This window comes from Neopelma chrysocephalum, unplaced genomic scaffold, assembly GCF_003984885.1.
Source record: "Neopelma chrysocephalum unplaced genomic scaffold, ASM398488v2 Primary Assembly neopelma1_66, whole genome shotgun sequence".
NCBI lineage: Eukaryota > Metazoa > Chordata > Aves > Passeriformes > Pipridae > Neopelma > Neopelma chrysocephalum.
Window position 1 is genome coordinate 7,467,094 of NW_020897725.1, and position 72,089 is coordinate 7,539,182.

Here is a 72,089-nt window from a genome sequence, read left to right on the forward strand (position 1 = left end):
CCAAAATAGTTTTCCTCTCCAAATAAAAGTTTGTTTGTAACAAGGCATTGTCTGTCACAAAGATATTACCCAATCAGTCCAGCCAACATGTTGCCTCTACGTGAAGCAGCAGGCCCACGCCTTGGCCAGGGATGCAGGAATACACAGCAGGCTGGAATTTGCTGCCTATTTTTGCAATATCCCTCTTGCAAACTTCCTGCCTGTCATGCAAGAACTTCCCGCACCCCGTCCATTGTAGTCATCTGGCTCTACTGACAACTTCCTGAGGAGCACAGCCTGGGAGCATGCTCTTGGGTGGGTCAGGAAGCTTCATGGAGAAACACAGAGGCAAACCAGTGCAATTCAGCACTTCTGGCCTCTCAAGAAAGGCAGCATCTTCCTACTGAGTCTGCATTTGCTGCATACATGTCATAACTCTCCATGTTACCCTTCTGTACTGCTAAAGGTGTAGGTTTCTACAGCTTGTATCACAACACATCTTTCCGCAGCCTCCTAGTTTTCCACTGCAGCTACACCAGCCTGGCCCAGTTAAGCCAGGGAACACACCCCACAACACCTGCAGATGCAGCAGGTGCAATGAGAGGCATCTTGCTGGTCCTTGCATGCAAGATCTTCCTTGTAATTCACCTTGACGGATGATTCTGGCTATTAAATTAACAGGTACAAACAGAACAGCGAGACCAAGACAAGGAAAGGCAGTGCTTTTGCTAGATTTACATGCAAATCAATACAATTTAAATGCATCTTCTTTGCAGGATATTTCATTGTTTCTAACTGTGTTTTATAGCAAACAATTTAAAGGAAAACTGAAAACAAAGATTCTAGCAATAGCAAGAAAGAAAGTGTACAGGGAAGTGGGTTATATCTGAATTGTATAAATGTACTTGATCTTCAATAACTCATTAACAACAGAGTCTTACTGTTTATTTTTTATTGCAGCTGTGATTTTTAGGATTATGCCTATCAATATTTATTTTTGTTTAACAGAAGGCAAACATCCGGTCAGCCCTGGCAAATGTTATCCAGTGAATGGCAATTTCATTACACTTAGTCACAGAACAAACGTTTGGTTTCTAACAGGAAGTTGAAAGTACAAAGGGGGGAGAGTCAGTCACCAGTGAGTCTAATGCCGTGATAATTCATCAATTGCCAATCTATGAAGTTCTTAGGGATCCCAGTTATCTTCTGTCAATGTAAGGAGCAAAATTTCTGTTCCTTTCATAGAGTTAGACTGAACTTTTACTAGAAATGAGGGCTGGATGTGGGACTGTTGATTCATAGATCAGGCAAAAGAATCTATAGAAACTGAGGCAGATTTTTCTGCAAACTGCAGTTTCCAGATGAGGTTCCTCTTTCAGATAACTAATCATGGTGTTGCTCAATGGGATTGAAATGCTGAGAAGTAATTTTGATTTTTTTCAGTGGCATTTTGCTGGAAGCCTGTGCAACAAAGACCCTGAAAATCTCTTGCCTTTTTCTGTCATATTACCAGTGCTACTCAGGACTGCCTGTATCTCTCTAGTTTCTGATATCCAGAGCTAATCTAAATTAGATCTAAATATCTAAAAGCTCTGAATATACTGTATATTTTTAAATAACAAAGCTCAACAACATATATATCAGGTGGAGCCTAATGAACATGAGACACATTCACCAGAGTAAACTGAACGAAGGTTAAACAGGTACTCTGAGGACTTAGCAATATGTACAATGTTTTGTTGTCACACATCTGCATAGCATTTGAGAGACTTAGAGTGGATTTGTCCTCACAGATCCCTGGTATGTATCAAAAAGATACCAGTCCTGTGGGGGCTGAGGAAAGAGTAGAGGTCAGACAGTCTGGCCAGGGGACCTGCAGAGTGTTGCAGCTCAGCATCACTCGCTGCTCATACCTCTCTGTGCTCCCAGGAGTGCTCCATCCACCTCACCATTGGACTCACAAGTTTTGTAACTCACCCCCATCAAAACACAACGTAAGTTCTCTTTCTGTGAAATATTTAAGGACAGGTAAATCATGTAGAATCAGAGATTATGGAATCATTAAGGTTGGAAAATACGTCTAAGATCCTTGAGTCCAACCATTAACCCAGCACCGCCAGGTCCACCACTAAACTATGTCCCCAAGTGCCACATCTACACATTTTTTGAACACTTCCAGGGATGGTGTCTCAATCACTTCCCGGGCTAGCCTGTTCTAATCCTTGACAACCCTTTCAGTGAAGAAATTTTTCCTAATATCCAACCCAAACCTCCTCTGGAGCAACTTGAGGCCATTTCCTCTTGTCCTGTCACTTGTTACTTAGTAGAAGAGGCCGACCCCCACCTCTCCATAACATCCTTTCAGGTAGCTGTAGAGAGTAATGAGGTCCCCCCTGAGCTTCTTTTTCTCCAAGCTAAACGAGCCAGCTCCATCAGCTGTTCCTCATAAAACTTGTGCTCCAAACTCTTCCCTGGTTTCATTGTCCTTCTCTGGATATACTCTAACATGTAAATGATGGAGGCAAAGTAATTAAGGGCTTTCTAGGAAAACCTTTGCAGACAGCACACATGTGTTGAAGTGAGGCTAGTCTGACTTCAAGGGCTTAGGGAGGCTTAATATGGTAGAATTTCATATATAATAGTATACAAGGGACAAATCATTAATAAGATATTTTTAAGTTGTTAATTCATTTTCTGGGATTTCCCAATACTGTTTCTCTGCCTTATGTAAACTGTATAGTACTCAAGGCAGTCAGTACTTACAGTCTATTGCATGGATTGTGCTTGGTCAAACAACTAATGAAAAAGAAAATTCATGTCTTCACTTCCTATTCTGACTATCAAAAATACTCAGGGAGGACACAATAATGTGAGAACAGATTAAAGTGAGGAAAAAAATCGGCATATGTTATACATTTGTCTTCATCTCATGATGATTTTGACCACAGAAAAGTATTTGATTATGATAGATTAACTGTATTGCTACTCATGTTAATATAGTTCTGTCTAATGATTTATTTTTTTTTTAGTATTCATTTTAACACTGCTAATGTTTACTTAGCAGGACATTAATAACACCAGGATATTTATCATAAAGGAAATGGCTAATGAAATCTGCTTCATCTGTCAGTGGATGTTTATGTTTCAAGACTACACTCAACTGTTTATGCAGGATTTAGGGCAGAATGGTAGGGTTTTGTTGGTGACTAATAATAAGAGGGAAGTTAAATGGTAATTAGTATGGATTTTCTATTATTATTATTTATATGACAGTAGAACTCCCTCAGGCTTCATATCAATGCTTGAAGCAGTTAAACTCTTTGTTGAAAGACTTAAGGATGAGACAAAATACATTTGGTAATGATGGGACTCAGGACTGGGAGCCAAAATTGTCCGGCTCTGCAAACAAACTGGCTCACTGCCTACTGCTCCTCTGGTGAACCCTCCTGCAAGTAGCCCTGTGGCTTTGACACATCTCTCTTAAATGTATGGAGTTTACATATTTTCTGTATATTCTTAAATTCAATAGTTAATTCAGGGACAAACTACATCCCCTAGTTTGATGTTTTTAGAAATACTCTACTCATTCTTAATGACTTTTCTCCCAATGTCTGCTTCAAATTGGACGCAAATGTCACAATTTTAAAGCATAACTTATAGAGCTAATGGGGAATTTTGCAGATCTCTTCTACCTAAGAACTGGACCCCATGGTTTGAACACAAGTGGATTTGAAGGATTTCCTTTTGAAAAACACAAATGTCTTTTCAATTTTTAAAACAAATCCCACATTTGAAAATTGTATTTTCCATCTTCCTTTTCGAGCCTGAGTTCACTATTTGAGGTTTTCCTTCCTTTGTTGCAAAAAGCTCAAAGTGGTACATCCTTGTTGCAAGGGCATGTGAAAGTTGCCAGATTGCATCACAACAGGGACAGGCATGAGTGCGGAAACAAGATCCTAGATGAGCTGGGGAGCTGTACTTGTCTTTGAGCATCCTTCGCCAGTCCTGGGCTTGTTCTTTATGAACAAGGGCAAGTATTAATGTCTCCCACTGATTAAGAGCGTAGTTTTTGGTCAGGATGCATATATGTATATGTGGAATTTGGTGTAGCATGCCACTGACCAGTGATCTACCCTTTCTTCTTTTTATATGGTAAAAAAAATTTGTAGGATGAAGTCACCGGAAAATTGTGTCACTCTGGCTATGTTAACTTAATGAAAAGGAAAACGTATTGCCATAGTAAAGTATTTCCTTTTGTTAGTTACTTCTAAAGAATGAAATGCAAATTCCAAAGGCAGTTCCCTTCCTCATTTTTCCGTTCCGCAGAAATTCCTGGGAGTACAGAATATAATTCAGAAATGCTAAATCCAACATCTGCTACACCCCTGCAACTACCTTCAAAGTCAATAGGAGTCATGGGTGCACAAGGAACTGACTTCCCCATCAACATACTGCAATTTTTAAGCATTATTAAATGTAAATCTCTCTAGCATCAATATTTATTCCTGCTAAATATGAAGAATGTTTAGGCTTATGAGTCACCAGTTCTTTTCCAGTTAGCGCTTGCTCTACCATTTCCATCCTTGAATGGAACTAGAGATTTATACATGATATCAGCACACAAAGTCAACTGTTAGGAAGAAGCAACAACAGAATAACAACTGGGGAGATAACAACATCCATCAGTCAGAGCCCGTGCACTCCACTGTTGTCATTTCTCCGCTGTTGGTTTTGCAGCAGGCTTGAGTGGTAAATCACAAAGACCGTGAATAAGTGCAGCAGGATTTGCTCACAATTTGTTCCATGCAAGCTCGAGGTTGCCATGGGAGACAGGAAGCATTTTTCAGGCACTCCCACAGCAGTAAACTGCTGCCACTGTATTAACAAGTAGCAGCACACCGTGTTTCCTTCAGCAGCAGCCTATGAGCTGACCTGCAACAATGCCCAGGGTGGATGGTGATTTTCCCCCACTTTCACTTTTTACTTTGGATGCAACTCAGGATCCTGATAAAGAGGACAAGGTGCCCTTTGCTGTAAGGCTGTAGGTTCAGCCTAGTTTCCAGTGAATGCAAGGTCTGCTTAATAAAAACCCTCTCTACAAAGCGCCACGGTAGTCCTAAGCCTGGAAAGGTGATACAGAGGCAGCTGAGAGACAGCTGGATTCCAATGGCTAGGTTGTATTCCTTGAATAGGTTATTTGGTGAGAGATTGCGCACAGGAAGAAGGTTGCTCTCAGTTGTGATTGTAGCACAGATCAGTGGCTGAGATCCTGCTGTGCTAGAAGGTCTTCCTCAGTTCAGAAAGGGTGGTCCCTGGGGATGATGTGGTAGTTTTCCTGATTCCTGGGATGAATAGTCCATCACAGCATTTCTGTAACTCTTGGTGGTGACTGCACCAACATACTGAGAGCCTCTCCTTGATCAGTGAAGATACCTCATTTCAGAAGGCAGCTCTGTAATCCGGTTCTTCTGGACAGCAGAGTGAGAAGTGACTAATTGCTAGCTGGAAAGGCAGCAAGTGAAACAGGAGCAGGTAGCAGCAGTTGGCTATCTTTACTGAAGGACTGAGAAACAGAGTTAAAGAACTTCACATAGTAAACAAAAAGGCATGTTTTTACATAGCTTCATAAACCTGGCTTCTTATCTCAAAGATGAAGCCTTGTAAAGGTACCGTAAAATCTGTGTGGAAATGTATGGTTCCCCAAGCCAGAGAGACAGAAATAGAAGTCATACAGCTACGATGAATCTGTATGCTTGCATCTTTATACAGAAAAAGGCATCACTTTCCCAGGTCAAGATAATATGCCTTGAAGAAATAAAGTATCTTCTCTTACTTTATTTTTTCTATAGTCCTTTTCCCTTTCTATGCTGCTCCCTGAATTGCCAGATATTTTTCTTGCCTGATAGTTTGGCTTGAGCGGCAATGTATTCTCACATGTCCACTACCAATAAAACAGGGTATACTTGTCCCCTAGGAATAGTCTTACTTGAGTATACCAATACCTAGAAAATGCTGCTGCAGACAACTGAATAACATTATTTATTGCTTAGCCCTGACTATGTTGCTCTATAACAAGTAAGTGCAGAACCCTGCTTTCAAGAATATGACAGTTTTGAATAGTCTTTCCACATAACTGCGAGGAGATCATATGCTAACAGTATCCTTCACCTGAAGAACAGAGCTGGAGAATATAGGAAAGGAGAGGAATATGAGGTATTTATTATTTAGTATCTATCAACCATAGAAATAAAAGGGAACACACTTTGATTTTCACCTGGATACTCTAAATCAATTAAGCTTCTCATGGTGAAAAGACTTAATGAATGAAAACATCCCCAGAGCTAATTAACATGTCAAAGGCAATATCAGAACAACAGCAGAACAGACCATTGGAGATAACATGTCTACTTAAGAGCACAAAATTAAAAGTTTTGTTCTTTCCATTCTATTCCTCATTCACAGCTATATGCCAAGAGGCACTGCATTGCTTTCTTCCACCTGCTATTCCCAGAAGGTAACAGCATGAATATCCCAAGTTCTGACTCTACTTCACAGTCACATCAGCTTTGAATCTCAGAGACATCCCTGCTGATCAGCCACTCTGGACCACAGCTGATTTGTTTATCATAAATCCTTCATTACAAGTCAAATAAAGATTTCAGGAAAGAAATCTCAGTGAGGAAAGGAAACTTCACAAAACTCTTTCAGATTTTCCAATTCTTTTTTTTTTTTTTTTTTTAATAGAAACCTCCCTAAGCTTTCCCCAGGGAGAAACTGACTTCTAGGTAGAAAATTTTTTCTCTGATAAAAGACTTGTTTTTCAGTTATACTTGATTTAGCCAGTGGACACAATCTAAAAAGCACTTTCTCACTTTAGGATGGACGAATCACTCTGAACTTGCACGAGAGTGTTACAAAGCTAGGAAAAAAAATTGATGCTGGATCCCTTGAGCTTAACAACCCATCTCATTCAGAAGCCACTGCACTTCCCTTGCTTTATCTGTGCACCTACTTCCCACTGTGACATGTGAGTTCAAGATGCATCCAAGAAAAAAAAATAACCTTTCTTCTTTGTGCAGCAGATTAGAAGCTTTTTGCTCATCAGCAAAGAGAGATTGTTTCTTCCACTTTATAAACAATAAACCTGGTGGGATGAAGACTGCAGTTAATCTGCTCTGACTGCTGCAGCTGTGTGGGAGCACACAGGGGCACAACGCCCTCTTATATGGGGATTTTGTCTGAGTGAGGCCAAGAATAAATCTTTAGACAATGCTGACTTAGAAAGTTTTTTGGCATTTCACTTTTGTTTTGAGGAAGAACCTAAACTGACACTGAAGGCAGTAGCATGTTTCATTAGTTTGCTTTTCCAGAATCCATTAGAAATCTCATGCAGATGAGGCAACAACAAATAAAGAAACTCCAGAAAATATTAATCTAAATAATGAATGTAGTACAACTGAATTGGATGGAAGGACAGATTGAAGCCAGTTGAGTTCAAGTGCATGACTACCCATGAGGCTACAAGAGGACTATTGGCCAGGCTCCAGGGTTAGTCCAGAGAAACTCTTCCCATGTTCAAACAGGCAACGAAGAGGGACAAACTGCCCTCTCAAGGTGCTTCTCTGTCTGTTCAGTGGAGGGGGACCCTGCAGAACCAGTTTAGATTAGTCACTTTGGTTTAGCTTAAATTTACATTTTAGAGTTTATCATAACTAAGGTTTAACTGATAATTTCATCTTCTTTTTTCTTTCTCTGTAACTGAGACAAAATCTCATCTTCTCTGTCAACAGGATATGCAGAAGTTTCAATGAATCCATTACTGAACTATTATATTTTTCAATCAAAAAATCCATTGCCCAACAGTGACTAGTCCTACTTCACAGTTTTCCGCCAATTCCATAAATTGCATCCAAGTTTCATCATTTCCTAATTCAGGTTTTCTCAGAAACATTACTCATCATTGAAGAATGTTCTGGTCATTGCAGAGGTTAAGATATAATATTTTCTTAGATTTTTGTGGCTGTTTTCTCTTTTGAAGAGAAAATATTATGGGAGAGGAAGCTTCCCTGCTGATTGCAGTTGCTCAGCTTTCCTGTATTTCTCGTCTTTAGTTCTACAGTTTCTCCAATTCAAAATTTAAACCAAGTTGCTTTACACAAAAAGCTTGATGCTGCAAAAATATTTTGCCAAGAAATACTGTTGGAAAGCCAAAAGGATAAATCCTCCTTTGTCCTTCCTATACTCAACATCAAACACAGAGGCAGGAGGGTCATAAAAGGTTGTGAGTAATGCTCTTGTATCCTTTTGTGAGTTTTGAAAGAACATGTGATCATCTGAGCCATTGCTGACCACAGAAGGAAGAAGAAGTGACAGGAGGAACTGCTCCACACTCTCCTGCAGCAGCTGGATGGCAGGGAGGAGCACTGTTACACAGTTCATTTATCTGAGCAAACTGTGGAGCTCACCCACTATCAGACTTTTCTGTCTTCTGCAGCTTACACTGCTAGTCTTTTCCTCAATAATTCTTTCTCCTTCTTTAAGAGGAATCTGATTTATTATCAGAGGATCCATAACAGCAGAAAAATCTCCCCTCGAGCTTTCCCTCCCTCCGTGCCAAGTTCTTAGCCTTGCTCCTTTTTCTCCCACTTCTTTCACTGGCTCTCCTCCTATGCCTCGCAGCCAGCACCTTTGAAGAAATACTCAGCCTCCTCCACCTTGCTCGTTCCTCTGGCTGTTCCTCCTGCTACATAATGGTGCCTGTGCTCTGAGATCTGCTCTCCTTCAGTGAACTCTGGTTGTCCTCATGTACCCTCACTACCCTGGGCCTCCATTCAGTCATCTCTTTCCACCTGCGGCATTTTCTCCATGAGAGGAACGTGGGCTTGGTTGGTGTGTGCAGATTCCACTGAGCCTGGATTCAAGACAGGGTGTGATGGAGTATGGACACTGGTGATGCAACTCTCTCATGAGCCTCAAGGAGCTTGTCCAGCTGTAGCCCTTTCACCAAAGTCACTGATGTTTGGTGTGTGACACTATGACTCGGCGATACCATTGTCCGAGCTCACCATACTGCCTCCTGGGACTCCTGCAAGCTCTTTCCTGCTCTATGAGAATTGCTTTTCCCAATCTCCTACCCCATGCCCCTACCCCATGTGGACCTTGCTCACCCCTTCATTGGCATCCAGGTTTCTCATACATGTCCTTACCTGTTCTACTGTCCCTTGCTCTCCCTAATGCCCCCTTTCAGCCCATGTGACAGTAGTTTTTGATGTGTTCCTCCCGCTACACCTGCTCCAGCCAGACATGGTAGGGCTTCTGTCCCCTCTCACACTTGTCTCCTATTCCCACTTCCATATTTCTGCTCAGTTTATATCTGGACCTGACTTCAAACCTTCTCCATACAGATTTTGCCTCATGCAGCACAGTTTTGTCAACCCTCTGCTCCTCATTTCCTTCTCTATCAGTCTCTGAGTGACTTTTGATATCCTTCTCCTTTGTCTGTAGGACCCTTTGTCTCCAACCTGCCCTCCCTCTCCTACACTACTACAATTTCTCCTCTTTCTCCTTGTAAAAGTTTTCATTTTCTTAGCATTCCAGGTTGCAGGCCCTGCTTCTGGGCAGTTTGTGACATGGCTTGTGCTCACTTAAGTAAGCAGCTTCAGAAAGAGGAAAAAATTGTTTGTTCAACTCACAGCATTAGGAAAGCTGAGACCTTGATTTTTCTCTGAATCAGACTTTTCCAGGGTTCTGATCTGTACCTCTTCTGACCAGGTTCTTCCTACTGATGCTAAAGAATCTCTTGATATTTTCAAATGAAAAATTTCTGTGCTAAAGCCAGACAAAACCCAGTGTATTGTCTATTTTTTATGCAGTGTCCTAGGGATCTGAGTGGGAACCAAGACAACAGCTGGCACCTCAGTGGCTCTTTAGGTGGAAAATATATGAGTGCCCTCTTCAATTCCTAAAAGGCAAATATAAAGAGACCCACCTTAATCTTCAAGTGCTTTCAACAGCACTGGCACCAGCTTTGTGACTGTGCATGATCAGAAGACTCCCACCCACCTTGGTCCCTGTGGATAATACCATTGCCAAAATATTATGGCACCAGAAACCTCAGGAGAGGTGCTCAGAGTTGCCTTCATCTTCATTCAGAAACAAGGAAAGAAGAGAAGGTATTTCTACCTAGTTGCAAAATGACTTCAGTAATCCTTGTGGGTCCCTTCCAACTCAGAATATTCTATGATTCTTTGTTGCTTTCCAAGGAGAAGGCGATTGGCACTCATCCCTTGGGTCCTTAGTCTGGGCTTCCATGAATCCCCCTACCTATTTTTTCCAGTTTCTCATGTGCCACAGCTGTATGCCAAGTTTTAAATCCTTAAGATTAGGGATGTCAATACTACTAGTGCCAAATGGTAAAAAATCAAGATTAAGATTAACTGTCTGAAAAATTAAAGTAATTCTGAGATCTCTAGGTGTGTTGGCTTCACATTTTCAACGGAGATTTTTTTCAAAAACACTTTGTTTCTGGAGCTGAAATGCTATAACGTGCTTCTAACTTTATTGATGGTGGGAGTTTTTTTACCTGAAAGTTTCTCTTTGAAAGGATAAAATTAATCTGTAAAGGACCTCAAATGTCAGAACAATCTTCCTGTCTTAGGGCAGGGTCACCTTTACCCAGGTTGTAAGGGTGTATTTTTCACCCAATCTGAGTATGTACAGCAAATCCCTCATTAGGTTTAGGAACTCTAATCTCTGTGGCAAATAAAATCTAGAGAACAACTGGTCCTCCTGAAACCCATGTCTGCCTTAGGATGCAATGGATCACTCTCAGGATCCACTGACTGTACTTACTAAATTTCCACAGATGAGACTGGAAATTGAAAAAAAAAGAAAAAAGATCAAGTGCAGATACCAGCCTTGTAGTGTTTAAAGCCAGGGAAAGCAAACACCACTCCAGCTGTTTGAGTGAACATAAACTGCCTATCGTATTCCAGCACTGCTGGTGAAGCCTTGGCTGGTAGAGTTTAGGATGCAGTTTGTGCAGTTTGTGCATCTGGTCAGATGTGGACACCTTTGTTGTGAGAAGATGGGTCACACCCTAATCTCCAGTGAGCAACCAGGTCTCCAATGCTCTTGAGGGGATATTCTCCAATGTCAAAGCCAACACTGCTCCTAAAATCTTTAGTTGTTGCCAAGGGTCTTCACATTCACTCTATGTAATTTGTAACCTTTTACATCAGAGATTGGGTAACTTTACCACATAGACTGTAATTTTCCTCTTCCAGTGAAAGCCCATCAGTCCATTCCCAATCCATTATGGATACAGGAAAGAGAATATCTCCTCCAATCATTTAGCAGTCCTTTTAATATTTGAAAATTGTACAATCAAAATTATAAATTGATATTTTAAAAATTAGTCACTTAAATACATGTATCTTCATTTAATATAAAACTGCTAGATCTGACCTGAAAGACCTTTCTTTGTGGTTGCTCTGTGGATATTTCAATCCTATTACAATAAAATGTTTCAGTTGAAAACTATGGGAAGATATTTCCAGCTTCAAAGTATTATACAGTGTGTGCAGAATGGAAAAAATGTTATACTCTGGAAAAAAATATTTTAAAAAATCTCATATTTTTGTAGTGAAAACATTTTATAAGAAAATTATGAACAACTTAAAAGTCTGTCCAATGACATTTCCAGCATGAGCCAGTACTGTAAAATTGTTGTCAGTAACAGTTCCTTCTAACTTCTGACTGAGCTGTTCTCAAGCTACAACTCCTCCCATAACTACTGTGACTTTGTGTCTCACAAAAATTATGAAGTAAGGAAGAATTACTGTCTACATTAGAGTCTGTCAGTTTCTTCAAACAGACATTGCTTAGCTGAGGAAAATTCAAACTAGTGACAGCAATGCATGTATTACTTTTTTAAACCTATATGTGTTTTTTTTCTTTAGGGGTGTGTGTCTATAGACTCATGCAGAGATTCTTATGCGTACACAAATAATGTATTTTCTTCTAACATACCATATACTACAAATATAAACTATGTCCTTAAAACCCTACAAAAGTCCTCTGTTATTGACTATGATTTGCTACAATCAGACCAAAGTCTTTTGTGTATAATTTATTGGTAATCTATTGATTTGCCCTTGTCTATATTTATTCTCTTCCCAGCATTTATCTAAGAATTCAACTATGAGTCTCTTTTATACTGATCCTATTCAACTTCCAATAATTTACTTTTAAACTTGCAATTTCTCAGGTTAACACTGTACTGTTTGAATTATATCCTATAGCAAGTTGGATATATATTTTTGCATGAAAACCATCACTGGAAATGCTCATACTGGCAAATTCCTTTATGCAAATATGTTCCTACCATCTCTGTATTTGAGGTCATATTTACCCTGAGGTACTAACCCTTTAAATTCAGTCCAGTTTGTTTTGGTCTCTTCATTTGTTTATTTTTTCAACTCTAAAACGAATGAGATCCAGCAAACAGAATCAAAAGAAGATTTTTAAGAAGCACATACCATGTATGCCTTCTCCATGAACACTGCCAGTGGAAAGCCACATATAAAAATAAATGGGCTATTTCCTACTGCTAATAAATATTTGGTTCCATTTTGTGAGGAGGCAGCACACACATTGCCTGTGAAAACCAATTAAAGTTCTGCAAACAGAAGATTTCCAGAGTCAGGCACATATGCTCTAGACTGATACTTGGATGTTAAATAGAAACACTAGATAAATTCTTCTGCATCATTTTTATCTGAACAATCCAGTAGGTTTATGCAGTAAAATTACAAGATCACTTGCAAAGGAAAACTGATCAGAATGTTGATTTTTTTTTTTATTACTATAACCGTTCCACTTTCTTTTATCTAGCCTTTATTACAAGGCCTGCTGGCCATCATTTTTTATGGGAGTTCTTGGATTAGGTCTATGTTTAGGAAAGGATTAAACGCGTGCCTAATTTTAAAAAATGCAAATATTCTCCTTGAAATCAATGGGCCTGCTTCTAAAATTAAAGTTAAGCATCTGCTTAAATATTTCTTGGCCTGGGTCTGCAATCCATACACAGATGGACTAACAGTGGTAGTGAGTTTCAAGATGTCATCATGACAAAAAAGCCTCCATTAGATCATTAATCTATCTAGATATTTGTATGGCATCCATCTCTATAAAAACTGCAGTACCTATCTTAAAGTAGCCAAGAGTGAGGTCATATAATTCCCCTGATTCTAGCCTATTTACTGGCTCTTCATTTCTGGCCTTCCAAGGAGCTAGCTGTACCACCCTGGATAATCACATGAAAACTCTGCATCTACTGCTGCTGGCTGCTCAAAACAGCCTCACTGGCTTTGCACTGAAGGAAGAAGAGAGTTTGTCAAAGACACATCCTGCTCAGCTAAGGACAGCTTTCAGATAAAGGACAACCAGGAGGAACTGGGGACAAGACCTTCTTAAACCACTCCAGCCCTAAAATGTTGTCTTGATCATTCTTACATGCCACCTCCCTCCAAAATTATGAACATGTTTCCTGAAAAGCTCCCCCTCTTTCTACCCCCAAAGTCTGTTGACTATAAATCATCCCATAGTTCACTAGTTAGATGGTTTCACATTCATAACACAACAAATATTTCCCCTCTAGCATCAAGTCATTCGGGCTCCATGGGGTATAATTCCTGAAGTAAAGCAGTGATCTTTGAGACAGAAGTTGCTTTCCATTCCACAAAGGAGAAGGGTTTGTTAATCATGCAACTATTTAAAAGTCACTCCCAAGATGTGCACCTGAGCTCAGAGTCTATAATTTATAATCTACCCACCCACACACGTGCACTGCAATCAGATCACTGTTCCCACAGAAAATAAACATGCTGAAACACAAGACCCAGCGCTGTTCCAAGCAGTGATAAACCATTTAAAAGATACAGGATGGTTTCATAATGTCTCCAGATAGCATAGGGTAGGGGCAAATGTACCCTCACCTGCTGTGGAGTGTTAATTCAAATGTACAAATGTAAAGAAGAGAGAGTTTCCTTTGAAACTTCTTTACAAATTGGGCCTTGATATGATGGAAGTATAGTTCCCTATGCCAAAAAAAATCTAATAGTGAAAGGATTGAGAGCTACTTAAAAAACGCTGAAAAATGAACTCCTCAACATATCATTTTCCCATCAGATAGTACCTTTAAAGTCAAGTAAATCTACAGGGGGGAGAAACTGAGGCAAACAAACCAGTAAACACAGATTTTGGTAGAACACTAACATGAAACTCAAAATAAAATACTACTTTTTAAAACCGTCTTAATGCCTACACACAGTTGAATGACTTTGTGGCAGCCATGGAACATGGGCTTTTATAATCATGTCATTCCACATAAACTTGTTTGGCATGGAACCACACCTCCCAGGAGGCACCAGTTCCTTCCTTTGGAAGAGTGTGGTACATCATTTAACAGCCAGTTATATAATCTGCAGCTAATTCAACTTTTACCTTTGGTAGGTCTAAAGACAAGTGCTGATATACCTGCATTTTTCAAAAGACAGTTATTCCATTTTTTCAACTAATTTCAAAGAAGACGGTGCCAGATTCCTGATGGCATTCTGGTGTGTGTCCTCACCAAAATAAACCATGAACCTGAGTGTCCTCTAGCAGGGTAGGTAGCTCTAAATGTTTCTGGCACTGGAGTACCCAAGCACATCATAAATATTAATGGAGTTATCCTTCCAACTTTGCTATGAGGCTTTATTACCTCCATTTTGAAAAAGAGAATTGAATTTCAAAGTCACTTACCTAAGGCAAGGCAGGAATTTTGTACTGGTTCCAGGATAGAGCCCACATTTCTGGAGTCCTCATCAGAAGTGTCTTTTTCTACCCTCTTCTGATAGACACAAAAGTAATTTTTGCACGTCAATATTTTCTGTTGACTTGGGTCTAAGCTATTGTCTCCTACAGGTGATCATAAAGCATGTCAAAGTGAGCTCTTATTTTGGGATAAGAGACAGTGCCTCCATTAGACGGGACCAGAATTTAATTTGCAGTCTTGCTTTCTCCTTGGCTGTCAGTAAGCACAGACCCTGAAGAAAAAAGGAGTGCTCTGTGTTGCACAACCTGCAGTGATTGCTCTGGATGATTAAGAGGTGGTATTAATACATTCCATGGATGAACTATCCAATCTTCCTTAGCCTGAGGGATAGAAACTAAAATCCTGGGCCTAGATGGAGAATTTAAGAGACATGAAGTGTATCCCTGGAGAACAAAATAATTTGTTTGGCCTTACTGTGAGCACACTGACCAAATATGCAAAAACATACCAAATGCCCTGTAAACACGAAAAATAAGCAAATCTCACCCAAAGAGCCTTGCATACCTGATGCTTTCAGTTTGTTTGGGTTCACATCTCCCAAGTTTTTCTCTGAATTCATTACACTCAGAAAAATTGCACATCAAATCCTACCCAGAACTGTTGTACTTTATTTACTTCAAAACCAAATAGTCTGATTTTCCTATTATACCATAACTATGGTTAGATTTGCTGAATACTTGTTCCAGAATTCAGACAACAGTTTTAATTTACCCAGAATGAGATTGAGATTTGTCATTCTAGGCACAATCAGAAACATGAGCTAGAAGAACCTACAAATCTCCAAGGTGACATCTCAGTCCTCACACTGCTGAGGGGCTGTTAAGCATCTGATGCACAAAATAGTAAAATATTTATGTCAATATTTTAAAGCACAATGATAAATTATGTATTTAAGCCCCCTTAAACTGAATATGCACATCTTAATCGTAAACTGGTGGTTTAGCAAATATTGTAGTGACTTGATAGTGAGATTTAAAAACAAGATTCCATAGTTCTCACTTTGGGGAGTGGGGGGGAGGGGTGTGTCATGATGCAAATCAGATGCTTTTGAGAGCAAAACCGGCCTGGAAATATTTTCAGTGAGGTCTAACCTTCATTTTGAAGATACTTATCCCCACTGTCCTCATCACCGGACATTTTAAAAACACATGCATGATCTCGTAACTTCCAGCTCCATGACTTCTCCTGTCTCATCTGCACTTAAAGTATTTCCTAAACTGACTTTACTAAGAACTACTAGCCTGATGAAATAGAACTTTTTTTTTTTCATAACTGTGAAGCTGTTAAGAGGTAAGAAATTCTTCAGTATTTTGTGGCTTTTTCCACCAGTACATCCAGGTATCCAGATACAAATATCTTGATACCACTTGGCTGATGTTCAGAGAAAATTTTCTGTTCTGGGTTTCAGTGTGGCCCAGAGATGGAAACCATCTGTTAAGCTAGGGTGTAGAATGAGTAATCTTCAGTATTTAAAGACACTTTTGTCCTTGAACACTATTTGGCTTCAGGTTCTCCTTCCAGTTGTTCTAAATCACCCTTAGGAAAAAATAACCACAGTTAGAATTAAACTTTGTACACACTTTGAACTTGTATAGAAACTGGGAAGTTTTCCTTTACACCAACATTAGACAGAGTCTGTAGGGCACAACCTCCTTCATAATGCTTAGGTCATGTGGGGATATTTCTTTGTATACCTATTAATTAAGGTGTCATGAATTAATTAGGCACAATGCCACTAAAAAAGCTATGATAAGCAGTGCATCTTATATGCTAATAGTATGGGCGTCTCTTACATAAGTGAATCATCCCTATTTCCCAAATCAGCAATTTTGCTGTGCCCCGTGGGTGAATGTCTTTCAGAGAAATTATTCCCAGAACTTCTTCAGAGAACATCTGAGACAGCACTTGAACATCACTAATTTATCTTTCCTCACCTATGTTGGAGCTCTTTTGGCCAATAATTCTTTTACTTATGTCCCCACCCCACGTGTGAAGTCCTTCTCCTACGTTTGAATTGTCTTTGGGATCATGGCCCTGCCACAACTGTAGACTGAAACCATTGCTCTTGATGATGGCTTTGTACCTATGCCCAAAGGGCAGTGCTCTGCTCTTAGAGCAACCTCCCTGCTTGTTGAAACACTACCCGGGAAGAGGCACAACTTAAGATGAACTGCAGTACCCATTCCTTTCAAAGCTGAGTTTTCTGAGGAGATGAAATAGCAAGCTGTGATGATAAAAAAACCCCAACTTCTAAGAAAGTTACACAGTGAAGAAAACCACATCCAAGTGAGAGAAAAATGCCTAAAATGTAACAAGATTAAATAAAAAAGCTTCTTACAAAGTTAGACAGGTTAAACTGTCAAATCATGTCAAATATTTCAAGGAGTAAAAATACCACCTGTAACTACATCAGCTGGGCAGGACATGCATCCTCCTGGTGTTGGTTGTAGGTACCACTCAAGTGGCAAGTGCCCAGCACCTCTGAAAACTAGGATAGTCATTGAGGCAGACAGATGAGGTTGACTCAGTCCTGTAAGGTTTGCCTTGTTTGGGTTTTTCTGTCTGTTCGTTTGTTTTCTTGTTCTTTTTTTTTCTAAGGGATTAATGAAATGACAGCAAATTAAAAGGTTTTCATGTTTCAGCTACTGTCCTGCTGTTCTGTAGTGTCTACAAGTACAGATGAGTTGACTTACTCTCAGGGAGAGGCAGGTTCCTTTTGTTAGCTGATGTTAAGCATTATCAGCATCTCCAGAGGCTTGGAATAAACTCAGCTCTCTTTTCATTGCAAGGCACCTGTGGACATCTACAGCGTGAGCACATGGGACCTGAGGCGTTTTGGCAAACCTATATGGAAAAAAGTAGGCATCTCTATACTATGAAAGTACCATCACTCTGGAGGATTTGGGCACCTAAAATATGCCTCAACTGGAACTTAAGCAAGTAAGTAACTCTTCAGATCCCATCCAAAATGATTTGCCTGAGATTGCACAGGCGAGCTGCCAAAATGAACTCTAAGCCTCTCAAATCACAGTCAAAGCCCCTGCCACTAACCCATCCTTCCTTAATTTATAGCTAACCTAATCTCCCTAGCTGGACTCTGCTGAGCTAGGATCGACAATGGTGTAGATCACTGTGATAATACCAATCAAGAAGCTGCATCCAGTACATTTTTGCTTTGCTCACTAATGCATCAGAGAGACAGAAGCTACAAAGGACATTATTAGGATTGACTTAAAAAGCATCTACAGCAAAGCAATGTGGGCTAAGATGTTAGAGAAAGAGCCACATACTCTTTAGCTCACTTTTCCTCTAAAGCCAAAATCAGTGGGCTCTGTGGGCATCTTGGTTGATTTAAATGACTTTCGTATCAGACCCCCATACTATATGGTTAAGAGATTCTGGGCAGGGAGAACTGTCAAGGAAAGGATGTAGTTAAAATTACATTTTGATGAAAAGGGGAAAGCAGGTTTTCCAAAGTACAGAGTGTTTTTGCTGTTACTGGGATGCTTTCTAAGCCCTCTTGTTCCTTCTGTGCTTTAATTCTCTCGTTACTAAAACCACAAACACCTTCCGGGCCAGGAAATCCAATGTCTCTGCAAGTAATTATCTTTACACACAATAGACACAGAAAGCATTGTCACCACTTGAGAAGTGCATATAGCTAAAATGTTTACATGTAGATATTCCTGGGCCAACAATGGAAAGTAAAGCAGGCTAATGGAAGAGCTAAAAGAGAGAATAAGGTAGATGCTTTTATAAGCAACATATTTTCTGTCTAATTTGGGGTCTTGTCATTAAATTAGAATTTTAGTACCTAACCAAGTTAAAGATCAGCTGGATCCAGCCAAGTCCACGTATGGCAACAAGGCAGGGCAAAAGCAGAAACCAGGAATCCTGTCTGCTCTATTTGAGAGTGATTAGTCAGACTCTCAGTTCTTCATAACACTTTTCCACACCCTAGTTCACAAAACACCATTTCAACAAAAACCATGGAACACTTTTATAAGAGAAGAAAGTAACTAAGTTGTGTCAAAGATCAGTGTCAGAGTAAAATATAGTCCTGAATGAGCATGCACTTAACTACTTCTGACTGTGTTGTTTCATAATAGCAAAAAAAGATATGTTCTAAGATCATAAAATGAAGAAAAAACCAAAACATGCTAATTAGTAAATAACCCAAATCCTGTTTTTGCTTCTGAGACTACAGCTTGCCATTACCTTAATGCTTGAAATGAGAGATCTGCCTGATAGCAAATTGCTGTTCAGTAGGAGCAAGTATTTTGCATTTCTGTTCAGATTGTTCTTTAACAGCATGTACATTCCTCAAACCTGAATGGCCTCCTGGTCTTCTGGTTTCATATTCTGAAGCATAAACTGGGTCCTCAATGCATGATTGCAAGACAAAACCTGTCTTCACATACCCTTCTGCTAAGAGCATGTAGGAGACCAGGCGTATGTATGGGTGTGCAAGTGATCCACAGAACCAGAGGTTCGAATTCAGAGTCCTTTTTAGAAAATTGAGTCCCTTCAAGGGAGATGGTTGAGATTTGGTCAAGGAAAAGCCTTGTTGGTATAAAGATATCAGAACCCAAATGTTAGTCAAGGCCCTGCTGGTTTAAACAGATCTGAAAGTGAGGACTCTTCTGTGTTACAGAGATGGATTTTCAAAGTTCATATGTGGGGAGACAGCTATGGTGGATGGTCTCCCCAGCTTTGGGATCTTTGAGCTCTCAGACTGCCACCAGCCCGGTAGCTTTGGGAGACCATACTCTTTTGGGACACCTGAGAGCTTGGGTCTCAGCACTACTAAAGCAAAGCAAAAGTCCTGAGAAGATGAACTTTGTTCAGAGATCTTGAGAGTATCCTGATAGAGAATTCCACTCTCCAGGGCTAATAGGAAGCTAGAAGTATAGAAACCCTGAAAGGCATGATCGAATAGGAAGTTCAGCTTGTATATGCTTTTCTTTTTCTACCAAAATATTTCAATTCTTTAAAACATGAGAAATATTCTTTTGTTTTTTTAGCTTCTTATCCCTTGAGAAATATACAAGTTATATTTTTGTTTGGAAGTAGCAAGGGTTTTCCTCCTCCTCAACTCTAATTTGTACCCAGGGCTAGGTTAATCACGGAATCAGGGAATCAGAATAGCTTGGGTTGAAAGGGACTTTAAAGGTCATGTAGTTCCAACCCCCCTACCATGCTAGAGACACCTTCTAGACCAAGATGTCCAACTAGGATGAGGGACCAACTAGACCAAGTTGCTCAAAACCCTATCCAGCCTGGCCTTGACATTTCCAGGAATGGGGCATCCACAAGTGGTCTGGGCAACCTGTTCCAGTGTCTCACCATCCACATAGTGAAGAATTTCTTTCTTATATCTAATCTAAATCTACCCTATTTCAGGTTAAAGCCATTCCCTCTTGTTCTATCACTACCTGCCCTTGTAAAACAATTTCCTCTCCAAGCTTTCTTGTAGGTCCCCTTCAGGTATCGAAGGTCTCTCCAGAGCCCCAGAGCCTCCTCTTTTCCAGGCTGAGAAGCCCCAGCTCTTTCATCCTGTCTTCACAGGAGAGGTGCTCCAGCCCTTTGATCATCTTCATGACCCTCCTCTGGACTTGCTTCAAGAGGTTCAACAGATCCAATGTTCTTCTTATGCTGGGGATCCCAGAGCTGGCCCAGTACTCCAGGTGGGGTCTCCAGCAGAGTAGAGGGGCAAAGTCACCACCCTTGACCTGCTGGCCATGCTGGTTTTGATGTAGCCCAGGACATGGTTGACTTTTTGGGCTGCAAGTGCACATTTCTGGGTCATGTCAAGTTTTCATCAACCTACACCCCCAAGCCCTTCTCCACAGGGCTAATCTCAATCCATTCTCCACCCAGCCTGTATTTGTTCTTGGGATTTCCCCAGCCTAGGAGCAGGACCTTACACTTGGCCTTGCTGAACTTCATGAGGTTCTCACTGATCCACCACTCACGCCTGTCCAGGTCCCTCTGGATGGTGTCCCCTCCCTCCAATGTGTTGACTACACCACACAGTTGGGTGTCATCAACAAACTTGCTGAGGGTGCCCTGGATCCCACTGTCTATCTTACTGACAAAGACGTCAAACAGTGCTGGTCTCAATACTGACCCCTGAGGAATGTCACTCATTTCCTGTCTCCACTTGGACATTGAGCCATTGACCACAACACTTCGAATGTGACCATTCAGGCGATTCCTTATGCACCGAGTGATCCATCCGTCAAATCTATGTCTTTCCAATTTAGAGACAAGGATGTTGTGTGAGACAGTGTCAAATGCTTTGCACAAGTCCAGGTATGTTATGCTAAGAAGTTGTTAATTTTAGTGGATGGACTCTGACACTTTTTTTTTTTCCTCTAATAAATTAAGCAAACGTGAGTTCACCACAAGGACTTGCAAACTGCAGCATGACAGTGGAGTGGCAGAGTGGCTGGAGTACTGAGAAACTTTTAGAAAATGAGGCCAAGAGAGTCGGCTTTAGTGCTAGTGCCAGCTTTCATCTTTGAATAGTACTGATTACCAAGATCTAAACACTGACACGGTTTCTAACTCAAAGAATGCCTGAGCCAAAAATCCCTGAAAGCAGATAGGATGGAGGAATCCCTGAAAGCAGATAGGATGGAGGAATGTCTGGATATGTACCCTGTTTATACTCTCTTTTTATCCTATACACTTCCTTTTTGCTCTAATCCAACCTCACAGACAGGATGCTGGGCTGAAGGGCCTTTGGGCTGACCCTGTGCAGTTGCTCTGATGCTCTTCTATTTATGCTACGTTTCAGAGGAAGTGATTTTCTCTTATTCCCAATCATTGCCAACAAATAGCAAACCCCTCCAAAGTCATTTTTGACAGAGTCAACGCTTGCATTCAAGGATTAGTCACACGCTGCTGGAGTGAAAACAAAGCAAATGTAAACAGCAAAAGCTTTTGCCAGAACTATGCAAGAGCCTGTGTGGGAAAGGATATGATATAAGAGCTTGTGTGATCATACATTCTTTTATTAAAATAAAACCTTTCACAACAATTCCTAACATGATTTTTTTCCCCCAAGTATCACCATTCATTAACAAAGCTTGCCTGTGCAATTATCAAATATGTAAGACTTGTGATATCAGGTAGGTCCCTCTATGGGTGTATTTCAAACTGCCGTTGCTTAATTATTAACTGCCTCCATCATGTTTTCTTTCGATATGTGTTCTTTATTTCAGGAATACATCCTGCAGTATTAAATGGAAAGATGAGCTCAGTCAAGAGTCTGAGGAGTAATATGAAAATCAGTTTGTGTAGGTTTTCTCACCTTCTGTTTTTTAGTTATCCTAAATTATTGCCGAAACCAAGATAGAGAAAGGAAAGAAAATTCACTATGGAGAGTTACCCTGGGCTTTGTGGTTGAAGATAGTCCTTCACCCACCACCTTTTTGTCCCTGGCTTATTGTATGAAACAAAAAGTGCTGTGCCATGAAGGTTTAAAGAAAACACCCTCCTGGAACTGACTGTTTCCATAGGTATGGGCAAAGTTTATTCTAACTTACAAGGTTTTTTTCAGGCAATTGTTTATTAGTCCCAACACATATTTTAAGTGATTGCTTCATAAAATGCACAGGTCTGATAAATACAAAAGTCAAGGAACAATTTCGTTAAATGTCAAAAGGGTTTGTCTTGACATTGCTAAATCAGACTGATTTGGTTCAGAGTGGGATGGAGAAATAAGGAGACATGGGCGCTGTTCATGAAACAGGGATCCTCTTTTGGCTTCTCCATGGTAAAGTAGCCCAGTGCAGTTCAAAAGGCACATGTTCACTCTGCTCAGAGTTTACCTGAATCAAAGGCTTCTTCTTTTCCAAGAAGAGGTGCTGATTGAGAAGTTTACCACTCTTTCTGAAGTGGTACTCTTTTATGTTTAAAAAGTCACTGGAAGTGCTACGGGAACCCACCAGTGCTCTATTCAGGTGAGAGCCCTTATGGAAGGTTGTGATTCTGTCTTGAATGTAAGTGTAAATGTATATGACTGTAAATGAATACTTAAAGATTGAAATAAAATTGAAAAATAGGAGTGGATGATAAAGCATTAGCCCAGATTATCTATTAACCACCAGTGTTCACTCACAAAATAAGATATCAGATTTTAAATACCTGCCTTATTTGAGGTTAAAATATTTAAACCTCTTCAAAATATCCTAAGTGAGGGCTTTAAAGATAAAAAATAGTGATATTTTGCTTGAGTCTTTTATTAGCTTCCTCCCAGAATAATTGTTCCAGAAAATGCAAAATACTTTTTCAGTCTTTGGTTGTTTTATCAACCATTAAAAAAAAAAAAAAAGAAAACAGTTTTAGGGAGACCTAGAATTTTGGCATGTTCTTGGTGTGAAATTTCTTGGGAAAGGACTAAGCCAAGAAAACCCATGAGGAGTAAATTTTCACTTTCTCTATATCTTCTGTCCCAGCAATCCAACATGCACAAGGGATTCCCACGCAGTCCAGACTGCCACTGAAGCAGAAAACTGGCAGATCAAACATTTGAACTCTGGAGTTGAGAGATACCTCAAGATGAACAGGGAATAGCTCCATCCCATCTTGAGGAAACTTTCTAGGAGAGGGAGACTTTCTGCCCAAAGAAATAAACTTGTGCTTAATTGTACATACAATTTACACTTGCCTAGCTTAGCAAATAAGTTTTATAGATGTGGAAGATAGGCAGCTGAGAAATTTCAGTTGCACAGACCAACACGTCCTCATCAGTGAGATAGAATGCTTTTTTCTCTTGTCTTGAAAATATATTTTTTTTCCAGACTATATCCCTCCTTTCTGAACAAACTCACATCTTTCCTCACATGCTGGAAGCAGCAATTTTCCCCCCTGTCCCTTCTGCCTTATCAAGTTTCCAATTCCTAATTAAATATATAAACTCTAAAAGTACATTTTAACCACCGGCAATTGCTTCCCTTCTGAACAAAAAAGCTTTCCTCTAGAGCAAGCTACATGAAATCACTTGACTCAACAAGTTAACCATCTTTCTTTTGCCTAACCCAACATTTTAGTGTTTGGCAACGTTCCAGGGCTTCCGATTAAGGGAAAAGATGCTGAGGCGTCAGATTTCGAAGATGCTGAGCACCCACAGCACATGCTGATTTAAGCTGATGCTGCATATGATGCGCCCCTGGATCATCCTGCCCCATGACATCTTCAATTCGCTTTATCTTGGTGCAACGCTTTCACTTGTTTTTGTTTTCTTTTCTTGGACTATCAAAATTTAATTCCAGAGAACAGTGACGTTTATCTCCTCTGAGTTGAGCCACAGAATAAAATTTGCATTTGAAAAATCAAGTACTTCTACACCCACTTCTTGTAACAGCCAGCACAGGGTTTAGAGTTTGCACTTGTACTTACCTTTGCTGCTTTGATGTATTCCAGCTAAAAGGAAAAATGAAAACTGGACCTTTTTATTCGAAGTGCTGGACTGGTCCTCCAAAGGCATGATTCAGACCTTGGCTCTGCCACTTGTTCCTTGGGCATGTCTCACATATGAGCAATGCATCTATAAAATGTATTTTCCTTTCTTCTGCTCTTTCACCCTTTCTCTTGACTAGCTGGGCAACAAGATCTGTAGGACATCCTCAGCTCCAGGATCTAAAACTATAAGATTACAGCTTTTTTCAGAATCGTGTTTATGGAGTTTAGTGTTCAAAAAGGTTGTGTGTAACGCCTGTGGGAACTTGTAACAGAAATACCAACCTGAAGGCCCTGCAAACTTGTCACAGAGCACTCAGTTTCATACTTCTCAGACACAGCACCTCTACCAGGAGAACAAAGAGCATGTGCAGAAGAAGGACTGGATAGAAGGAATCTGTTTACTAAGGGCCAAAGAAACTCTGTCCCTGAACAACTTGCTGCTCACTGGTGGCTGAATCATCTCCACCTTGTTTGGAGAAGCAGAAGTTCTCAGGACTAAGACAGTAAAAGGCTTTGTCATAATCCACTCTTCTCCTATATGTTTTATAGAAAGTCCACAACAGGACTTAGTTTTCACATTACAAATGCGATGGGGAAAAAAATCAATGAAGAAGCTGAAAAAGCAAAAGATAATTCCTTAGAAATCACTGGGAGTGGCTCACTGAAAGCCACAGGGGTGGAAGGAAACACTGAATGTCTGTGTCTTCCTGTGTTTCAAAGTTTTTTTTTTCCATTTGGCTTTAAAGAATGTCATTTTGGCTGGCTCTATGGCTCTTGCATCAGGACAAAAGGTGTGCCTGTCACAATGACTCTGTGGTGATACACACCTGAAAGCTAGAGGGGAGCAAACAGGGAGAGGAAATAAAGTTTTAACTCAGAAGAAAATCAAAAGAGAAATTTTTTATCATGTTCATTTTTTTCTTTTTCTTATTGATGGCAGGGTATGGAGGGAAACAAAGCCGTTGGAGTAACTGTTTTTCAGAGGAAAAAACAAATGAGCAGATGAGCTTAGCAGTTCTAGCCATGGGAGCACAAATGCCTGAGAGTTACAAATAGGAAAAATGTCAATATTGCTACAACATTTGACAACACTCTAAGTACCATAAAATCTGTGGTAGAAGTGATGATGTGCTCACTTAGAAGTGACAACTTTTAAACGTCTATAATTTTATAGTTTAATTAAAATAAATTTAGAAGTTCAGGATCATAAGGATCTGGAGATATACATTCAAAAGCCCACTGGAATCCACAGAGAGACATCCATGGCTTCATTAGACTAACTACACACTTCTCTTATCCTGGGTAAATACGTGTTTTTCAGATGAGAGAAATTTGGCAGAGATTTTCCATGTGTGACTCAGACCTCTCTGTCTCTATGGCTTACAATTTGCAAGTTCTTGAAGTCCTTCTTCATCATACATTGCTGAGAGATTTTCACTTGTCCACCTACACTTTAAGAGTAAATGGGATCTTCAAAAAAAATAATAAAAAACAAAACCCAACAAAATAGTTGGCAATCAGATACAAACTATTTCAGAATACAAAAAAAAAAAAAAAAGAAAGTTCCCATGTTTAATTTTATTTAAATGAGCAAATCCAGAAATTTTGAGTGCCATTTATTTATTTCTTGCAGGATAAGTGCCATACAGGTTTCATGTAGTGTTAGTGTAAGTCAGGAGGAGACAATGTTGTAAATGGTCTTGGGGCTCCTCACCTCGTTATGTGACAGGTAGATTTGCGTGGTGGTGGTGCCAGAAATGCAGTGTGGGTCTGCCAGATGCTCATCCTCAGGCTGCCTATGCCCTTCCTGGTCAGAGCATTTGCAGCTGAAGGTGCTGCATTCAAGTTTCATTGCTGTAACCAAAGAAAACCTTTGCTGCGAACTATCAAGTATGGGAAGATGGATGCAATTCCTCATGGTCTGGGACTCTGCTCCAGGGATGGCTTTTTTGGAGGCAAGGATAAAAGAATGTATGCCAAGTTGCTACTTAAGAAAACTGAGAAAGATCTGAAATGCTTAGACTGACGAAGAAGGAAGACTGAAAATGGACATTGACTGGTTTTGATGTGCTTTTGTGTGTGTGTAATATTATCTTTCCCGAGTTCCTTGAGGTTGGGCTGCTCTGCCTCTGCAAAAGAGACAGAGTAAGGTGGAGACCAGGCCACAGCTCATCTCTCCCTACTTATTTATGAGATTACAGAGGCTACTCTAAGTCTCAAACTAACAACTCATCTCCCTTGACAGCATTTTTAAGAACGTAGGAGGAATTTATGTGGCCAACACCTAATTCTGTATCACCGCAGGAGTCTGAATAGGGGCTTATCATTCATCTCCCTCAGAAAAGACCCTCCTGAGCACATGTAGGAGTTCCAGTTGGGAGTTTGGGAATTCTCAGGTTAAACTGGCAGATCCCTATGAGGTTAGGCAGTCCCATTGAAGCTTGCAACTCGATGGGTTTCATGTAGTCAGTTTGGGCTGGGTTTAAAGTAACTGACTTATCATTAGGGATCTGGGGAAGTTAGAAGATATCACGCTCCTCAGTGCATAAAGAGTGTTTGGGACAGGCAAGGCGAATGCATGTGCAGACTCCCAGATACTCATGAATGTCACTGCAATAGCAAAATACTGATTAACTCACACCAGTTTACAGTTTCATTTTCACGTAACTGAGATTTGTGCTGAGATTCTGGGATTGTTCAAACTTCAGACTCAAAGTGAAACCTGAGGGTGAACCAGCCCTGTTCATAACTAACTGAAGAGAAAGTTCATGCAGCATCCTGGGAAGGAGAACTGACAGGTTTCACACTTCCCTGTCTCTAGCACAAAAAAGAAACACGATGAAAAAGCTTATAAAAGGGAAATTATCAGATTACAGGACAGAAAAGTGTTCTTCCAACCATAGTTCATGAACCTTTTGACAAACATGCTCAGAGGTATAAGTCTGAAGTGCAAGCACAAATTGGTACGTTTTTTCATTATTCCTGTCATCATCTTGCCAAATTTCCTGACAGCTTGGAAGAGCCCTCTGCTTTTGTCTGGCCCAAGGATTCTCACCCTGGGGATTACAAGCAGCTGGCAGATGACTCTCATCACCCTGCCCTACTCTCAGGATTCACCTCCACAGGATAAATCCTGCAGTAGCAGGTGGGATCCATTTCGATTAGCTCGTTCACGAGAGAAATCACATGCTTAGACCTTGAAGGTCTGTCTTATAAATAGAGGGCTCAATGCAACCAGAAACATGCTACAGGCAGGCAGTAATACAAAACTGACTGAGGCCAGGAGTGGCGTGAAGGTACTTTTACCATTTGTTTCCTTTCTGCCCTGGTACCCTCTAAGAGTTCTCCAACTCTCCCTCTCTTCCAGTATATCCTGAGACATTTACTATGCCCAGATACTTCCTCAAAGGGTGACTGTCTCTCGAGCATAAGGATATGAACATGAGCTTGAATGTGTGTCTCAGAGTTGTCCATTTCAGTGGTGGGAGTGTGCATGTCCAGGAGAGGAACAATGGGGGTAGTCATACCATAATTCTTTACTTGTCCCCATTTAAATATGCTGTTCTTGTGAGTCAAAGCCTTTAGCCATCTAAACCTAATTTTCAAGAGCATCAGGGGGCCTTTAAGGTTCTCTGCATCTTATAAGTATTTTAACATTTTGATGAGTCTCTGTTCCCTGTTTCTGATAGGGGATAATAACGTACCTCTCAATTACTGGGATGCTGGGAAATAAATATTTATGAAAAACATTGTAATGGTGAGATTGAGGGTTCTTGTAAGTGCCATAAATACACTGCAAATATATTGTGCAAAACAAAGGAGGTTTTAGCTTCTACTACCTCCAGCCTAGACCAAGGAATCAAAGTATGTTTAGCTCTCAGTGCTCTAGAGCATCTTGTGAGATCAGGCAATTTTTAATTTTTTTTTATATGTGTGTGTGCGTGCATGAGGTTTCTGCAAATACCACAGAGCCAAATATCATAATGATCTTTCATTCACTTCTATTTCCAGTTCCCAGGCAAACGGAGGAAGTTTAGAGGAGCAGAAAAACATGCAAACATAATGCAACAGAGCATTTGTGCATCTGTTAAAAGACTTTTTTGGGCACCAGCATAGAGGATATAGTTGGGGCAAGGATTTGATTTCACCCTTGCTGGCTCCCACACCCCTAATTATAACTGAGCTCTTTATAGGTAAATAACATTTAAGTGGAACTATTTCTGACCACTGGGGTCCTGCACTCTGCTGTGCAGTGCCCTTTCATTAGCAGTTCGCCAATATGATGCTGAATAAACACATTGTGAGTTTTACAAGAACTCTGATGTGGTCTCTGTTAATTACTCTCCTTAACCTATGGCAATCATGTGCTGCTTAGCCACACACACCACAGGACTGCTTGGGAAGGGGAAGATTATGGGGGATGCACAGAGAAATTCTTTAAGGGAGAGAGAGCATAAAGACATGCTACGGTGTCTGTTTGAACTGGTGTCAGATACAATAATGAGTGGTAATAATAAAAATATTACATAGCACTTCAAGAACACTTCACATTCTCTAAGTGCTTTGCCATCATCAAGCAATATGACCAGGACCTTCTCTCTCACCAGCACCCTCTTGACTCTACTGAAGAGACCAGCCTGGCTTGCTTATTTGCAGTTTTTCTGCACTCACCCTGGCAATGGTTTGTACTTGGAACCTCACCCTCTCCTGTTCACCCTCAAATTACAATTCCATTCAAGACTATTTATTCAAAGGGTGCTTAGATGCATGTTTAAGGCTTTGTTGCTAAGCTTTTCTCACAGGTGCCTAAGGACTTTTATCCTTGGAACAATAAACTGAAAGTCCGCCATCCTCCTCTTCCTCAGGTCCCTGTGCTGGAACTCCAATTTCTAGTAGATATGCAGAGAGGCAGCCAGAAATCACTGCAGGGAATCCTCACTGATCCAAGGATAACTGTGTGTCAGTAATCAGTGACTGTCACTAGCAGTCACTTTAATGCTGTCCTTACTTAGCACTAAGTTAGGTTTATGGAATTTGCTCTGTCTAATCTGCTTTACTGGAGCATGTGAATGGTCTCAACCTCTGAAAGTTAAACTATTTTGGTCCATACTCAGGTGGGAAAAGTGGGCAGGAACCTGTGGGATTTCTTTTACACTAGCGATAGTAGTCCAGTAGAACAACTTCATTGTTTAGTACCGGAGCTGTCTGTCTTCACTGGGTGTCTCCAGCAATTCAATTATGCAGTAATTATGGCAACACCAATTCCCTTCATCTAAACAGGCCCCAAATTCAGATATCCTCATTTAAAAACTCAGTAGCCTTTATGAATCTCAATTCCCACATTGATAAAGGAAGAGGCATTACTATTAACACTATTAATTATTAATATAACTATTAATATGTTCAAAGCCCTAAGGCTTCCAGATGAAAGGCGCTGGATAATTGTAAGGTGTTCTCCACACAGCCACAGGCTGTTAGCAACCCACTCAAATCAGAAAAGATTATCAAATACACACACTTAAAGAGATTGGGCTGATCAAGTAAAGTGTTGCCACGGGTTATTGGTCTCCCACTGCTACAGAAATTCTGGAGCATTAATCTCCAGTAAGTATCACAAAGAATCTGAGGCTTGTCTCTTCAAAGTGGGAGGTATTACCTTACCACAAACAATGTCTGAGGGCTGTGACACTGTTTTGCCAAATCACTTGGTGAAATTGTAAAATTTCATGCAATGAATATCTGCAATATAGAGTTACTATTGTAGAACTCCTTCCCATCAGCCAGTCAGAAACTTTGTGGAAGTTCTGATAGTTTCAAAGTAATTTTTTCTTGATTATTTCAGTCTTAGTACAGTCCTATGTCTGCTGGGGTTAAGTTGCTACGAAATAGTCAAGGCTATATAGAGACGTACGTAGGGTCCCCTTTGCGGGAAGTATGTCCCAAGTGGCCTTCCAGCCCTGCTTTCAGTGATATCAAGAGGCAGCCCAGATTCAACATCACTTAGATTGTAGGTCCTCTACAGTCAGTGGAGACAGACAGGCATTTCCAAAGGGAAAGATAGCTGACATCTACGATGACTTTCTCCTTCTAGGTACCTAAATTCCCTGAACTGTCTTCACATAATATATGTTAGGATTGTCAAGCACCTAACCCCAAATAAAGTAAGTTTAGGTGCTTAAAGGAAGCGTTTCAGTTATGTGATCACAATGGGGTGGGATAAATCTAGTACCCACTGCCCACTCCTCAGACTGTCATGTGTACAGCTGGACTTAGGTGTCCAAATCCCTGAATAATTTGTGAAGCAGCTGAGGTCACTTGGTCTGTTCAGCCTGGAGAATAGGAGACTGAGAGGAGACCTCACTGTAGTCCACAGCTTCCTCATGCTGGGAAGCAGAAGGACAGGCACTGATCTCCTCTCTGGTGACCAGTGACGCGACCTGAGGGAATGACCTGAAGTTGTGTCAGGAAGGTTTATGTTGGACATTAGGAAAAGGTTCTTCAACCAGAGGGTGGATGGGCACTGGAACAGACTCCCCAGGGAAGTGGTCACAGTACCAAGCCTGACAGAGTTCAAGAACATTTGGGCAATGCTCTCAGGCACATGGAGTGACTCTTGGGATTGTCCTGTGCAGGACCAGAAGTTAAACTTGATGAACCTTGTGGGTCCCTTCCAACTCAGGATATTCTACAATTAACCCTAAAACCCAGGACACTCCCATAAACAGTCACCTCATCTGAGCTGCTGCACAAACACTGTGCCCTTGACATGGCACTTTTAAGCCATTTCACCTTGGTGTCTGTCCACTCACTGCTCGTATTACAGATTATTGAGAAACAACTCCCAGACACCTGTAAGGAAGTATGGCTTTGAAAAGAGATCAAAATGCTCTGGTTTGGATTGCATTCTATACAAAATGTCTTGCACTAACCTTATAAGCAGGATTTGAAGGCTGAATACATGCATTTCTGCTTTTCAGACTGCTGGAGCTAATTGATTGCCCACAGTTCTAGCCTAGAAAGCCAGACAGCTGGAACCATCCAGGACTCTTCTGCCTAAATGAATTAAGTAAATGAATTAAGCAATCAGACACAAAGAAGTGGGTGTGCAGCAATTGCCTATCGTTTGAAATGTAAGGCATAAGTAATTGATTGTGCAGTTATCGTACCACACAAAATACATACATATCCCCTGCTCTTGTTTGTAATGTGGAAAAAATAATTGCAAGACACAGATAATAATTTGTCTTCCCTTGTGTGGTAGTATTATCAATAATCATTATTCTAAACTCTTCCTTCAAAATATGCTGGGCACTTAAAAAACAAAGCAATTCCTTGCCTGAAGGACTGAGTCTGTGCTGGATTCTGCCACAGTTGAATAACACCTAGCTTCAAATACTGGCTGGATGGACAATAGGTCAAGAGCAGCCCCGAGAAGAAGAATTTGGGGTGCTGGTTGACAAGAAGCTCAACGTGATCTGGCAATGTGCACATGCAACTCAGAAAACCAGCCAAATCCCAGGCTGCATCAAAAGAAGTGTGGCCAGCAGGCCAAGAGAGGTGATTTTACTCCTCCTCTACTCCACTCTCATGAGAACTGAGAGTACTGCATCTGTCTCTGGGGCCCCCAACATAAGAAGGATGTTGGACTTGCTGGACTGGGTCCAGAGGAGGGTCACAAAGATGATTGGAGGGCTGTAACATCCCTCCTATGAAGACAGGGGAGTGTTGAGAGTGTTGGGTCTTTTAAACTTGGAGAAGAGAAGGCTCCAGGGACACCTTAGAGCAGCCTTCCAGTACCTAAAGGGTTCTTACAAGAGATCTGGAGAGAGACTTGTGTTATAAGGGCATGTAGTGATAGAAAAAGGGGTAATGGCTTTAAACTGAAAGAGGGTAGGGAAGGAAGAAATTCCTCACTATGTGAGTGGTGAGACATTGCACATGTTCCACAGAGAAGCTGTGGATGCTCCATCCCTGGAAGTGTTCAAGACCAGGCAGGATGGGGCTTTGAGCACCCTGGTCCAGAGGAAGGTGTCCCTGCCTTATGGTAGGGGGGTTGGAATGAGATATCTTTAAGGCCCCATCAAACCCAAACTATGCTATAATCCATCACTGGGATTTAATGTAGCAAAGAAGTAAGACAAAAAATAGGGAACAGAAGTGAAAACAAGAGAGAAGCAGAAAGAGTACTTGATTATTCTCTGCATGGTTTTACAGGCTATGTCTTAAATATATTGATGCTGGCAGGTGAGGAAGCACAGCAAAGTAAAAAGGAGGTGACAATTATGGTTGTGGCAATTTGACCATTGGGATTTGATGACTGGCATTATTGACAGAGGAGATTGCAAGGGTCCCTGTGGAAAGAGACAATGGAATTCACTGAATAAATAAGACATGCTGAGAAAAAGTTATGAGGCCATATATCTTGGTTTACACACAAGAGCATCCAACTCAGCTCTCCTTAGAATCTTTCCACTAGCTTTATCGAAGTTAGATGGAGACAAGGATATTTGTCCAGAGGTCAAGTTCTTTCTCATATATCATTTTTGTTTAAAAGTGTGGGGTTTTTTTCTGGAAAACAGTAACCTAAGTTTCCAGTAAAGAGAATTCTCTGAATACACAGAAACATTATTTCAATATCTAGCTTCAGAGAAAAACAGAGATAAGTAGACACTGAAATTATGTCAATTTGCACATAAAGCAAAGGACAGCAAACTCTTATTCAGATAGCATAAAACTGCATCCTCTTACTTTTACATTACCTCAGATGAAAATAATTAAGAGAGATTGAGTAAACATCCAAATATCTCTGGCAGATCACCTTTCTGTGACTGAAATATTTGGATTTTGGTTTCTCCTACCCAAATGACATTTCATCTACATTACCGTAAGTTCTGTAGTGATGTCTAAAGCCCAGTGTAAAACTGGGATTCATTTCTGATACACAAGACAATCTTCAGCCCCCAAAACTTCAAACATGAACTGAGTAGTTGGACAAAGAGTAAGAAGACTATTGTTATTCCTTATGTGTTGGATAATTATACTTACTCATGACCAATAGATCAATTTATGATAAAGCTGGTAACAGAACCCCACCTAGGAGGACTCCATTTTGGTTATATTTCTTTCTTTCTTCTGCCCAGCTGCATCTTGAGTGCCTCCTTGTATTGACACACAGACACAGAAAATAGCAAGGGGAAATGACCCAGCCATTATGGCACAGAATTTAGGTGCGAGTTGGTGTGTATGGGAAGGAACAGGACTGTAAATTTGTGTAGGACAGAATGCATTTGTGCTCTTCAGGCCTTGTCTAGACAGGTGAGATGGGAGGGATTTGATGGGAGCAATTTGATTTTAGATAGGAAACACCAAAGTTCTTATGTGAAGGTTGAGAACTTCAATTCAAAAATTTTAGGAGCCTGGAGCTTAGGTTTGGTTATGGGTTTCCTTCATTTGTGTTTTCTTAAACTCCTTGATATCAAGCCAAACTTAAAAAAGAACTCAAGCATCCTTTGGTTTGTTAAGATTTCTTATGTATGGGTGTTTTTCTTGTGTACGTATGTTCACACATAGCTGTGGGACTTGTTACCTCAGAGATGTAAATACCTGTGGGATGGAGAGATCTCTACCACAGCTGATGATCCAGCATGGTTTGTCATCCACCACTGGGAGACAGTCTGGGATGAGAATGGAGCTGTGCTTGTTTTCCATAGTGCAAGAAGGAACTGCCCTGACCACAAGTAAACAGAAAGGAAAATCACGTACTTCTTAAGACAAGGAGAGAAGCTGAGTTTTCAAGCCCATTTTGGAGTAAAAATGTGCCCACTTTGTCAGAAATCAGAGGTAAATCATTGCAATGTTCTGTCTCAGAAATACACACATGCTGATAACACAGGGTGGCCTCTGGCCAGTTCAGCTTGCACAGTTAGAACCTTTGTTTTTAGGGTTCGGTCAAAAGTGGAGTAAATATTTGCAGGAGAACATTTTCCTAACAGGGACACTCTCAAAAGTACATTTTCTGGAAAAGAACTCTGCCATCATCCTCTTTTATTGTACAGTCCTGCAAGTCCAGGGCAGGGGGGGACAGAGAAATAAATCAAGTGCTCTGAACCTGCATGTTCAGCCTTCACATTACACCACGTAAGAGTAGCCCAAACAGGAGAGTGCTGATAAGGTGACCTGACTTCACAGAATTTTGAAGAACCGTCCTTTGAACTTGGAAAGCTTCATTTGTGAAAGATAAGATTTACAGTCCTAAAACAGACAGGAAAGAGTTGACAAACTGTTGTCACCTGGGGAAGCCTTCCCAATAGTTTTCCTTTCCAGTTCCAAGAACAGAGCATTTTAGAAACACAAGTGGACAATAACCTTTTGGCTGAATCTATTTGACTTTGATTCCAGTCAAGTTGACATTTTAGGTTTTACTTAAGTAACTTTGATGTACTTTTAATGATTAGGTCCTGATAGCAAAAGAGCCTGCACTATCGTCTTTGTTCAGATGATATTAACAAAGGGGAAAATATTTACATACTACTGTAACCAGCTTTGTCATTTTCTGGATACAAGCATTTTTGCTATTTTGTCAGTATTGGCATTTGACTTGCGGCTCCTGTGAAAAGTAGTGTTTGTTAATGAAAGTCCAGCCTGCATTCAGCTGACCTAACTTGAGACATTTAACTGAGAAGTCTAATTTAACACCAAAGTCACTTGATGTTTCTCCTATAAACAATGGGACACTATGTACAGTGCTTCAGACATTTGTCAGCCACTTGCCCTCTGGAAGTGGTTCTCTGCCTTGGCTGTACATAAACAGCGTAGACACCCAAATTGCTGAGATATAGGTAAGATAAATCTGGGCTTTCCTTCTCATAGAAGGGAGTAAAATAACAAGAGAGAAAAAGAGTAGGAGGCAGAATTGTTAAATTCCCTCTCTACACAAAGAGTGTGAACTACAGAGCTTAGGTGATCTGCCCAAGGCCAGATGGCAGTAGACAGGGCCAGATATTGATCACAATACTTTGAAAGCAGCATTTTAATTATAAAAAAAGTTTACGCCTCTGGCAGTGGCCTTAAGATTTTCCCTAATATAAAAAAAAGATACTAGAACAGGAAAAACGTTTCAAAAATAAGCATTCATTCAATTTATTTATTTCCTCTTTCAGAAAAATATTGAAAAATATTAAACTTTAATATTTGTCCCTTTTTCTGTGAAAGTTCTCAGGAATATTTTTTTACCTTCACAGGATATCAAGTTTATTATGACATAAAAGCTGATATAGCCATGCTGTAGTTTGTTTCTCATCTACTGTGTGTAATAGTTTTGGCCATACACACGAAGCAACAAGACTCCAGAAAATAGTCGTGTCTCTGGAATGGAGTTGTGTGGCTTCTACCTGCCTAAAACGTCAAAAATAAAAGTCTTCAAAATTTCCATAATTATTGATTTCTTTTAAAAATTAGTTAATTTTCATTTCCTGAAACTTTGAAGTGAAAAATTGTCACGTTGCAAAACCAGAAAGAAATGTTTCATACAGACATTGAAAATCTGGGGTGTATCAACCTTTTCTCTCTGTTGTAGATTCTTTAGAACAACCCAATATCACAAGTTTTACTTCTAATTTTTTTTTCCTTTTTCCAGAGCACAAACACACAAATAGAAGAATGTTTAGAGCAGATTAGAGCAAAGGTCTGCCTAATTCAGTATGCAGTCCCATGACAAGGTCTATTTTTCATTTTAAAAATGCCAACTAGATTGAACAAGAGAACTGAACAGCCCGAGACACAGTTGGCTCAAGTAGACTCTGTACAGCAAATGAATTGAAATATTCATGTGTAAAATATGCAACAAATAATTCCCAAAGTTGTAAAAAAAATGCAATGCAAACAGAAATGGAATGAAACTAATGAAATAAATTATTTGTTATAAATACTTATAACTATATAAATACTGGTTCTTATGGATGAAATTTCTGCTGCAAGGAAGAGAAAGAAAGTTTCTGAACCATATTTATACAACAGAATCCAGTTCAGTATTTGACAGTAAGAGTTTGCAATTGTATCATAATAGGAAGGAGAAGTTCACAGATTGGCAAAAAAAGAAGAAAAGTCATTGCATGAGCAGGGAAGCATAGAAAGGTTTTGCCAGAGCATCCTATCCAGCTTTGGCACCCATGCTTTAAAAAAACCCCATATTTAAAGAAAGCTTATGGAAGGTAAAAAGAAGAACCAGCAAAATTATGTGAAAACTACATAAAATGTACTACTGTGAGACTGAAAAAGCTACACTTGCTCAGCTGCTTCCTCAAACAGAACATAAGCAGTGAAAGATCTGACAGTGGAAAGTTTAACCACTGGGAGACACTCCTAAGGGGAAAAGCAAGTCATCTCTTTCTTGATTTGTTCTAGTCAATGTGTGCATTAGTGAAACACAAATTAGTTAACAGTGCAAAGTTGTGCAATGCGGGAAGCCAAGCCAGATGTTGCAGAGGTTTGTGAGGAAGATAGTGTTGTTTGCTTAATAAAAATAGAGTCTAAATAATATTCTCCTTGCTGATGAAGAAATTTGAGGATCCAGCAGCCAGGGTGCCTAGAAGCCTGGCAGAAAGAGGATTTTGTGTGAACAAACCCATTCTTTCTGCATGCGAGAAGGTTTGTTACAGACTTATGCTCCAGAGTTCAGTGTCCTGCTGTACGGGAGTTTCTTCTAGTTCTAAACAGGCTTCAGACATAGGTGAATTTGTGGTAAACAGGCAGCTGATCACAGGGAACTTTGTTCTGTATTGACATAAAAAATACTCTTTGTGCCAGTGACCGAGAGAGCAAAGAACCTCCAAAGTGGCAAAACTGCTGGATCACTCCACCATGGTCCATTAGAAAAGACCATGAACACACAGACTGTCCTTAGAAAGCCAGCGTTTGGATTGCCCAAATAAACACTGTCCTTTAAAAGCAAAAATGGTCAAACCAGGCTGCTCCATGCTCCACTAATCTACTTGGGAAAAACACTCAATTCCATCGTAGCTTTGACGTTTCTCACCCATCCAGTGCTCAGAGAGCACTTCCATCTCTCTGGGGGGACTTGCCTTTCCCACTCCACCTCAGATGCCCTCAGGACCAGGTTGACAGGTATCTTAGATAGCACAGTTACTGCACACACATGTTGGGAGGGAAAATGATTAAAAGTCATTTGTCCACTGGAATGATGAAAGGAGAGAAAGGAGATAAAAGAGATAAAAGAGAGGAGAGAAGGGATGGCTCTCTGGATCACAGTTTAGTTTAGGTCACTGAATGAGGGAAAGGGAAATGTGAATTCACTTTGCAGATCCAATTCACATTCAGGCGTTTAACCCAAAGAAGAACATGAGTCACTAAAGCCATTCTAAGATCACGTTAACTGAGGCTTAACCATGTGCAGAGAACCATGTGCCACCAGATTATGGCCTTCAGTAGAGACCTGTGGCAAACTCTTTGTGAGTTTTCTGAGGATCGGGTAAAGAAATCCCTAGCTTATGATGTTCTGAGCATGCCCTTCTTCAAGTCTCTATTCAGATACAGAAAACTCCTTGGATTTTCACAGCAGCAACTCAGATTAGGTACCTAGAGGCTATAGACACTTCCAGATTTAGTTGGAAACATTTCAGCTGCCCTGAGGATCTGAATTTTAGACTTGGATATTAAAAGTGGGAGGTAGGAGGTAGCTGAGCTTTGTAGAGCTCCAAAGTTATCTGTTCCATACTTCATTAAAGTATTGCATTAAAGAGCTTCAGCCTTTCATTCTTATCATCTTATTGAATATTCCTTCCATTCCATCACTTCATGGTTGAAGCTAACAGTCAGTTCTCTCATATTTCCTAATCCCTTTGATTGTTTTTTTTGCTCAACTACAATTGTTCACAGTTTCACCTCCAATACAAAACTGCCTTGACATATTTTTCTTCCTCTTTACTTTCAGTATCCTTTTGGTGCCCCCTTTTTACTCTTTTCTGTAAAATGTCCTTCTGCCTTGAGCTTTTAGACATCAAAAGCAATTTAAAAAGCAACTACACCTGAAGCTACTATGTTAAATTTGTTTTGCTTGCAGTAAGAGTACACCAACAACATTCTCTTCCTATGAATGTTCACCTAAACTAGTAAGAATTTATTCCTCAGCTGTGACATATCTGAAATCATAATGAAGTCACCTTGCACAAGACATGTAGACCTGAACAGAAGATTTTTCATTCTTTGTGAAACCTCAAAGTTCTGATACTTGTGGCTACCCAAAACAAAGATTAAAAACTTTAAAATTGTCAATATATGTTGCAGAACAAAAGTTATATTGAAAGTATTAACACTGCAATGTCATGATACTTCCCATTGAATGTGTCCAACCAGAGGTTTTTTCCTCTGGCCAGATTTCACCTCTGTTTGCTTGCTTGCTACAATGATAAGGTCCCATGTTACTCAGCAAAAAGTTGGGCAGGCAGCAGGCAGGACCCCAGCATGTCATGGAATACCTATATTTTTCTGTCCTATCTCTTTGTTTCTTTCTTCCGTCTTCTCTGCATGTTCAACCCAAAGTTTTAAATTCTTCAGAGTACTGTCTGTTTAATAACTGACTTGTATGCTGTTCAGAAAAAAAAAAAAAAACAGAGCAAAGTTAACTATAAACTAAATAATGCTTCCATAGCTGAATAAGTTACATAAATAATTCTGTTGAAAACAGTTTCTATAACCTTTTTTTTCCTGGACCAAAGTAGTGAAGGCTCTAAAGCAACTTATTCTTCCCAAATTCCAGGATAGTATATCAATGTTACATAGCTTGCCTGTTCTTCCAGCTACCCTCACAAGTTTTTCAGTTTTAAGAATCAGGAAGTTTTATTTAATATTTATGTTAATTTCAATTAAATATTTCATATGTATCAAGGTAGCAACAGTCCTGGAGTTAATTCACTGTGATGTGAATCTTCCTTGGTCCTCAACTCGTAAGTTGCAGATGTGACACTGGATTTCTGCAGCTACGTGCCACTTTTCTGGCAACAGCAGCTCTCCATCCTCTAGTGTCACTTATTCTTCTCTGTTGTCTCCGAAAGCTATAATTTACAGGAGAAATGTGAGGTTCATCTTTTTCACATATCTGTCTGAATCATCTACTAATGCCTGTATTTCCTGGCTGATTGTGAAGGGAATTAATGAGGACTCTGTATTGGAAATATTTACAGTGAGACAACATGGAACTGCTCAATACAGTAAGGCTTTCCTACTTTAACAAGACAATGTTAAGTCATAAAAAGTAAAAATGAAATTCTGAATCCATGTTAGATTCAGAACCTGTTGAGTTGCCTTTTACTGCTCGGACCGTAGATATCAGTTATGTTATTTCTGAGTTATATATCCACAAAATCAGAGACAAGTTTTAGATCTCCTTACTGTATGCAGTAATGGTCCTGATGACTCATTGTCATTGAAGATATATCTGTTCAAATTGCTTATGTATGTTTTATTAGATTGGCCATTCTGAAGAGACTAAAGTTGAGTGCTCTGCAAAACAAGTTGATAAAAAAATTCATTTCAGTCTGAAGTAATTTCACCAAAAAACACCAACAAAACACATGGAAGAAATAAAAACTTCTCATTTATAATACCTAAAGCTAATATGTATATGTTAAATATAATATATAGGTCTATGCAATTATAAGTTCATTTTACAGAAATGTGTAAACATAATTAAATAACTTACAGCCTCAAGTTTAACATTGAAGTCACATTGAAGGAACCATTTTGGAGGTACTGAAGTAAAATGAAAAAGTAGAAATTGCGGTTTTCACTTGTTTAGCATTTTGCTTTTATCGAAATCAACATTGCCATGACTTTTTACTTTTTGAAGAGTAAACTATTATGTTGAGAACATTTTGTTCAGTTCTGGCTTTGAAACCTTCATTTTTTTTGTCTGGCAATTTTTTCCTAGAAGCACCAGATCCCTTTTGTCTGGCTTCTCTGTGAAGATAAGCCACTAGACAAACATTAACTAATTATTTTTGGTTAACTCTTGTTCCATCACAAGCATCGGAAAGGCAAAAGACACTTTTTCCTTCAGCACAGTAGACCTGGCAGAACATCGTTATCCTGGACAGGAGTATGAAGTGAACTTGTACCATTACAAAGCGAATCCACAATCAACACATTCTGCTAAGCTGACTAGAGAAATTCTGTGCAGCTGCACTGCTCTGACAGTAATAGTCTGTTTAATCTTTTTAGATAGTTGCCTGCAAACATCGACAGAAAGCGAGAGAGGTCAGTTTGGATCTACAGGAAGAGAGCTCAAACGCAATCTGTGGTTGTTGAAAGGTTGTTCTTTGGTTACTTGAAACAAACATTTAAACCTCTGGATTACAACATTTGCACAGTTTGATAAACACATACATTAGCTTCACCAGAGGTGTATTTTTCTTTCCTCTTATTTAATACTCAATAAAAATTTTGCACACACACACATATGTGTATGTGCACATGCTCAATCTTGTGCATTTTAAAGGCATGTAGGTGTTTGGCTAACAGGTCATGGAGGCTTCTGAGGGAATTGTTTCTTCCTAGCTCTATCTTTCTTTCTTTTTTCTTTTTCTTTCTTTCCCTTCCCTTTTTGATCATGGTTACAGGAGGAGTAGATGGCGACAAATGATTAATAAAAGGACAAAGCTGGAGAATTTTTGTTTATTGTCCAGAACCAGTTCACTTTCTTTATAACCTCAGCAGACTTAATTAAAAATGCTTCCTGTAAAAAAGGTTTCTGCAGAAAAATTAGACAGGAGTTTTAAAATAGGGTTCAGTTGGTCAGAGTGATGGTCTGTGGGATACTTTGTCTCCTGCCCGTGACTGGAGTGGTACCTTAGTGCTAACCAGTGCCAGCCCACAGAGGGCTCAGAGCATTGCCACTGGCTGCTTCCATAACCAACACAATGTGTCTGCAAAGTGCAAAAGCTGGGCAGCTCTGAGATGGACAGATGTGGTTTTGCAAATCATGAAAATGATGTGAAAAACTCTCACAAGGAAGAAAGGCACAACATTGTTTTTTTGACAACACAGTGAAGCCCCAAATAGCCTTACAGAGATCCAATATATAAATCATAAACTACTGTTAAATATTATAGAAGAACTGGCATCTCCTTTATTGGAAAGGTTTAGAGTCAGGTCTGGTAACAGAATTATACTCTCATAATTACAGAGAGTATATATACATAATTATAATGCTCTAACATTGTTCCTAAACCTGGAAAAGGTCTATTTCTATGCCTTTCACATAGCCTTATTTCATTAATAATTACAGATGCTACAATCTTGATCCAAGCAATGGCAGGTAGATTAACAAAAGTACTGCCGCACCTCTAACAACTTTAAGACCATGTGGGAATTGTAACTGGGAGATGATCTGAGGAGACCATTCAGCCTTCTGTATTATAAGAAGCCTTAGAGAGAGCCAGATTTAACAGGCCAAATGGAGAAGAAAAAAAAACAAACCAAACAGTTATCTATGTGCAATGGTTTCCCATTCACAGCATAAAAAAATAAACTTTATTTATTGGCTAAATTAAAAGTCTTTATGCCTCCCTGCTAGGTACCACTTAAAGGATGCAAATCATTCTCCTCATTCAATGTAGACTGGGAAAATGAGGGGAAGTTGTCACTTATTCAGTACAGGTCATTTTTTATCAGCTCCATGTATGGAGTCTAGCTTGAAAGAAAAAAACAGTAGCATGAAGAGTCATAAAGTATTTTGATGCCCTTTAGATTGGAATTGCTTGAGAAAACAATGCTGAAATTTATGAATGAAGAATTTTGGAGACAGTCAGACTATAAAACCTAAAGCATTGGGGAGTCTATTTAGCCACATTTGTTAATATCCTCCTGTGCTCCTTATGGGCTTCTTAAGGAACCTCTTAAGAGATTCTAAAGGAAAAAGAAGAGAAAAAGTTTCAGGACACAGAGATGTATATTGTTATGTGTAGCACAGGAGTATCTACGAAATCAAGACCTATGTCTAATCGAGTCTAATAATCCTGTATGACATACACTGAGAGACAGTCAGTTTGATTTTGTTGAGTTTGAAAGAAATGTACAGTCCTTACAATGTGCAGGTGGTTTCTGGATGATCCTAATGACAGAAGAAGACAGAGGCCCTCCCTGCCTGTGCTTCATGGCCTGCCCAGCTGGAAGTCTAAACCCAAGCATGGCTAAACCTCTAACCTTCCAGGGCAGAGAGGAATTACAGCCAAAACAAACTCCAATATTGTTGGCTTGGTTGGTTAAGGCTGCACAACTCCTGCATCTAGCAAGGACTTGTGGGAAATGTCAACTTCATTTGCCTTCTGTAGATGCAACTATGCAGGCACTATGGCGTGGATTTGAGTCAAATCTCAAGTTTTAACTCTTTTCCTGATCTGTTTGGATACATAAGCAAACACTCCATGTGGATGCAAGCCAAGGTCTAGAGTGCAGTAGAGCAAGAGCCAAGAGGAAGAGCCTGGTGGGACTGAGCATAGAGGGCAACAGTACACCAGGAGACACCTTGTCCTTTGTTCTTCTCAAGACCCATAGTGAACACTCTGATCCTGGGCTGTAGAGTCAGAATGGGTATCTGGGAAGACTGGCCAGGAGTGAATTTCACCTCTGTAGTGGACACACCGTTTTTCTTATACTGCAAAATAAGTGTGGTCTTGTTGATACAAGTCATAAGTGCAGGGACTAGATGGTAATCCCAATGTTTAGTGTGGATTTAAAAAGAGCAGATTGTGCCTGACTGACCTGATTTCCTCCAGGGGTGAAATGTCTTTTTATATTGATGAGGGTAGAGTGATGGATAAAGTATACTTGATTTCACTAAGATCTCTGACTCATCTACACAGTCCTCTCATCTGGAAGCTAAGGATTTATAGTGCACAAGATGTCATGAAAGACTCCTGGACTGTCAATCTCAAAGGCTACTGATCAATGTCCTGATTGGTAGCCATCAACCAGCTGTTCACTAGTAACAAACAGTATCAATAATCTAAATAATAAAACAGAATAAATCCTCAGCAACTTTGAAGATGCTAGGAAATAAGGAGTGGTTGACACTGAAAGGCAGAGCCTCACTCAAGCTGGTCCTTGATAAACCTGAAGATAGGGTTAACAAAAATTGTTATGAACACCAACAAAGTGTGATGTTCTGCAGTCAGCTGGGCCAACCCCAAGTATCAGCATGCTGGCTGCCAGGGAGAAACCTGGCGAAAAGGAAAGTAGACGCCAGACTGAATAGGAGCCAGCAGGAAGCTCTCCCTGCAAATAAGACAAACCACATCCTGAGCAGCACTAGGAGGAGTGCGTCCAGCAGATCAAATTACAATCCCCCTCTGCACACCTGGATTACTGTATCCCAGTGTGGATGCTCCCACTCCCAAGTTAAAAAAGATATGCAGAAACTGGAGCTGATCCAGCAGAGAGCTACCAAAATGGTCCAGGAGATAGACAACATAACATACAAGGAGCTGTTTTATCTGATCAAGAGGAGACCATGGAGTGAATAGTCACACTGTAAAACAATTTGACAAGTAACAAGAGGTAGCAAAGACAACGTGGCTGAACTCTTCTTGGTAGTGACAGACTGTATAACGATGAACAAGGGTCATGTGGCTGGGGAGGTTCAGTTTGGACATAAGGAAAACCTTTACTAGGAGGATAACAATGGAGCAGGTACCCAGAGACGCTGCAAAATCACCATCCTTGGGGATTTTGACAACTTGCCTAGACAAAGCCACGGATGACAGCAGGTGTTGGCAATAGTCCTGTACAAGAGGGAGGCTGGTCCCAATTAGCTCCAATCAGTTTCTCTATGATTCTCTAAAACCTACCCTAATTTCTCATTCATTTCATTCTGCAATAATTACTAATAAAGAAAACCCACTGATTGGTGAGTTTACTTTGCTATTTATAGAAAATATAATTACCATATTTGTTTAGCTTTCTATTGTCTAATGATCATTTAAGCCACTTATTTTGCTATTCTGCATACTTCCAGTTCAACTGATCAGTGTATATGGCTATATTTAGCAAAGACTCTGGCTGTATTAACAGTCTCATCCACTTGACACGGTTATGTTTCACATGAGGCAGTCCATCTTGGTCCTGATGACTCATTGTCATTGAAGATATTTCTGTTCAAATTACTTGTGCCATTTGACATGGTTACTGTGTGAGCCTTTATCTCTTCTCATAAACCATCATGCACAACTCTTGTTTTCATATGTATTACAAGTTATACACAGTGTCCCTCTTTGAAAAGAAATCTCATTAGCAGGGACAAAACAGGCTACACAAACATAAAGGGGGAGAAGAAACAGAAAGGCAAAGAAACAAATCCACACATATGGCAGTCTGCTGTGATTTCCTGATGTTTGCTGATTCCCAACAGAATGCTCCCTCTCCACAAGACCACGTAACCACTGATGATACTGATGGGAAGTAACTGATATACTTCTCCCCTGTGCTGACTTTCCATCAGCATAGGATGAGGTTTTGTGTAGAGTCTGTTACAAGGATAAAACAGTTGGGATTCTCTGGGAGGCAAAGAGTAAAACTCATTATAAAATGGGAGGCACTGACTTGAGTGCTGAAGCACTTATTAATGATCTGATTCAGATCTAAAGAATCTCTCCAACAAAGGAGGCTCTTCTGCCAGTGAAACACAATTTGAGACTCATAGCTTGTATACACAGGGAAAATTACCAGCATAATTATGCCAGTATAATTATACTAGTTTAGCTACGCCAATAAAATTCTCCCTCTATGGACACTGCTGTCCCGATGTAAAAATACTTCATTTCTATGAAGCTCATCTAGACATAATTTAAATCAGGACATTTATCTTGAGATAAGAAGAGAATGGGAAGTTTAACTGGTAGTTTATACTGGGAAAGCTATACCAGTGTAGTTAGCCATTTCCATATAGGAAACAGCTTTCAGTTGTTCACAGGAGTGTGAGATTTTGTCTTGATGAAAGCTTCGGGTTTGAGTGTTTTCACATTGCTTCATCTACTGAAGTCAGAATAAATAATTATAAAAGAGAATCAGCTCAGTAATAGGATCTGATAAGCATATATCTCTGCTCAGCAAATTGCTGTGCTTGCCTCATTAGGATTAACCACCCTGCAGACAAAGAAGCCAAGTCACAGCTTCTAAGGATGCAGTGCCAGATGGAAGTTACTATTCAAAAAATGTCTCAGGAGATGTCTTGGCATCTGTTACTGAAGAATGTTATTGGTAAAACCTTAAGAACCAGCCCTAAAAAGGGGCAAACAGATGCTGGCGAAGCTTTTGTGAGGGTCTCACAAAAAAATTCTAGAAGTTCATGTTTTTTAGCTGAGCTGTTACATCTCAAAAGTATGAATTTTACAGACCCATAGCCTGATGAAAATCTCTTTACCTAGATCTTCATGAGAAAAGCCTTCAAAGTGTTGCCATTAAAGCTTTGTTGGCTCAACTCTTCCCTGTGGTTAGTCACAGAGACTCACAGCTCTTTAAGATCAATCATGTTAGGAATTTTATTAGTAACTGGGAATCACTCCTGCAATGCATAAAAGAAATAAGCAGGAATTTCCTCTGCTGCTTTTACAGAAACCATACCAATACAAGACTGAAGGTCTCAGAACATCCACAATCTCCTGATTTCTGCACCACCCTAAGTGGAACAATTTCAGACAGCAACTTGTGAGAAATTTCAACTCCATTTGCCTGCTGTGGGTGCACCTGTGCAGGCACCACAGTGTAGATTGGAGTCTAATCTCAAGTTCTGTCTCCTCAGGTTAGCACACATTCAGGTATGCACTTTAGCCAACGTCTAGAGTGCAGTAGAGCAGGAGCCAAGAGGAAGAGCCTGGCGGGACTGAGCAGAGTGGGCAGCAGTGCATCAGGAGACACCTGCTCAGATCTTCTCAAGTGCCCCAGTGAGGACTCTGAGCCTAGGCTGCAGCAGCAAAAGGAGCAGCCCATGGGATTGAGCATGCTTAAACTCACTCTTAGATTAAAACTTTGTGTAAGACACAGCCTGTGAGAAATGAAAGAATGAAAACCAAGGCATTCAATGTGCTACCAAAAACTATCTCCAAATTTTGTGAAGTGGTATGCTTGGTCTCCAGGCAAGAGGTTTGATGGACCTTGCTCAAAGGCCTGGCTGACTAAGAAGGAAACACTCTGATTTATTGGTCTGAATTTAAAAAATATCACCCTTTCTTCAGCATTAGCAATGTCTGGCCTGACCCACAGAAGTGACCATCTGCTTCTCAGAAGATGCCCATGGATGTCAACTGTCAGGACATGCTAAATTCCCCACCAGATGAGGCATCCCTACTGCCTTACATAATTCATGATCCAAAACTCATGTGTTCAGGATTGCTCAGCCACTAGATGTCCCTGCGTACTGCTGGGCAAAGCAGAGAAGGTGAGCTTCAGGCCAAATCCAAAGAAAAAGCTGGAGAGCAAGCAGCATGGAAACCTCCTTATTTGTGTGCCAGCTCTCTGCCTAGGTAGCAATGGAATGATTTTCACTTGCTGACAGACTGCGTAGTTGTGAGCATACCCCAAGGAACGTGCTCCTTGCATGTCCTGACTTGAATTATTGAGCTGCAACTTGGGAATATCCACAGAAAAAGTGGGAAGAAAAATCCTTTCCTCTTAAATCTCTAGGGAGGCAGATCTGCACTCCAATGACTCCAAAAGTAGCTTTTCTAAACTAACCAGCTTCATCATCCTAGCAGGCTGACCCAGAGTGGAAGGAAATTCTGTAGCAAAATCTCTTATCTACTCTTCCCTTTGGATAGGACATAAAAGGACAGCAAGTGTTCCCTCAGACTCTTTCCCTGTGTTAGTTCTGCCATGTGAACTCACATGCACTGTTATTTTCTAACAATGTTCTAGTGTACAGGACGTGTATTTATCTCATCAGCACTTTGGGGCATATAAGGTCAAGAGCCATCAAAATAGGTTGTGCAAATCTGATGGGGTCTGCAAAAAATGCCAGGCTCAGACCCAACTGCAGAGGTAGAAATCAATAGATGAGGAATGTGTTTGAGTGACTTCAGGAATCTTTTATCTTTTGCCTAACAAACAACCTCTTTGGCTTGTGTGTACAGGACCTGTACCATCACATGGGTGCTGGGGACCTTGCACACAAACACACAAACTGAGAGAGGAAAAAAATAGACCTCTTTCTCTTTCTTTCCTCTGAAACACAAACATTGTACTACAGATCCAACTCCACAAGTTGCTGACATGAGAGCTGGGCTGTCAAGCTGCGCTAGTGTGGAGACTGAATAGCTACAGCACCCAGACACAAGCATAGATGTCAGCTTGGAAATGCCCTTTCAAATAACTTAATTTTTAGAAGACAAGACCAAGGTAGATATGCCAAACTGAGCAACCATGGAAGGAAAGCTACATAAATCACACTTTTGACAAGCTTACCCATGAGATCTCTACCTCATTCCCATTTTACTTTCCTAACCCCAGCTTGCCTATAAGCAAGCGGGGCAACTCCCAGTGGGTCTGATCTACAAACAACAATTCACTGCATCTGCAAACAGTTCTCTGGTGATGTTGGACCACCACTATATTTCATAGAAAGCTTTACATCTTTATATAAAGAGCTGGTATATAAAGAGCTGATAACTTAAAGGAGACTTCCAATCCTATATCATATTACTCATCACTGACTCAGCTTGATAATGTAAAGTCAATGAGAGAAGTTGCCAGCATTCCTTTGTGTTATAATCATTAAAGAGCAACCGCCAGCATTCCCACACTTTCAACTTCTGCAAAATTATTGCTCTTTGCCCTTTACCGCATCTATGTTTGCATAACCAAGTGGTGTACAGCTTGTCAACACTTCTTTATGCTTCACCTTCCTCCCCGCAGGGTTTTGTTTATGTGTCATCAGAGCAAATCCACTTCTGAGGATTAGAACCTCCTTTTCCATAGTATACAAAAGGGATCGATAATTGCCATATTAATTCTCAAGCATGAGCTCTGAAGTAATGAAAAAGACCTATACAATCAAATCCAATTTTAGGAGAAACAATTCGGCTAATTGCCTCACACCCTGCACTGCGGGGGTTCCTTTCTGGTTTTGTTCAGTGTCAAGTAAAACCACCCAGTATGTGGGCAGGCAGGAAGACACCAGTGCTTAACCTCTGGCCAGGGTCACTGCAAGTCCAACACCAGTTCCCTCACCTCTAGTAGCACATGTTGCAGTGCCCATGGCTCACGTCACACGGTATAGAAACGTGCCGCCACTGCTTGGCAGAGAATTTGTGCCATGTCTGTCTTTGGTAGAATTTGGGTGCCTAGGGCCATTTTCAGTCACCTCCTTTGCACCCAAGTCCTTGTATTTTCCTTTCCCATTGGTGTCTGTCAACAACTCCCTGCTCTGTGCCTTGCTTATATCCTCTGAATCACTTCACTTCTCAACGAGTAGGTGCAGAGATTACAATGAATTTAGGACATCTATGAAAACAGCCTCTAGATCCAAAATGATGGCCTCTTCCGGTGTTCAGGACTGTGTGATATTGGAAGGGTTAAAAATCTATTCTGCCTCTTGTGCTCAGAGTTGTGTTCAACCTTTTCTCCTACAAGGAACAGCCAGGCTTGCTTTACTAAGCATCTAAATTGTTGCAGCTCAGAGGCAGACAATGAGGCTCTGACATGTTACCTCAGAGAGGCTGGATTTATTAGATGTGCTCAGACTACGCCTAATACTAACAGCATCAAAACAACATTTACTCTTCTGACTCCTGCATACATCAGAACATTGGAGACCAGACTCTGGTGCCTGTCCAGACATATACCTTTGCCTACTGCTTCCCAGAACCTAACCAGATGTCCACTCAGTGTCTTTCAGAAGTGAATCACTCCTACAAATGTTCCGCAAACTCCCTGCATTGGCCATGAAGAGCAATGTGTCCCTTTGTTGAGCACCTAAATTGTCCACTGTCCATTTGGGGAATGCTAGTTCCCAGATTAGGTGTCACAAGTCACCCTGATGGATCAGGTAACTGCTACCATTATTATACTTATATTTGAAATCCATGGTAAAGAGGTTTGAACACGGATTTTCTCCCTTATTCAAATTGTAGCAGCTTGTTCAAGCACTGAAAGTTCTGCATTCAATTCTGCATTCAAGCAAATACATGAAAGTTGGGATGGTTTCCTTGAACCTTAGACTCTGAAATACCTTTCGGGGAAACCTTTCCTCGACAGCTAAACTAAGCTGCTGTTCAGCAGTACTACCCACTTCAACAGCGGGCAGACATTTTCTGGTCTTGATTTCTAAATGCTATTCCACCTCCTCTCTAAATTTCCTTTTTTGATGTTACATAGGTTATTTGCATAAAATTGAGGAACTAAGCCAAATACTTCTCTTACCACTTCAAAGCTACTGACCTCCAAGAAGCTGGACTGGTGTAAATGAGGGAAGAATCTGACGCAACAGGGTAGTTCAGTGTAATTATATATCCACTGTCCAATACCACCAGAAACCTGCTGTTGTGTCTGGCCAAGCCCAAGGTAAGCTTGGACTCAGCACCATGCTAACACTGTCAGACATCTGGATCACAGTTGATTCACGCCCTGCTGGCTAGAAACATAGCCAGGACTTGCTTTCATCTGTCTACAACAGACTTCAAGAGATATTTCCTAAAAATGGAGTTTAGACAAGATTTTAATCGAAAAAAAATCACACTACATTTCTTACATTGCATCCAAGCTGTAGGGAATCCTACTTACTCTTTGATCTATGATATTACCAAAGGTTGTAATCAAGCTGGAAGGTAAAGTAAATGGAGAAAACGTGTGATTTACAGAACAAAACTGTCCCTTTTAGGTGGTGTACATCAGGAGAACCCCTCTGTGCCATAATCAGGAGAATAGCAAGTGGCTGGTACAGTTGTGTTTCTCCACATTCTGTAAAACAAGTCATCCTGGTTGATGTCTCAACGTCATCACATGCAACATCCTGAGTTTTTTAAACAGGAGAGGTTACTTGGACTATCTCTCACTCTAGTAAATGCCCAGATCAGTCTACTGTAGGTAAGCTGAGTCATGTGGGCTGAGTCTGAAATGCTGAGTACTTCAGGTGTATTTCCTCAAAGAAAGTAAATTGAACACTAAATTTCTTTAGCCATGCAACAATGACAGGATTTCACATGACTGTACCATTTGGGTTTACAGCATTCCTTGGACTGCATTACTCTGTACCCCCAACAATCAGATGTTAATTCTGATCTGCAAGCATAGTCAGATTGATCTTAATTAATCTGATTCATACTATATTAATGCTCAATTCATCAATGTGTTTCAATATGCATAATCATACTAATAATAGATCTGGACTTAGATTTTAAATAGATCTGACTTTATGATACAGACTGCATGGCAGAAGACCGAATGTGAATACTGGACCCAATGAGACAGCCTTGAGAAAAATTAAAAAAACAGATTTTGAAATCACATGTTCAGGAATAGCAGGATTGAGGATAAGGATATTACTGATTCACATTCTGATACAGCATCTGCATATATTTTAAATTAAATTGAGATAAGACAACTTCTGTGAATGAGAAAATGGATCAAGCCGACAAGGTTTGGTTCTACGTAATTTTTTTAAAGTTACAATACATATTGTTGACTCCAAAATCTTCTTGTGGACTGAGAGCCTGGAAATCCCGTATCATGTTCAATATGGTTCCACTGCCCACTTGCATCTGAGATTGCTTGGATTGATCTCTGAAGCTTTGTGTCAGAGACATTTTTGGCCAATAGTTATTCACCACAGCTCCAGATCAGATAAGAGTCTAGCTCTTGACATCACTGTATGTGTGTGCTTGAATGTGTTTGAAATTTCATAAATAAACTTCAGCTAGGACAAACATATATTCTTTGACAGTTAATAGATGTTAAATTGCTGCAGCCTGCTGTTTTGATGTTAGTTTGATGGTTGTTTCCAACAAATAGACTAACCTATTAATTAACTGCAAATAAATTATTTTACTTTTCCATAGCTTCTTTGTATTCTATCAGGCTCTCTATATCCTGTTATTTCAGGATGTGGTCTTGATGTACCATAGCATAATATAATTCATAGTGACACTATCAGATGTACTACAGCAAAATATGAATCTGGGGAAAGGAGAGTTCACACTATGATGACATGTAATTATTTCAGATAGCAAACTGCTGCAGGCAAAGTCTGATATACTTCCATCAACCATAAGCTGGCATACCCTACCCTTCTTGAGGGAAGACATGCAGTCTAGTGGCTGGAGAAGTGGACTAACTTTGGTTTTCAGCTCTCTACTTACAGTGACCTCATGCAACATTTTTGCATTCACTCTGATAACTGTGAACAACTGACAGAGAATTATTAAGCTATCCTTTCAGGGAGCATTAGTAGTCTTGACTCATTAATATCAATATTGCCCATAAGGTTTTGGAATATCACAATCTATTTAAGGAACACGTGAACATAACCACAATAGGAATGTGAGGGAACAGAAGGAGTAGCATTGCTCCACAAAGAAGGATGAGCTAGAAGCTGATCTTGGCACAGGTTGTGCTCTCATCCGCACCTCTTGCTGCTCATAATGACAAACTGTACTGAAGTCTCAGAGTTAGGTATGTTCTTTGTCAAGCTGAATTTCTACCTGTTGTCAGCTGATGGCTATTTGTTCTCCGGACAAAAACTGCTTTTGCTTGAAATGTCTCTTTTTGAGATCTCTGTTGTTCCCACCACTGGCTTGCTTTGTGTTTTGTTGTGTTTTGAGTGGTTTTGTTTGTTTGTTTTAATTGAGACCAATGGTATCAGTTCTTTCTTATTGCTACTCAAAATACCTTATCTGCTATATGGCATTTGCTCATTTTACATCCACATCACAAGTTACACCTACTTAGCCTGTGATTGACTGCTACACATTATTCAGTTATCTGTCCTTTTCAGTAGATGCAAACACAGTTTATAATGGAAATTGTTGTGATTATTCACTAAGTACATGACCTTGCACCTCATATAGTTACACACATCCATTTCTATTAGCTCACGCATCAAAACTCTTCATTGCCTTCCACGTTCTGATCCTCTGCTGTATTGATGATGCCTCTCAGCTTTGTGTCAACAGCTAATTTAATTTACATGTTCTTCCTGTTTATGTAAAAGTCACTAATGAAAAATTTGGCAACGTGTGTCAAGAGCAATCCTTGATGTTTTGTATTAGTACCCTCTTCTCACAGGGTCAGTTGATAAATTCACAGAGGAATTGAGGTTAGAGGACACTTCTAGAGGTCCATTAGTCCCTTGTTCAAAGCAGCACTGATATTAAAGTTGAATCAATTTGCTCAGCCCACTAAATCCCTTTTCAAGATATCCATAGTTGTTTCATCTTTGTCTAATTTCTTGTGGATCCTGAAACTTTTGAAGTTCCTTTTTTTTTTTTTACTCTCTTTTTCTATATTAAAACCAATCCTCATTTGGCAGTATATTTAGATGTTTACTGAAATACAACAATCATAGCTCTGTGCTGCTTCATTTCTCTGGAGATGAAGTATTTTTATTTACTTCCATTTATGCTACTAATTCTGACTACCTAAAGTATGGCTGCTCTGGCCTACCAGGGATATGGAAGTTTCTTTCATATTCCCATTTTCTTTATGAGAATTCTCTATGAGAATTCATTATATGGAAAGGATGAACCTTTCAGATCTCAGACTCCTCTAATTTATTCCCTCAATCAAATCATACGACATAGAATTTTAATTTGTATTTCTATCTTAATTATTATTCCTTCTCCTTTCTATAAATGCTACAGTCATACAATCTGTTCTTAAATGAAATTGCCTGTTGTCACATAGGAGACCAGGTTTCCCATTCTTGAGATTCTTTGTAAGTCAGCTGGAACTTACTAGGAACTTAACACCCACATACAACAGTCTTATCCAAATACATCATTTCTCAAACTTCCCTGAAACTTGATGTTTTGGCAGAATATCAGGTACCTATTTCAACAATACAGGATCATTTGGGTGAATATATCCACACTGGGGAAAAAAAAAAAAGGAAAAGGAAAAAAAAGAGTCTTTATGATCATTATCCACCAATAGAGTCAATGGGTAATGAGGCTTCTAGTTTGGACTGTACTTCCTGAAACATTTGCCAGTGCATCAGGCCAGTTCTTCCACTAGTGTGAACCACCACAATTTATGCCTATCAGCAACCAAACAAAGGTGCCACTAAATGTGGACAAAACTATAATTGCTGTGCATGGTTAGTAAGGGTTCAGACAGCTTAAAAGAACAGCAGTGAGACCAGAAGGCTTTTATCTTTATGTCACTGATGCAACTAAATGTAGAATAGATCGGTAATGATCAAAGTCTTCTGAACGTGCCTCATAACAAACTGGGGGTGCAAGCTGCACTGTTTTGCTCAAAGATACGAAGGTAAAGCTACAGTGGCAGAACCTGGTCAGATTTAATTCTACTTAGTGACATCAGGAGAAGGGTTTTATAAGATAAAGATCATAAACTACGTGCAAAGTAGTAATAATAGTATATATTAAATGGAATGAGAACATGGCTTTCTCCTCTTAGATGTGTATCCCAAATTTTTAAGAAATGTGGGTTTGAACTTGACATCAAATGCAGATTTTACAGATCATTCATGAAAATCACATTTGCTAATATAATCCCTATTGATGCTAACGTTCTGCTTTTTGGGGTCTGATGCAAGCCTTTTGGATTTCCATTTTTCTGACAGCTCCACAATGAATCACAATCCCTTGGAGCCACTAGAGCCAGCAGTGGTGGTTGATGCCCAAATCCCACTGCAGTATAAATTTAGAAGGAGCTGAGAACTGAGAGAAACAGGAATTTTGACTCTGCCATAGGGCTGGGGCAGAGCAGAAATATCTCCCAGCACAGCGGTAGGAGGTAAGCTCGTTCCTACTTGCTAAATCATGCTTTCTTAATGCCAAAACAAGGGAGGCAGGCAAAGTACTATAGCAATAGAAACTAATGGAAAAAACTACTGCAAAAGTGATAAAAGTTACCGGAAACTGGTTGCAATCACAGACATGGAAGCAGTGGACTGTTGGTTCAGACACTATTTTTGATTAAATATTAAGCACCCTGGAAATAGAATTAACTTACTGCTTTCTGCAGGTACAGCTAGTACACAGCTAGAGACACCCATGCACAAGCAGACACAAAATGGGATCCGTGAATCCATCTAGCCACCAGGCAGAAGTGAAAGATCATTTGAACACTGGGACTTGGGGTAAGCAAACAGGTACAACGTCAAACTCTGTCAAACATTTCTTCAATGGATGTTTTGTTCTAAATCAAACTGCCAACTAATAAGGTAAACACAATATAGTTCAGTTAGGAAGTAGGTTAAAGCAGCTGTTCGTTTACTTTCTCTGTGTCAGGAGCAGGAACTCAGTGAGTTCCTTGAACTCGGCATTCTCTTTCAGCTTTATATACAAGCCTTCACAATCTCCTGCTACATTTATTTTTTTTCCCTTCATACTGCAGGCAATAACTATGAAACTCTTTAATTTAACAGTATGTTCTTTGTCCTGCAATTGTTCCTGTTTTGCAACCCCATAGATTATATGTACAGGCCTGTAGGAATAGTCAAACAGTTAATAAGGGTAGGGTTTGGCACACTGCACTATGTAGAAATTCTACAATCAAGTCCTGACAGGAAAGCTCTGTATCTCCTGTGGTTCCCAGTCCTGACTAAAGTATGCAAAATATCACTACTGGGACTGATACTTATTTCCCAGAAAGCTGTAATACCAGTTTTTTCTTATCAATGCATCATTGAAAGGTATTTTGTTTATAGTTTACACCATTTATTTTCCCAGGCATATTAGGTTTTCAAAAGTGATCCATGGTTCATTGTGTCTGTCAAAGGTTCAGAGGTGCTATTTCAAATTTCATTACACCCTAATACAGCATGTATATGAAAGAACAAAAGAAAGACTTGTACCAAATGACTGTATTAATCCCTGAGGTTTAATATCCATCTGCATGATTCCTTGGATCTTATGGTTCTGTCACAAGCCCCTTTACTTGAGGGAAGTGTACATCCTCCAAGCAGGCAGAAATGCATGGTGCAACAAGCACCACAGACTACCACGGGGGTACCACAGTCAGGATGAGCAGAGCAAGGGTTTGCTCTGCAGAGCAACTGCACAAACTCAAATGCTGATCCTGCTAATGAGAGGAGAACAAGAGTGAAATCTACCATGCTCTTAGAGAGGTATGCCAAGAGCAGCAGGAATACAGGGAGGGGAACACAGTAAACAAAAACCACTTTATTTGTCTCTAATAAAGTAAACAGTCATCAATGTAAACACATACGGAGCCAGATTTGGAAGGTAAGGAAGTAATATCTTTGCCTAATTCTTTTTAGGGAAGAAAGATATTTAAAACCCTTTATGTGGGCTTGGGCCTTGAACTTGGAAACTTGCTGAAGCAGAATCTGAAGACAAAATTTAAATGTGAATTTTCTTCTCTTTAAAAATTGCCTTTTAAAGGTAGAAACTCAAAAGACTTGAAATTCTTACTCTTACCTCAGAGGACTTCAAAAAAAATAGTTACTTACTTAAACCACTGGAATGTACAGGAGCAAGTTTTCTCATGAGGTTCACAGTCAGCTCCAAACCAGAAAGTAAGAAAATGCAGTCAAATATTTTAGATGTCTACAAGGCAGAGATTTAAGTTTTAAAGAAATGTGAGAAATTTATTGTTTGGCTATGCTGTTGCTCTTATTTCAGATGGGAACCCAGTTCCAAATTCAGTGAGGTCAGATCCCATGGTCCCATCTGTCAAGGTCCATCCGATCTGTTAATCAGAGTGAAAGTGGCCTTTCAAAGGGGAAAAGTACTTTCCTGTGATACAGTGGCCTCTAATCCTGATCAAGCTTAGAGAAACACTCTCACTGTTTTACTCCACTAGCATTCAGCTAGCTTTGAAGCTCATTACTTTCCCTGGACAGTTGTCCATGTATATAGGACCATCCACCCTGAAAATGATATGCATCAAGAAACACAGAATAATTCATTCTTCATTCTGCTTTCAAAAAGCTCTCTGAACTAAACACTCTAAGGAGAAGCAGTGAGAAAAGAGGAGCAGCCTAGGGAAAACAGAAAAAAAAAGCCTAACACAAAGGTTGAAATAGGTGGGAGCAAGAGAGAGACACCTCGCCATATGGCTACAGAACCATCATAAATGATGGTGAAATGCTGGTCTGCAGTCCAGCCAAGTAGAAGGATCAAAGCTCTCATCTTTATAGGAACCATTGGAGAGGCAAGCTCTCCCACTTTCCTTTTGCTTTAGAGAACAGTCCTGCTCACCATAAAAATCTTCTTCAGGAGCTTACCGATTCACCACAGCCTTGGCAGTTTTGCCACTGGAGGGATGAAAAGGACAATTCAGGGTGTTCTGTGTGCTGTATTCAGCAGGTCCTCTGTCCTCAGAAATGCAAGAGGGTGGACAGCAGTAACCAACTCAGTTCTCTCCCTATGATTTGAGTGTTTGTGTCAGGTATAGGACTTGCACATATGCCATGTAGCTCCCAAACCTTTGCCACCTGTGGGGAAAGTCTCCACCCCTGTGCTAGGCCCTTTCCCCTTTGAGCTTGGCAAAGGACATGTATTTCTCTTATAACGAGTTTCTGAGAACACAGAAAAGCAGCCATCTATGTGCAATGTCGTATCTCCCAACTTTCCTAGCCCTGCTGGCTAATTAAACCTGCTTCACTCCTATGCCCCAAGTAGTCTAGGGTCATTAAGCCAGAGCTAGCTGCTGCTCTTGTCAAAAATGCATTCCTTCACACCAGGGGACATAGACAGTAGCAGAAAGTTACACCTCCTGGCTAATACAGTGTTTTAATCAGTATGGACTATTGTTCTGGCTCAGTGGTGTTTAAAGAGTTAGTTTTCCTCTCACTAAACCTTGTTTTCATCGGCATAAATCTGTTACACAAATAAGCATATTTGCCCAAAACACCACAAGAGACAAATAGATATTTTTATTTTCTGTTCTTTTAAACTCGCATCCATCACTAGATCTGAGCAATCCCTGAAGAACTGGTACTTTCCCCACTCTGCACAAGGATTGTGTAATACTCAGAATCGGGAATAGCACAAAATCATCCATGATGCCTTTAAAAGCAGTGTCTCTAGGGTATTTATATACATTTACTTCGGTCACTCAAAGGTCCCAGTCATAGGAAGTATGCAGGCACTACCCTTAGTGATTTCCGTCAAATCAAAAGGAACTCACCAAATTACAGATATAAACAATAAACCTTATCTGTTTATATCATTTGGCTGTTTTCCAAGTGCTTAGACTTAATATTCCCAACAGTTACGAACATTGTAATCTGTGAAGTGCCATGGACATTTATGGTGCTATATAAATGCATATTATTAATTAATAACTACCATACTTAATGCCAGCATTTTAAACATTTACATGAGCGGCCTCATGAACAACTGCACATGTCGCTTTCCCCAAGCTCCTAGTACAATCAGCAGCACCAGTAAACCACAGCCAAAGACCTCTTTGGACATGACACAGTTTGGGGGGCAGCTTTCCCTCTCCCCACATCTCTCCCTAACCTGTACTCCTTCAACTATCAATCTTTGAGTCATTGCTGCTCCTGTTGCTCACAAGAGCCTGTCTACCAGGCGTGCTTAGCCCCGAGATGTGACTCAGTGCCAGCACCCACAGTTTCACCCTGAAGCAAGCTATGATCAATGGTGTATGCAGTGATCAGAACCCCATTTAAGCAAACTATTGTTTATTTAGTACTAAGAACAAAGCATTCAGAGACAAAAGGATTTCAGAACAAGTACACTTAAAAATCTTTCTGTCCCCCAAGGCTACTGTGCAAAGTAGGCCTCTCATCTCTAGGAACTTGATCTTCCTCCAGCCAATATTCCTCACAGCAGTCAGTCTCCTAAGAGAGTGTTTACTTTGAGCCATATCCTTAGTCTCTTATCCTTAGCATTCAGCATAAAGCATTTCCAACTGACTACCAACAAATCATCCACCAAATTGTCACCCAACACCAAGTTCTAGATAATGGATCCTACACTAAGCAGAGCAAGGGGGAAGACCATGCTGAGACATCTTCCTTGCAAACTGAGGTTCAAAATTATCTCAGCCAAGTGATTCCCTTTGCCTAGAGGCACAGGACACAGGTTTCTTCTGGGCACTGACTATCTATTTTTCCAGGCTATTCATCCTGTTCACACCACAGCTTTCCTTATAACACAAAGAAAATACAGCTACTCACTGAACCGAGCTTCTTCACAAATAGCTCTTTCAAACTCTGCAGCAGTCCACCGGGGAGGCCTTCATGGTAAGGCAGGTGGTCTCGCAAAGCCTCAGAGGAAACTTTTAACTATCAAGGAATTTGGCCACAGGATCAATAACACGTGGAAGAGGGAAACTTGGAGAGATCAGGGGCATGTAATGAAGAAGGAAAAGAGATTGGTGACAGGAGCAGAGAGCTCCCACCTAGGGCTAGGCTGCAACATTTTGGCATAGCTTTTGCTTGCTAACTGTACCAACCCTGCAGTACCTCTGTGCAGCACAAGCAGGCTGTGAAGCTTCTTTCCTTCTGTTCCCACCAAACTTTGTGGCCTTTTTGATAACCTTGGTTTCTCTCCAACATCTCCTTGACACTACTACTCTTGGATGTTTTGTTTCCCCATCACACCTGAGACCCCGAATTCTCCGCATCATTCATGCCCTTTGTATCAGGCCCTCAACAGGCACTACCTGCTTAAGCAGAGAAGAAATGAGGAGGAAAGTAAGAGACGTATAGAAAATCACAACGAACTAACAGGATTTTTATTGTGCAAATAAGGGGAGTGTACAGTCAACAGAGTGCATAAAGTTGTGATACTATGGCAAATAGAGGAGAACAGATATATTTTTTCCTAATTTCAGTGTAACCTGGATTTATTGTGGAACAAAATGTCTCCCTAGCATTGTCAGCTAAAGGTAATAACATTTGTAGAGTCATGAAGTGTCATGCAGATTGCATGACGGAGTTGCATAAGATAACTTTCATGGAGTCAGCTTTTCCTGAGATGTAATACATATATGTCAGATTAATTTTAGCTAGATGAAAGGTAGATTTTTAAGAGCTCCTGCCTCCTGTGATGGTAAATGTTAACACTTAGTATACAGATCATTAATAAGATATAATTATGTATAATAATGGGGTTGTATAAATACTGCAAATAAAATGCTGGGGAAACCCAGGGCAATGGCAAGCAAGAGTTCCAGGGAGATAAGGCTGGTGTAGACAAGGACATGGTGGTAAGTGTATTGCTGTGCAGAGAGAAGACCTTGGGGCAGAATGGCATCGAATTTTAGGTAAGCATGAAATTTGTCTACTTTTAAGAGATTCCCTGCAGATATTACTGTTTTTCTTTTTTTTCATCTAAATACATAGTTTGTTCCATATAACAGGATTTGTGGGAAAATAGTAGAAAGAGTAGACAAGATTTTGACAGTAAATCTTGAGAAGAAGAACAAAGAAAAAGTAAAACCCACTTCTTCCAGTAGGAAACAAATAAAAATAGGAAGTTGAATAGTCAGAAAATGTACTAAGTTTCAGTCATACCTTACAACATGGGTTTGATTGTGAGCTGCAGTGTAACCACAGGACAGAATTGCTTCAGGACTGGTTTTGCCAGGATCTCTTAGGATATATTGAGATTCCAGCACATTTCTCAGATGCCTGAACATATTTATCATGGCCACTGTATGCTAATCACTTACACATTTACTACAGGCCCTCAGTCCAAACTATAGATATGGCAATTCCAGCTACACTTCTCCTGAAAGTAGACAAGGTCCTTTTAAAATAATGTTGACATTCATGGTACTTAACTCTGTAGTCAGCAAAATGTTCTAGAGACTAGTCAGCAAATATTCTGGAGACAGTATTCAGAGAATAAAACATTCCCTTTGGGTTAGTAATCAAAACTCAGCCTATGCTTTGGAAAGAAGCAAAGAAAACAAAGGAAACAAAGGAAGCAATCAAGAAAGAAGACAAGAAAGAAAAGAAAAAAAGAAAGAAAAAAAGAATAAAAAGAAAAAAAAAGGAAAAAATCCTTCAGATGGAGAAAAGGAAATATTCTAATTCTTTTCTATCTCTAGGATTAATAATTTCAAAATCAATCTCAAATATGTAGAAGTTTTGAAAGCATATTACAATTTCTGTCAGCCAGCAGCCTCCAGTTTTGACTGGATCTGAAAAAGGTGAGAAATTCTCTTTTGGAGATTTCCAAAATGCTCAGCTTTTACAGTCATTATGGCAGTAACCAAGGGTTGCATCCTTTTTAATCTGCAGTGCACTTTAATCTCTTGCACACTTTACCCATATACCTCAGAGATATTTTACCTGAAAAATAAGTCCTGGGGGATTTGCACTCAGAGATATCTGGCACAAAATTAAATGTGGAGCAGCACCAGGAGGAGAGACTGAGAGCAACAGGCACAAATTGAATGGGAAAAGGAGGTCAGAGGTAGGACAACTACCCAGCATGGGGGCAGAAAGAGAGAGATTTTTGTGTACAGATCCAGTTCTAGGTAAACTTGTTTTTTTACTTACACACCTATGTATGCTGCTGCTGACCTGAAGAGGGTCTTTTGGTTTGAATGTTTTTATTTAGCTATTGCAGCCAGGACAAATTTCTACTGTGACCAATGCTGTAGTAAGTATTCTCAGACTGATGATTTGAGGAGAGTAGGTGCATCTATAGATAGGTGTAAAGCTCTACACAGCCTTTAGGCACTGTGACAGTCATGTTGGTAGTGGGCTGGTTGGCTATAACACTATAACCTACCTCTCCATTTCTCCCAAGCATGTTATTCCTACTATGTAGTACTCATGTTTTTGTTAGCTTACTCAAGTCCAGAATTTCTCCCTCGCCCAGAGCCTTTGTGTGTGAACTTTCACTCCTCTGCCCCAAATCCAAATGTCATCTTAATAAATGTTTACACTCCGTATACAGAGAAAAATTATGTTTTGGTTTCTGGGAAAATGTTTCAGTATACAAACAGTGTTCTCAAGACATGTTGTCTTCGAAAAGCATAAATATGTGCTGTTTTCTTCCAACTCTGTCTACCAGAATAACCACCTAGAAAAATACCTGTTATCATACAAATAAACATATTTCTCTTTTTCAGCAATAGAAAATGTTTCCATCTTAGATGCCTGTACACAAGGAGAGGATTTTAGCTTTCATTTCTACCACTTATGTTCTTTCACCCTCTCTACTGCTTAACAGATGGATTGATCCATCTTCGTACCTATATCCTCTTCTAGCTTTAGGATAGAAGAAACTAGCTGAATTGTAAATTTTCTGACAACTGTACTGTGTGTGGAGGTTCTCCATCCCCTGAAATATGTCTTTAGGCATGTCCTAAAGGATTTTAGTTTTCCCTTCTTCCAACAAAACACCTTCTTTGGAAAACTAAGTGCTTGACATACTTCTAACCTAGTACTTGGTTTCACACCACTGTTAAAAGTGTTGCAATTTAGAGGTTATTATTTTTCCTACACATAAAATGCAAATTTATCCTGCAATAAAGATAAACACTTACTTTTCACCACAACTCCTCCTGTTTTAGCGCCAGTCTTTTCAGCAACATCACAGCTTATGTACTAGTGTTTAGTTAAATTTAGTTAATGAATGGACTGCCTTAGGTAGACAGCCCTGGAATGTTCTGCGACAGTGAAGTCCATGAGGAGTGCCTGGGGCTGGTCTCCTCTGAGCCAAAGTTCACATGCTTTCCCTGTCCCTGAACTATTTAGAGATATATTGACTTCTCTATCAGGTCCAGGCTACCAAATCACCATCTGCTTACTATAAAAGTCATGGTGGGCTCAGATTTCATTTGAATGGCAAATTCAAAACAGTCTTGTTGTGTTAATTCTGGGTCTTTTATTAGTTTCTGTCAAAGTTTTATTATGAGTTCAGTGTATCTTGATTTCTCATAAAGCGATCCACTAAAGTTTCTCCCCAGACAGCTCTTCAGCAGTAGATTGAAGTCACAATCTGTTCTACAATTAAATTTAAATTTTCTTTGGTCAGTCAAATGCTAAAAACTCTTATTCACTGAGTTCCAGTTTTGGTTTTTTAATTCTATACACTTAAAATTTTTGTAGTGCAATTTCATACCTACCCTCCTCCATTTGAATTACCTGAAAGCAGTTAAATGTGACAAGGATAACCAGGTATGATCTTACGAGAAAAAACTTTGGGTTTGATTGACTTCGTTTTCTTTGCTTGCAGGTGGAAAGTTAAGTATCATCTAAACCTCTCAATTATCTTCTGTCTTTCCAAAGAGTTTCCATTTCAGTGACAAGCTGCTTGATTTGCCATTAGGATTATTTATCTCAATATGCTTGTCCTCCTTGTGGCATTTGATTTCCAGCTGTCTTTGCTTCTTCCTCAGATCCAACTCAAATTGCTTTGTCATAAGAGGGTATTTATTCTACAGAGTTTCTCCCTTCCTATGCATGGGATCACAAAGCACTTTAAGACAAAATTCCCAATGTAGCAACCATCATTTAAACATGACATACGTGGTTTTGAAGTTTGCTCATCAATGTTCACTAATCTCACACTAGCTCATGTCAAGAGAGTATCTAAAGAACAAGAGTTAGCACCTGCAGTATCACATTGAGATTATTGCATTTGGGACTTGAATGTTTTTTTTAAGACCTGAATTGTTACAGGGTAAAAGAGGCAGTCTTTGGGTGGCAGCTTTAGGAAGTATTTATGAGGCTGGCTTTCAATGAGATAAAATAATCTCAGTCAACTTTTTTATATGCAAGCAGAAGTCAATTTAAGTGAACAAACAGATTAAACATCCTAAGCTTGCACAGGCCACAAGCAGGAGCGCTGCTGCTTTATCACAGCAGAAACAGGGAAGAGGCCTTAGGAGTCAACTGATCCCAAACCACCTTGGGCAATGCATTTGAAGCCAAAGTTACATGATGTCCCATTCCTGAACAGTGGTATTTTTCTGTGTTTGTTTACTTAAACAAATAATTGCCAAATTTGATTCCTTCCAGAGAACAACATGCGAGAGAACTCTCCCAAACCCGGCTCCACAAGGCAGGCTAGATTTTAATCTATCACGTTATCCCAACAGTCAGTGATGTTCCTGTAACACACTCCCTTCCTTCTAGTCTCTGTTTGATGTTTTCCAAGGTGCTCATAGCACTTGGATCCTCTTTGGAACCACAGGGTGTTTACTGTACCAACCACGGGAATACATTTTGTTATGAATTTCCCTGCCCATTTATAGAAAATATATATACTGTCTGTTCTTGTAGCATTAACAGGCTTCCTCAAAAAATTAAAAAATAAATGTAGAAAAACAAAGCATTATCCTTCAATGACTTAATAAGATTTTGCATCATCATCACCATTATTATTGTTATTATTATTATTATTATTAAAGTATCCCAGCAACAGAGTAATAAAATTACACTGATGTGAGCAATTCACACGGCTTTGATTAAGGATGTGTCAGCATTTTCCTGCATGAATCCTTCTTTTTGGTGGAATTAGAAGGAGTGGGAAAGAGATAAAAATCACCTCCTGTAATTCTTTGTGGGCTGCTCCCTGGCAGATGATGTTTTAACAGAGCAGCCGCTTCTTTATTAATCCAGCTTTACAGAATAAATTAGCCTGAAACATTTATGATCCTTACTTTTAGGACCGTCTTTGCATTTAATTTGCAGGCCCCAGTGGCTGCCTGACAGATCAGTTAGTTTGGTGGTTGCTTGTCTGAGGGCATGTTTACTGATGTCATGTGCGAAGTCGTGGAAACCAGCATGCTTTAGAGGTGGGATCAGGGTTCTCCCACAGCCTTGTTCACTCATATCCTTCCAAATCCAGAACAGAATAAATCCTTCAGAACAGAGTCTGCCAGTTTAAACCACTGGTGCTCTAATGCAGGTATAACAAAAACTTGAATATGTAGAAGTTGAAGTCTGAAGTGGGTTCTGAGTTACACCATCAATCTTCAGGTGCCAGACTTATCTCCTCTGATGTCTAAAAAGTAGGTAATTGGCCCTAGTAGAATAGCTCATACATTAGACTTCCTAATGCAAGCAAGAACGAGATCAGACACTTCCTGAGGGCAATTCAGGACTCCTAGGTGCTAAGCCAGGAGTTTTCTTGAGCTCTTGGGTAGGAAATGGTTTTATTGAAGGGAGGAGGAGGCCTTAACCCAGGCCAAAAAAAAAAGAGCAGCAAAAGTTCTTGAGCATCAAGGCCTCTTCTGGCAATAGTGGGGAAAAAAAAGATTAAAAAAAAAATTAAACAAAACACAAAACCCAAACACCAAAACAATAACAAATATCCTGAAGAGGAGACTCCATTCACTTTTTGTATAGTAGTCTAACAGTTAAAGTACACTCCTGGGAATGGAGGGTCCAAGACCCTCTTCTGCTTGAGGGGCTTCATCTCCCACCTCTCCAAGACATGGTCTGATCATCAGCCTTCGGAGCAAGCCACATGCTGATGTCTTGCACATCTCTCGTCCGCATTGGCCCAGATGGCTCATCCAAAATGGTAATATGGAAAGAGTCAACAAGAAGGAGTGACTTTGCAGCCATGTGGGTGAAGTGTGGAATCCCAGGAAGTGTTCGAGTCCAGGCTAGATGGGGCTTTGAGCAACCAGTCTAGAGGAAGGTGTCAATGCCCATGGCAGTGGGGTAGGAACTAGGTGGTCTTTATGGTTTCTTCCAACCCAAACCATTCTATGATTCTATGAAGTGTGCTACCAGGAGAAGGAAAACCTGATTTGGGGCCATTAGGTCCTGATTCTACTTTCTACAAGGTAGTCTGTCAATAAAACTCATGAATAATCTTGGCTGTGAGTCAGAGATAGTCATGTTGATTGACAAACCCAGTTAAATGCCCATGGAGTAAAATACATTGCAAGGCAAGTAAGGGTACCAATGGTTTATCTGTTAGCATCTAGTATTTATATTAACTCCTAGTGGTAACAGACAGAAAGTCTATGTCTATACCAGTAAATTAAACAGTCCCATGGAGCACTGCTGGACACCAGAAGTCCATAATCTCTGCCATTTGATTATGGAACAGCTCCTGGAACATTTCTGGTCTGTGACAAGAAATGCATTCCTAAACATTTCCCCTAAAGTTAGTACAGCCCACTACCTACTCCCAGTAGGCAGCCTGGATGCAGCCACCCCCTCTTTTTGAATGGAAAAGAGCTTAATAACAGGGGATCTGTGCCAGAGAAGGCTGTTGGCAGGTTTTTAGTGCTAGAGGTGTTTTCAGCAGGAGTTTCAGTGTGCAAGGCACTGCACAAACAATTAAGAGATTGTCTCTGAAGAGACAGAGCCTCTGTCCTTAAACAAGCTCCAGTTCCACTGTGTTCTGGTACCTGTTAATTTACTTATCGCTCTTCAAAATATAAATTTCATGTGCTAGATTTAAGTAATTCTGTGTGCCTGCGAAACAGTCACACTGACGAGAGAAAATGAAAAAGATGCCAATGCAATGTGTCCTTTTCAAAAGGAAAAGAGTGAAAATTCCAGATAAACAGAGATTGCCTTAGAAGAGCATAATTGCAGAGGCTGCCCCATATGCAATGCTGCCAGAAAGGATGGACAGCTTAAAACCGCAGTCTGAATTACTCTTCTGTACTCAGTAGTGTGATTATTACATGTGCAACAGAGCTTGTGGGCAGCACAGAGGAATCCTGGAAGTATTTTAAGCAGTGGTTTTCACAATTTATGACTGTGACAGATACAGAGCTAGTGAACAACACAGGGAAAGTGACCTTGTTAACTCTTTCATAAATACTTATCCAAGACTTTTTTGGCAGAAAGAGGACTCTTTTCCCTAAGCCTTTATGAAGATTTGAGGTGAAAAATTTCTTAAGGGTAAAAACACCAAAAAAGTCCTTATTTTTACCTTGCATATATGAACGAACACATTGACACATATTTAAATCCAGGAGTGGAGTCTCAGTAAGGAGAAGCAGCCAGTAGTTTCCAAAACACTCTTACTTTGAGAGGTAAATGCACATCCTGATTTTCAGGAGGGCTTTCCCCTGCACTAGCCTGCAGGGGAAAATTCTGATTTATAGAGCAGATGATTTGGTCCATCACAGCTTCCTAGATGACTCCAGGGATCTCAAAGAATCCTAGGGCTTAGAGACTACAGGCAGTATCACTCATCTGACAAGTGAAAAAGCATAATACAGCTCCACCTAAAGAGGGTCATTGAGGATATAAATAGTTGGATATACAAGTGGAAGGGGGGAGGGGAAGGAACACAGGACTTAGGAGTTGTCGAGGAAGGCTTTGTGTGCTGTGAAGAGACTGCCCTGGTGTGGGTTACCTGACCCAGACATCAGAGATGTCTCAAATCCAGTTTCTCGTATGAACCTGACCACATGTTGCCTTTCAAGACAGTATGATACGCAACTGTTGTATTCCTCCAAACTGCATAAATGTAAAGCAGAAAACTCACAACAATACTAATGCTTTTTCCATTGGCTAGTAATTAACAGGTCAACTTCTCACTTTTAACATACACTTGTAGCTTCACTGTAGTATTTTCATCAGAAAAAACAACCCTTTCCAGCAATAGACATTGGTCTGATCTCTTTAATATCATTAGCAAGCATAGAAAGAGTTCATGGATTTGAAATTGCCTCTCTGAATGCGTCAAACAGTGCCCAGGATACCTCCCTAAATTAAAAAGATGAATGTCCTGAAGCATATGATAGACTCACTTCTCATGCCGGGAAGATGCAATCTTCATTCAGAGAGGAAGAGAATTTTGTTTTCTTTGTTATTGTTCCAAGTGACATAGTAACATCTATCTGAAAGCAGACAGTAATTGTGACTGATACGTATCAGGATAAGTAACATTATACAACAGGATTTGACATAGCACACGGAGAACAGAGTCATTTTGTTAAGAGCTGTGTGGTTACCAAAAAATGCATACAACAATTTAGGGACAGGATTCTTGTCTGACTCCATGTCCTTCCAGATAACTGTGTTACAGAACAGTTAGCTGCACCCAGAACTGTGGAGACTGAAGACTTTTTAATTCAAAGGCTGAACTTTAATGTTTTGCACAGTTGTCTCACATTAACCCCAAATATATTTGCCTGTGTAATTGCTTAATAAAATCAAATAGTTAAGTATCACTGGAAGGATGGGTGTTGTACAACTAAGATATCTTGTTCTACCTGAAGCAAAACTTTTTACTTCATTTTACTAATATTTTACCTACATTTTATTTCATGTCTTTAGTTTTATATTTTTTCCAATTTTCTAATTTTCATTTGTTTTAAACTGAAAAATTCAAAGGTTTCAATCTTCTCTAAATCTCTTTGTTTACTTAATCAGTTGAAAGTAATTCACAGATTTAATTTTAATATTTAAATAATTTCTGTAGCTCTATGACAAAATATATTTTTTGGGACAGATCCACAAGCCATCCTATGCAGTCTTATCCATGGCCCTGAGGGCTTTGGAGACAGTACTGCCTTACAGTATGTGAGATGGATGAGAGGTGGGAAGGACTTGGAGCAGCTGGTAGCTCCTTGTTTGTGCCTAGTCTATGAAACAACAACCCCCAGGTATAGTCATGGTGTTGCAGCCACCAGGCTTGCTCTCCCCACAGTGAGGCAGCTGGCCAGACTCATCCCGCTTGTGGTGTTTGGGCAAATTCTCCTTTCTGAGGAAAGAGCATGATGGTACATGCCTCTTCCCTCTCCTGACCGTCACTTTTATAAATGCCTACATTTCACAATGAGTTCTGAATTATCTTCTAAAATTATACATGGCATTTCTCATCTGGCACTGATGTCATCATGGCATATGTTTACCATGGGAACCTGAAGAACACTCTGAACTTCTACAAGGGGAAAATCAGCTTATTTCACTTTTAATGTCAAACCTGCAGCAGTGTGGTGTCTGCAGGTGGCAGCCAGATGAAACAGATGCCTCTCTGTTTCCTGCAGGCTTGGATGCAGCTCCTCAAGCTTCACCAGGACCTGATCACCTGGGGCAATCCAAGGAAGATCCAAATATCCCAAGGCTTTCTTTGCAGTCCGTCACTCAGCCCACCTACTGCCTGAAACTCCCTGGGGAGGGAGAAGGCAAGTCCAGACGTTCCTGTGCTTCTTCCTCCTGTCACTCTTCCTGAACCAGCAGGAAAATATTGTTTAAAAACTCAAATATATATGAATGCTCAGCTACAACATTTTTACCCGAGTTGTCACAAGCCTGAACCAGGCTTCAAAAAGGACTTCAGTAGTTTCCCTACAGAAACAGCATCCTTTGAAATAAAAACATAGAAAACACTTTAGGTAGCAATTTTGGTATTTTACAACCATTTCAATCATCTGTTCTACATTAATTTTTTATGTCAAGTAGCTAGAAGTAGATAGTCCTGACAGACGGTAATGGTTCCCGAGACAAACTGGTCCCTCGAGTATTTCGTGCTCTGGTCTGTGATTCTGTCTGACTTCTGGTACATTCAAAAGACTTAAATGAATGAGGAAAAAGCTGTTTTGGCATTTGCTTTTAACCTATTTCCTTGAAACAATAAAATTTTCTAGGGGTGGGGACAGACCCCTTTGTTCTGTGTTTATGCAGCATCAGTTTTAGTGGTGCTACATACATGAGGTGGCTCCACTGACTAATGGTCTCATTTATTGTTTGAGTTTGTTAAAGTCACCATCTCTCAGTGCATTTTACATGCCTTGATATGGACTATACTGTTCTATTATCGTTTACTACTCCACCCATGGAGTAATAGCATATCATCTAATTTAAACAGGACTTTCTCAACCAAAGGATGCCAAAATTTTAATGCAGAAATAGGGGATTAACCACATGAGGGAGAAAACAAGGTTTAAAGCACCAAAAGATCATTACAGATAATTTTAGGACTGCCAGAAGTGAAGAACTTCATAATAATAGTAAGTAAAGACACTTACACTTTCATGTTATGCAGTCACTCATGTAGCAACAAAGAATATGTTCCTAAATATAGTAAATAATCCTTGAGTAGGTTCCCAGTCGTGAAAGCTGACAAACACCTCCAGCTCCTTACATTCAAAAGTTATATGTTTCTATTCCTCACAAGAACTGACACGTTATGTCAAAATCATGAACAAAAAGGAAGAAAATAATGCAACAGAATTGTAGTCTTCATGCTGTGAAAAATTTGTAAATTCTGTTTTTTAAGGAGTCTATCTGCAGTCACCTAAACAGGTCTTGTGTACACTAAAGGACTTCTCTGGATTAATTTCTGCTTGGGGTCCAGTTGTGGAAGTAGAGCTGCTCACAACTGTTTTAAATCTGTTTACTATTATTTGCAAATCACTTAAAAATTCCCAGGAGTCTCCCCCTAGGTAGAAGAATTAGAGCAACTGCTAGATCAGGTTTTTTGCAACGTTTTTGAAGGAGCCAATGTACTTGCAGCAGTCTTCTAAATACAGGATGAAAACCAATAATCTGGGTCAAAGGAGACTTGTAAGAAGGCTGGAGGGACTTTTCACAAGGACACGTAGTGATAGGACAAGGGGGAATCTCCTTAAGCTGAAAGTGGACAGTTTAGATTAGGTATTAGGAAGAAATTCTTCACAGTGGGGGTGGTGAGGCCCTGGAACAGGCTGCCCAGAGAGGTCGTGGACTCTCCATCCCTAGAAGTGTTCAAGATCAGACTGGATGGGGCTCTGAGTAACCTAGTCTAGTGGAAGGTTCCCTGCCCAGGACAGGGGGATTGGAACTAGATGATCTTTAAGGTCTGTTCAAACCCAAACCATTCTAAGATTCTATATCTCCTGTTTTAATTAAAAGCTTCCTAATGATGGACAATCCACAATAATCTTGGGAATTTTTTCTCTTGTTGAATTACCATCACTGTTAGAAATGTGTTAATTATTTTCAGTTCAAACTTGTCTAGCTTCAATATTCAGGCTTCAAGTCCCATCAAACCTTTGCATGCTGGACTGAAAAGCCCTTTGTTTTCAAATAACTGCTCCCCATGTTCGTCACCATGATACGGATGTGATCAATCCATATTGTAACCTTCCATGAATAAACAGATGATATAAAATGTGCTCAATATCCACTGATCACCCATTGTTAAAAGAGGTTTTAGAAAAAAAAAGTGAACACAAATCCATCAATACCCTCACTGAGCCCTGTGCTCCATTGTTTGGTAGTTTGCCAAGAATGTGTTAACATACCTGCTTCCATATGAGCAATAACTCCTGTGATGGGAGTGTTTGAAATGTCCTGACAGGAAATCTTGAACTGCAGCCAAAGGAAGCTTTCACTTCCAAAAGGCTGGGATTTGTGAGCTCCTTTGGTGGATTTAGTCACACAGGGTGAGCTGTTCAGACTTGTCACCCATCAGATAATGAAAGCAAATGAGGAGTCCCAATCAGCACTGCAGCCAACCGCCAACATTTGGAGAAGAATCTACACTCCCTCCAAATTTCTGATGGGACTGGAGGCAGGAGGTAGGTCCACAGTAAGGGTGTCAACTGGAAGCCCATTTCTAACTTGGACGTTTTGAAGCTACCAGGAAATGCAAATAGGCACAAAGCAAAGTACGTGATTTGTGTTACGGTCAACATTTGCATAACACGGTTACGCACGTCTGTGTGTATGGGTGTATAGCAAGCACATCTAATAGTCTGTAATTATGCCTTGGAAAATACACACACCAAGGAATTTCCAAAGAGTCTGACCTGGCAGAAAATGCAGTCCCAGGAAATCTGCAGCAGTTTGCTGAGACAAACCCAATGTACAGTGGAGCTACATGGGTAAGAACTGGGTCGGTTGGATAAATCTGATGGGACTCTGCTTTTTCCCATGTTGAACATGTGTACAATAACCTCTTGGCACAAGTACAAATTTTAAATTTGGTTTCCGCAAATATACCCATATGCAACATTGACATTGGCTTTCAAAAATGTCTCTGCCAGCAAAAATCAGCTGCTAAAATGTTCCTGGAAAGTAAACATAGAGTGGTACAATCCTTAAACAAAAGGGAATTAAAAAAAAACTGGACCTGGCAATAACCACCTTTACACAAGATGCTGAGACAGTCTCACAAAAAAATTCAAAATTTTATTTGATGTCTTAAAGTTTTATCAGCTTTTCAAAGTGAAAAAAAAAGGACTGATTCTCTGTTTATATATATCTACTTTTTACAAGGGTGCATGGGGATAGGACAAGGGGTACTGCTTCAAAGTGAAAGAGAGTAGGTTTAGATCAGATGTTAGGAAGAAATTCTTTACTCAGGATGTGGCAAGCACTGGAACAGGTTGTCCACAGAAGTTGTGGATGCCCTGTACCTGGAAGAGTTCAAGGACAGGTTGGATGGGGCTTTGAGCAACCAGGTCCAATTGAAGAAGTTGCTGTCCATGGCAGAGAAGTTGGAACTAGATGATCTTTAAGATCCCTTCAAACCCAAACCATTCTGTGATTCTATATTATTTCTTAAAAGCATGATAATACCCATTTAATAAAGCTGTAGTAAAATATTCTGCCTCTGAGGTGGCTGCTCCATAAATGCCTGTCGCTATTGGCTTCAGTTCTGCTTCTGCACAAGTCCTTGGGTTATACAAGAATTTAAAAAACCACAAAATT

At 40.0% G+C, this 72,089-nt stretch overlaps 1 long non-coding RNA gene across 1 annotated transcript; it reads right to left on the minus strand.

Annotated features, from left to right (window-relative positions):
* Positions 1 to 38,854: 38,854 nt before the first annotated feature.
* Positions 38,855 to 54,608, minus strand: LOC113968200. The gene is made up of 2 exons (XR_003534415.1): positions 54,521 to 54,608; positions 38,855 to 38,930 (listed from the first exon to the last, which is right to left on the minus strand). It is a non-coding gene; the product is annotated as an uncharacterized LOC113968200 (long non-coding RNA).
* Between the last annotated feature and the right edge of the window lie 17,481 nt (positions 54,609 to 72,089).